This window comes from Abrus precatorius, unplaced genomic scaffold (assembly GCF_003935025.1).
Source record: "Abrus precatorius isolate BTA unplaced genomic scaffold, Abrus_2018 Scaffold10, whole genome shotgun sequence".
Classification (NCBI taxonomy): domain Eukaryota; kingdom Viridiplantae; phylum Streptophyta; class Magnoliopsida; order Fabales; family Fabaceae; genus Abrus; species Abrus precatorius.
The window spans coordinates 8,419,508-8,471,082 of record NW_020874292.1 but is presented as its reverse complement, the minus strand read 5'-3'; the positions used below and the strand labels follow the sequence as shown (position 1 = coordinate 8,471,082).

Here is a 51,575-nt window from a genome sequence, read left to right as displayed (position 1 = left end):
CACATCACAATGCTCAACACTGTACCGTATCCTTTCTCATCACCGTTAGATGCTGTCTCATTGGTCCAGATCCCTTATCACCAACGTGTTTACATCGCATGGATGCGGCGAGCCGCATATTTGTGCCTTCTCACTACTTACATTACTCTCTCCTCTTTTTTATTATTTTTCTCTTTTTTTTAAAAAACATTATATGTATTTAACAGCGCGTGATATTGGAAAATTTCCCGTTTCGGCTGTTTGATCCTATAAAAGAGCGATTCGAGTGTTACGGAGTTCTCAGCAACTGAACCCAACCCATGCTCCTTGCTACTTCTAAGCTCTTTACCGGTTCAACTACACATAAGCAGTGGCAGTAGCCTTCACCCGGGCAGAATCTGCACTTTTTTTTTTTTTGCCTTCTATTCTCTCCTCACTTTGAATCCCAAGATATCCTTTCCATTCAAGGAGGCCACTAGAAGTTTCAACGAAAGTCTCCGCCACCAGCAATCACCACCGTCCCAAATACTCCCCCCCCTCCCCCCACCAATCATGTCAAAACCCCTTCTTTTCTCTTTATTCCTATCACCCACAACCGTCTCTACTTCCCTCCGTTTTTAACATTTATTGCTCCCTTTCCTCTTTTCTTTTCCCTTTCAGTCCCCACCTTTAGCAAAAACCTTTCAGTGTTTATCCTAATTACTAAAGCACCAACCTTCTCCTTCACGATTCTCTTTTATTCCAATACCAGTGAAGGGAAGGCCCTATTTGTTTCCTCGATACACTCATTCGAATGAGACACATAATGGAACCCAGCATCCTATGCAAGCACACAGTGCATCACAGCGTTGTCAAGAAACTCCTTTCCCCCAAGAAGACTCTAACTAATTCAATAGAACGTAGAGTAGTCAGGATATCCGTCTCTGATCCAGACGCCACCGACTCTTCCAGCGACGAAGAATCACACTGCTTCCTCCGCCACAGAATGAAGCGCTACGTCAATCAGATTGAAATCGAAACCGCCGCCAAAAACTCCGCCGCTGCCCCTCGTAAGAGACCCGCCGGAGATTCCTCTTCCTCCCGGCGCCCTGCCAAGGCCCTCGCCGCCACCAATGGGAGGAAGTTCCGCGGCGTTCGCCAGAGACCCTGGGGAAAATGGGCGGCGGAGATTCGAGATCCGTCGAGGAGGGTGCGCCTCTGGTTGGGCACCTACGACACTGCAGAAGAAGCCGCCATGGTATACGACAATGCCGCTATCAAGCTTCGTGGCCCTGACGCTTTAACAAACTTCATCACGCCGCCGCAGAGGGAAAAATCATCGCCGGAGGAGGCTGTTTCCGAGCAAAAGCCAGAAATGAAAGTCGAGGTCACCGCGGAAGCTTCGGCGTCCGGTTACGATTCCGGTGACGAGCAGTGTCACAACCTTTCCTCTCCCACTTCGGTGCTCCAATTCCGGAGCAACTCGAGCGAGGAGACAACGGAATCCCAGAAACCGGTGGAGCCGGAGGAAACGAGCGAAGCGGAGGAAACGTGGGAAGTGTTCAGAGAGTGCCAAGGTGAGACGAGTCTCTTCGATGAGACTGGGGAGTTTTTCCCTCTGGAAATGCCTGCGTGTGACGATCTTTTCAATTTCCAAGCCCCAGAGTACCCTCTTTTGTTCGGAGATGAAGCGCCTCAGATGTTGGGCGAAACAAGTCCGCTTTATTTAGACGAAGATTTCAGTGACAACATTGTTCTGGCCGATTCCCTCATAGATTTCGACAAAGCCTGTTCTCCATCGACGTTGTGCCAGGTGGACGATTACTTCCAAGATATTTTGTTAGGCTCCGATCCTTTGGTGGCTCTCTGAGCCTACCAATCGTCGCAGCTTTTGCCAATTGCCGTCGTTGTTGCCCTCCACGGCAGATTTTGGTCCCGGTGGCAGATCAAATAAATAAATTAAGTCTTTTCAAAAAAATTATATATATTTTTAGTTTTATTTGCATATTTATTTATTTGTTTTAGATACTCCGTTACAAATAGCTAACGGGGATGAGTTAAGAGTTAAGCGTGAAGTTTTGTTTAAATTTTACTTGTAATACCCTTTGCCTAATAAGTTAGGGTGGTTGAGACTTGAGAGTTGCGAGTGGAGAGTTGAGAATGTAATGTAAATTTGTCCAAATGTTAATCCATGTGTAATGGGGTTGTCTCCAATTTGATGTTCTTCACCATGCTTAAAGAGGAGGTTGAGCAAGTTAATTTGCATTTTTGTTGAGGAAATTAAGAAATGTGATATGAATTGACGGAAGGGTGAAGGGGCGCTGATTGCGGTTTTGGCCGGTCAGTCGGTTGGGTGCGGTGAGGGGCAGAGAGATACCAGTTGTTTTTTTATGTGATAATGTGAATTTGAGACTTGACTTTAATTAATTGATTTTGTCTAATGTTGTTTTGAAAAACAGAATGTTTAAAACGTTAGTAGCGCACGCGGGGCGAACATAAAATCTTTGGGTCTTTAGGGGCAATGTAAGTGCCATGCCGCAAAGAAAAAAGTCTAGAGAGAAAGGAGTGTGTGTGTATATGTAGTGTGTACATCAAAAGGTGAACTGATTAAGAGTGTATCAATTGTCGGGATTAGACTTTTCCACTGCACGAGACTCGTTAAACTTCACTCCCAAGAAAAAAACATAAGAATATCAACCACTCAAAATCCACCGTTTTCCATTTACTGTGCCTGTCAGTTAAAATGTCAAATAATTAAGAGCTAATTAACATTCATTTCCGGCCTCCAAATTAAGTTATATTTTACCTCACTTTCTCTTCCTTTTGTAAGTAACTTAAGGGTGGACCCCTAATTAATAGTCCCGAAATAAAATATAATTATTACCATTTCTCATATTAACGAAAAAATAAATTTCCAAAAAAACTTAAATAAATAAGAAAACTGCATTCACCAAATTCAATATGATAAAAAAAATAATTCATTTTGGGTTCATAAAAGGCGGCAATATTACCAATTTGATAAGATTTTACAATCGAAGGCTTTAAATTATTTCAAAAATGGATATTTAGTTATTTTTTTCTTTTAATATAAAATTTCTCACTTGTGAGCTTGTCTATCTATCCTTATGTTATAAATCTAGATATTTATTTTCAATTGAGAGGATTTTTATAGGTTCTTTTTATTTAATTAATTCATTTAGTTTTTTCTGCATTAAATATTAATTTTTTATTTGTAATTTTTTATCCTTCTAAATACTCTTGCCTGGATTTAATTAAGTTTAATTTAAATTTTAAATATTGATATATTATATCTAATTAAAAAATTTAGTAAAATTATGTTTTGATGATAATTACAAATTAGAAAACATTGATATCAATTTTTAGAATTGATTTCAAACATGTACGTTTTAATGATAATGGTTACAAGTACGTTTTTTTTTACTACAATACTAAATGGTGTAAATTGATTTCCTCGTCATGCTATTACTTCATATTGATTATGTATTATTAAAATAAATATTTAAGAAAAAAATAAATATATTGTTTAATTTTTTAAAAATAAAAAATATTATTAACAATAATGAATAATTTATTACATTAAATAATGTATAGTTAAAAAATAAATTATAAAATGTAAAATTAAATTTAAATTTAAAAACTATATATTTAATATAAATAATTAATAACAGAATAAAAATATATAATAATCAAAAAAATATTTTCATCTAAAATAAATTTTAAATTTAATATAGAGAAGTAAATTAACGGATTTTTTCTCTTCAAAATTACGTGGAGTGTTTCAAAGAACTTGTTCATTCCTTTTTTTTATAACTTTCTTTTGGTCAACCGATAAAAAATGCAAAAATGGGGTTGAAAAGTCAGTTAAACAGCTGTCCAAAGAATGATGGAGAGATGAATCCTATAATTTTCTTCTTCTTTTTGAATTTCTGACCAATTGATATGACACAATATGAAAGACGAATCTAACTGATATGACGCAAAAGCTACTCCAAATAATAGAATATTTCTGTATTTATAAAATTACACGATCCAAATGATTTTTCAAATATTAAATTACATTCATTTTTTCATTCTATTAAATTAAATTAAATTTGTAAATATTAAACGATCATTAAATTTGTACATATTTTTATATTTTAAGAAATTAATTAATAAGAATTAAAATTTAATATAATAATATTCAATCTTTAAACAATAATTTAATGATAAACATGTATAGAAGGTAATATACTAATATCTTAATATTTAAAATAAAATTTGCAATTACATTAAAATTTAAGCTCTGTTTATTTTACCGTTAAAAGCTCGCTAGAATTAAATTCACTCATATATAAAAATAATCGATTTCACTTTTCGCATTTAAAAAATTGTAATTTTATTTTTAACTATTGATTCTGATTTTCAGAAATCGACTTTGGCTCTATACTTGAAAAATAAACAAACACTTAATAGGAAAAAAAATTGTCATTTTTTATGGTTATATTTAATTTGAGGTTATTCTGGTACAATGGAAAAAAAAATAATTCCAGTTCAAATAAGATATGTTAAAATAAATTAAAAAAAAACGTTAATATTTATAGGAGTAGATCAATTCTCAACTTGAATGTTGTCTAAAAGTAGCAATGCAAAGATTTTGAAGAAAAAAAATATAAATTACAATGTGAAATATAAAGTATTTTTCTCGTAAGAAAAAGCTGAGAAACTACTTGTACATGCAGGGGGAAACTTGCTTGAGTACAAGACAAAAGAGGAAGTTTAGATTGACACAATTGAAGATTCCTAGTATCTATCTACTGTTCCTATGAGGGATTGAATTGTTTCGTTTGCATATATATATATATATATATATATATATATATACATATTCACTTCATTAAACAAAAACAGATTTTTAATAAAAAATGCCTATATATTTTAAGGTTGTATTTGATTAGAAAGGAAAAAGTACTTTAGAGCAGAAGAATGATACCTGCGCCCGTATAAAAAGGACAGAGACAGAACAACTTTCTTGAAATACCGTAGCACAAAGCTAACAATTATCTATTATCGTTTAAAATTTTGTATGTATTAGTATTTTGACTAATTAAAATAAAAAAATTACAATGAAACAAAAAAGTTTTAAATTATTTATAACGGATAGTTTATTTAAATGCTAATATACTTTAATATTATTTAACAGTTTTTCGATTATCATACAGTTATCATGAGTGAAAACTTTTTTAAAATAGAAAATTCTAATTAATGTGGCTTTTTTATATGAAAAATACCGACATATGAATTTTTTTTAAAAAAAAGATGGAAATATAAAAAAAAAACTTTAAGAGTAAAAATTGTTATTGCAGATCTTTGGTATTTTTTTAAAAAAATCATCAATACTAATTTCTATAAATTAAAATTTTTAATAATTTTTTGATAATCTCCAAATAATTTTTTAAGCTGTTTCACCTCTAGATCTTTATATCTCACCAAATTTTTTTGTAATTTTTTAAAAATTTCATATTTTCATATATATTGTTTTTTAGATACAACGTTAAAGTAAAAACATCCAATTAACATAGACATATTTAAACAATTTTAGTTTTTTTTTCAGAGTTTTCCTTTGAAGCATTATATTTTCCAGTAAAGATAAAAGATAATGGCTCGTGACAAATCAAGGAAGTGACACCTAATTTAATAAATGTGTTCTCAAAGAAAAAAAAACAAATTACATTATTTAATTCCTCTGCCTAAGTCGAACATTTATATGATGATTTGAATTTAATCATCAGAACATGTATGTATGTACAGTATTTCTTTCACCCTCGAAATTACCATTGCATATCTGGTTGTATGCTTTTAAATGAACTTTCTTCCTGAAAAATAAGTGTTAAAGCATTTCCCTTTTCTTGAGCACGTATGAGGAATCCTTTCTCTCTTTGCAGGAAATATCCTTTACGCAATTTGCATTAATTGACATTTGACAAAGCTTAATACATGTTGTGGCGATGCTGCCATAGGAAAGAAGTAGTATCTAACTATCTATGTCATGGGTACAGTGCTATGCGTGGTGGGAGAGAGGCCATGTCTCGTGAGATTGTGAGCATATATAAAAGAACTTAATTGCTTAACTATTACTCCTTAACATGTGTGTGTGTATATAGAGGGAGAGAGATAAGGATAGAAAGAACAGAATCAATAGAAAAAAGGGAATATGGGATAAGCTCCAGAGAATGATTATGTCGCAACTCGGAAGCAAGATTAAAATTCCATTTTGTTCTCTTCATGGATGGTACAATTCAAATTGGCATTATGATTAGCCTCACGCGCTCTATCAGTTACTCCACTCACTCACTCACCTGAAGCTCAGAAATATCTGTCTATATATTTTCTCCCATGAAGAATCCATTATCATAATTGTGTTTTCAAGTTGATGTGTTAAGCTGTTAATTAATTCAACATGTTTAATTAATTTGATGTAATAATCTTTTAGGCCATTTGATGAAGTTGCGAAATGGGCTCCATGGGGCGATACACACTGTAAAAGGCATTGCTTTAGAATAGGTGGTCAAATTTACATGAAGCTGAGTATGTGGACATAATCGATCAAAAGCTCTTTTCCACCATTGTGGTTGGTTATTGAGAAGCTGGGCTATTTTTCTGTGGTGATTGCCGGTTGGTAAAAGGAAAAATCGGGCTGTCTATGTATCATGCATATATATATATATATATATATATATATATATATATATATATATATATGCGTACTTATGTGATTGCTTTGCATGAGTGTCCCATGGCATGTGACATCTCTGGAAATGCCCACCTGCAGGTTCTTCTATTTATATTGTATCAACATTGCCCACTACTCAGTAAAGTGGGGTTAAGGTGCCACACGAGTACATTAATTATATTACATTTTTCCTTTTTTCACATTTTAATAATTTTATATAAAATAAGATTTTTGATAACAGAATCTTTTTTCACACTTTACCCATCTAATATTACTTTGCTTTTTCTAAAAATTGAATCATATTACCTTTTTCTCTTTTATTATTTCTATATTAAGAGAAATAAAGATTATCAAGGAATATATGTAACTGGTTAGTAGTACGCACAAGTTTTTATAATAAAATTATTTGAAATATTAATTTTTAAAAAAGTGTTTTAACTTAACTTATAACTATAAATAATATGTATCAACATGATAAAGATATAATAAAATTATAATATTTTTAAAATATAATTTATTTTAAAATAATAAAAATAGTATATTAAGTATAAGAAAACTTTGAAAACTTTTTATAAAATTTTTGAAAGTTTATATAAAGTAATAATTTTTTTATAAATATAGAAGTTAAAAAAATTAAATTTTTATATAAAATAATAAAAAATTTAAAAAAATATTTAGAATGAAATTAATACAAAGTAAATAAAAGGTAAAATCATAACAATGAGGAAGAATGTAATTCACATATTATTTTTAAACAGTTTTAATTTAAAAAAGTGCATATAACAAATTGTGATACTCTCTTACAACTCTACACTTTCTGTGAAAATTATTTTTATTTGTAATATAAAATTAATTACTTTATGCATAAGAAATTAAAATAATTAAAAATAAAAAAATAATATGTAATGACACTAGTATGCTAATACTATTATATGAAATAATAAGATTTATGTTAGTAAGTTTCATCTCTCTTTGATAATTTTTTCCCTCTAAATATAAAATAATATATTTTCAAAGTTTTGAACTTGCATATTCAAAACAAGATAGCACAAAATGATTTTTTCATATAAATATTTAAATGCTACCTAATTATGTTATTGTGTCATAGATTAAAAACATTCACCATACTAGTAATATTAAAAAAGATTAAGTCTATTTTTATATAATTATTAAATTTTACTTTTATTTTTAATTAAATTTTATTTATTTTTAGTCCTTATATTTAATAAGAATAAAATATTTTCAGTCCCTCGTTGAAGCCTAAAAATATATAATTTGATATTTTATAAAGACTTAAAATAAATAAATAAAATTTACAATTTAAAATTAAATTTTGAAAATTTTATGAAAATTAAAATGTATTTAATTATGTTAAGAATCAAGAAACACTATTTTATCTAATTTCTAATACAATTAGAAAAAACGAAATCTTAGCAATTAGCATGATTAAGAAGGACATAGCATGTAACTTAATTAGATTATTATTTAGATATATATATACTTTATCTAATTACGTTATGTGTCCAAAACTTAAGACAGTCAAGGTATAAATGAAATTAAGGCAATTAAGAATCAACACAGTCAAAATAATGGAAACAAAGTCATATTAAGGGAATTGATACACATTACATATTTACACAATGTATGTGAACATATGCATACAAAATAAAATATTTTCGAGTATAATTTTACATGTTATTTCTTAAATTATTATAATTCTTTTCCATTAAATCAAGTATTTCCCTCGTTAAATAATAGTAGAAAAGTTGCAAGTAAGATATGATATATATAGATGTTTTTGTAATAGAATTATGGGGGCAAAAGCGCATGCATCTTCATTCTCAAATGGGTTATATATATTTTTGGCAAACCTGTCAAGTTGTCTCCTCAATTCACCAACCAAACAAATATAGACATTATATCCTACGTGTCCAAAAGAAAATAATAGTAGAAAATGACAATATAGTGATTCTTGACCATAATTCCCCCAAATTGCAGTTCTGATACTCAGGTTCGTAGAATTAGCTGTCACCTGTTTGTTTACTTCGTTTTATAAATGCACAACACGAATGCATGAACCAATTTTCCAAGGAATATATCTTCTGTCCTTACCACGTGACCACTTTCATACATGATTTGCATCAATTTTAATATATATATATATATACACATAACACTAATAATAACTCCATTTACTACTGAATATATGTGATTAAGTCATTGCTGGTAAAGCCCCACCGATGTCAATGTGTTTTATTTCCATATAGATATAGTATAAGTTTAGTCAATTCCAAAATTTACTACTCTCCTGTCACAAAGTATAAATTATACATAAAATGTCCGTCAAAATATAAATTAGAGATAACTTCCCTGCGTTCAATGCTCCATGAAGCATTCAAATCTTCACCACAAAGTATTCTTTCATTCACAAGTTTATCATTTTAAGATAAGAAAACTTTTTGAATATCATCTAAAATACTTACTCAAATATTTGATAAAATTTAGTATGAATGATCTACTATTATTCAAACTATTGTTCTATATGTTTACATTTTCATTTAATTAAATTTTATATAATTTCTCTGACTTATTGGTTTGATAAAAATATATTTAAAACAAATAATTTGAATAACAAAAGCACTCCCAAATTAATAACACATTTTCTTCACATCTTTTTTTATAGCATTTGGTGAAATCTATTATAGACTCTACAAAACGAAAACGCGAGTTCAAATTAGTTAAATTACATGAAATTTTACTCCATGTATTTATAATTTTTACACAATTTTAATAATAATTTTTTTAAATATTTTATACACTTTGGTATTTTGAGTATTCTAAAATTTTGTCAATTTGATATACTTAATTGAAAATTTTAACTTAACAGTTTAATAAATAAAATATATTTTTAGTGAAAAATATTAGATGTACCATTTTATTATTTTCAACATTTTGTGTCATTTAACTCTCTCTTTTTTCTATCTATCTAATCTAAAATGGGTGTTTGTTTTCATTAAAAAGCCAGAGTATACATAGTATAGTACTTGCCTTCTTATATATTTTTCTCACGTTTTTTTAATGTCACCTTCAGAATTTAATCATTAACCAGAATGGTCGTATAGGCATTGATAAATTAACTACCGTCATAATATTCGTCTTAACGAGTAAATGTCACAAACAATCCATCCCGTACGGCAGTGATTCAGGTGAATATAAAAAGGATTCTTGACACTATTTTTGGTAAAATAGTGTTATATACTAACTTCAACAATAATTATTTATTACTTTTCATACTTTTTGAATGGTCAAAATTAAATTAATTTGGTGTTATATGCTACTTTTTTTTAACATAATCTTATATAATTTTATAAAATTATTGACAAAAGTGTTGGAGGAAGTATTGTCTACAAAGAAAAGTGTATAAAAAGGTAATTAAATAATATTTATAACGTGTTTTATTTATTTTTTGTGGAAAATATTAATTAATGTAATCATAGTACTTTAAATTTAATACGAAAAGTATTTTTTTTTCACTAAAAACAATCTTATTTAAATTTGAAAAACATTTGCAACTTAAAAAAAGTAACTCTTATAACAAAAGATATTTTATATAAAAAGCTAAAAATTCAAAATCTTGTTTTTTTTTATAAAAAAAAAAATCAAACATACATTATTTAAACTAATCATATATACATCTGTGAAGATGCGATTGGTATGCAACCGTTCCACCTTTATTTGTTTCTCTATCAAGCAACTAATCACATAATAAGTTTTTATTTGTCCTTTTCATTGACATATATATATATATATATATATATATATATATATATAAAAGTTCTTATTTTGAATTTAAATATTTGAGATTTATGATATATTTAGGATATGAAACAATTTTAATAATCTCAAAAAATAAAAATAAAAATTTCGTAGGGTGTAAAAATACATTCTAAGGAAATTTTCGATTTGTATGTTTTGAAAAGAGAAAGGTATACAACAATTCAAATAATTTAATTTAAAAAATTAGTGAAAAATTAGACAAAAACAATTAATATATTAACTAGACACATGCAAGTGGATGTGACACACTACCACTAAAAAATGTAGTTATAGTTAAAAAAAAATTATATATATATATATATATATACTAATTTAAAAAACCTTTCATTAATTTATAAAATAAATATGAATAAGTATTTTTCAGATACTGATTAAGAAATAAAATATAATGATTATTTAAAAATTATTAATACAATTCTTTTCATAATTTAAATAATTTGTTTTTACTTATAATTACTGCTGTGGTTACAACATTAGTTAGTAACATCATAAATAATGAATTGTAATAAGGTGCAGAAACTTGACGAGGTGCACATCGTTGACAGAGCCTGCAAGCCACAGAGACACAATATTATGCTTGTAGAAAGAAAGTCATGGTGTAACTCTCCACAGACTGTGTCGCAACGATTGATTAGCTTTAGGCGTGGTTGGGGAAATGGTCCTGTTACAAATAATTACTTCATGATTGCAAGAGCTTATTGGAAGTTCGAATATCACTATTTCTGCAGTTATTTAATTAGTTTATTTAATGCATATTGTGGCCATTTTTGCTGTTCAAAGATTCCTGGAAGTATCTTCTTTCTCATGCGATATAAGTAAATTTAGAAATTACATTAATTTACTCTGCCTTCACCAGATTTTGAACAACTGTTTCACTGCTATTTCACTGCTATCCATAGGCTGGTTCTATTTTTCTGTCGAAGTTGGGGCAATTATTACATTTTGTCGACCGCTTTTACAAAGTAATAAAATGAATCCGGACGATTTTGGTAATACATTTTGTGACATCAAGCCTTTGATTTTTATTTGTAATTATATCCATTTTCCCATTTTCGATAAACACAAAGTTGTCATGTTTTTATCAATATAATTTTTATTTTAAACGTACATTATAAAAAAATTAACAAATATTTTTTATTCAAAATATAATAGTTAATATTATAAATATATTAAATATTATACATTTTGTATTTTTAATTTAATTATATATATATATATATATATATATAAACTTTTGTTATGTATCTGTAGACATATTAAAAAAATGATTAATAGAATAAAAATTGGATAGGGCACTTATCCCTTCAAAATAAATGAAAAGAACCACTATCTCCAACTTGCTACCACTGAATTTTTGGTTTGAGAACCACTTTTGTCTTCCATGTTGGGTTCCATTTACTACAATATTATACAGTGATGAGTATTTGAAATTTGGGTATAAACAAAGATGTTACGCAAAGGCAACAACAGGCATGCACTCATAATATAAACAGGTTAGTTGGAAAATACAGTACTTGATAGAAGGCGCCTATTTGTTGTCGGTAATTTAACACAGCTAGCATAGTACTTGGCACGTTGAGAAGCTAGTAACTTTGTAAGCATCAGAAACTTAGTTAAGCTACAATTTCAGAGAAAATCCAACGCCACATTAAATGTATTTTGGCAGATTTTAAATTTTGCCACAATGATGAACAAAGACACAGTCACGGAGGCCTTGAAGTAGAGGGTTACACACATGACGGATGAGGAGAGTACAGTGTTGCGTTTGAAGTTTCTGCTGTTTCTTTTTAATAGCGGGGACAACGGTGTTGATGGTGATAACTATATGAGACAAGAGTAAAGGTTTTATATGTTTAATGTGATTTGATATAAGGGTTTTATTTTTAACTTAACCAGTTTTATTAATTTGTAACTTGGAGATATTATTAATCCGAAACATAAAATATAGAAGCAATCAAATTAAGTGCTTTTCTGTTACTTTTTGAAAAAGCCTTCAGCAATAGGTACAATATTCATCATGACAAATAAAACCAAAGACAAGGGAGGGAGGAAAATAAAAGGGGTGTCATGAATTGAACATATTTGTTCAAAACGCGGTCTCTTGTATTTATTAGCATTTAGCAATGTGTGTTTGTCAGAGAAAATAAAACTGGTTTGCTTGCGACAGGGGAAGCCACTTGTTGAGGCTAAGGCCAAGTCACGGCTAATGTTGCAGGCTTTAGTAAGATATCACAGAAGCAAATACTAAAGAAAGAGCTCAAAATCTCACCAACTTGCGTACTCTGCGACGCTATTCTTACTCTGATTTGTTTAGCTGTGGTCTGCTTCAATTTAATGAACAAAAACACTGAGCAGTTTGTCTTCGCCCAGCTAGCCTAGTTTTGCCTCCTTGTTACAATGGTTGGTCCCCCCCTACATTAGATATATTGACAATGTGTTCTTAATTCATCCAATTTAAACCATAAATTACCATTGAGGGTAATTACAAGCATAATATGTGTGTCTTCAACCGTTATGCGCGTTATGACATTTACTAATCACATAGCACATGCAAAAATATATTTTAATCAAAACGACAGAAATCTAATGTGTGTAGAGGCCCAGCGACAGTCAACTTGTGGGGTCTTAATTTTTAATTTAATCAGTTATTTTAATAATGTTATTTAATTCTTCAAGTAAAAAAAATTATATTTTATAAATATTTTTGTTAAATGAAAATGTATTTATAAATGAAGTTATTTTTACATCTTTAAAGTTGATGTTAGTAAAATAGGTAATAATTTATTGTTCAAGTAGAAAAATTAATATTTATGGTTTTAAGCAATTAAAAATATTAAATTCAGTTATTTAATACTCTCAACATCAATTCTTATAATTAATGTTAATGACATCGTTTTTTAATACCCGAACCGTTGATCTTCATCTAATAATCTCTGGCATAATGAATACGCACGGCACCAACGCATACCAAACTAAATGATGGCATGATTCATGAATACGATGCTTCATTAGTGGAAAACTTGCCAACTGTTTTGTTAAACTCATCTTCAAACGGAACCAATGTCCCAACCACGTGTCCCGTTGTACGGATTACTATGCAACTCTGACTTGTGTTACGCTCATGGGCCCACAAAATCAGTTCCTTCGATGACCGTCACATGTTGTGAAGTCCATTTTCCTTTGTTTTTTTTAACGAAGAAATTTAAATTTGAATATTTAGAGGCTCGTAAATCAGTAATGGCAAGACAAGGCAGAGGGGTGAGCATGTGAATTGCATATGGCGTTCCTCTGCGCCCAAACTCATTTTGTCTTCCAATTTTATTACCTTTTCATATTATCGTGGATGTCTACGTGGCAACGATCAGCATTTGTCAGCATTCTCATCACCAAACACGTGGAATAGTGATTACTGTTGGTAAAACAAAACTTTCCTTCCGCTTTCCTCCATTTTTTCAACCATTTGGTCAATAATTATCCCCCAATGTAATTACTAAATATTATATATTAACAATTTTTTGTTATGAAAGGGAATAAATTTTTGAACGAATCCCTACAATAATGTATTCTCTTCTTCTTTGTTTCATTTTTTCTCATCCAAATAGTTTAAATATTTATATTCTATTTTATTTTTCACTACTCTACTTCCTTACACCCCGATTACGTTGAAACAAAATTTTAAAGTAGCCAAGCAACTATGCTCACCTCTCCATTGTCGTAAGTATATATATATATATATATATTAGATGAAGTTGAGTAATAATACTTTAAAATAGGTTTAAATAATTCATGTTTAAATGAATATAAATTTATATTTATTTTAATGTTATTAGTTACATCGTTGCATTAAATCTATAATCATAGGATGTTTATTTTGTTTCTATATACACCGTAAATGATAAAATTGTAGAATAACAAAGAGTTTATATGATATAGAATGAATTCTATGTATATTTCATGGATTCCCGATTATACATCTGTGTGTGGCTCTCAACTCTCAACTCGATCGATCAAAGACGAGGACGTAAGTTCGTAAAGGAAATATTGATAGCATTTGCTACTTTATCCTAATGTACTGGAGTAAACTTAATTACAGTGTGTTTTAATACCGAAAACTAATGATATTTATTTTTTATATCTTTTTATACATCATCGTTGTATATGTATAACGGGAAATAATTTAAAAAATAGCCTATTTCATGTAATAAAAAAAATATTAATCAATTATAATATATTATAATATTGGAGCAAAATGATGTCCAAGACACAGTGTGACAGTGATATAATTATTTAAACCTTCCCCAAGTAGACATATACCCAAGAGAAATCTATAACAATTTCGTGTTTACACGTACTGTGATGAAATTATACTTTGGATTTTATATATCGACGACACAAAATTAAAAGACAAATACTTTTTACACACAAACATCAATAAAGAGGAAAAGTTATATGGTTTAAACATGAATTTCTTAAACTCCATATCCCTTGCATTCTCCACCGAATACACAAAAGCATTAGATGACAAATAAAAGTTAATGACAAAATAAAGCCACACGAGACAAAATTTAAAAAGAGAGGGAGAGAATGTTGCAAAAGAGTTGGATAAAGGAGGAATGCTTTGCTGTTGTCTAATTCTTAATGCCGGTTCAGTTAAAAGAATTTGTTTCATGCATGAAGTTTGACTGTGTTCTAATCAAGCACATCCAATGGGAAATCAAAACAAGTGTTTAGACGTAGGTGATTATCATGAGCCTAATTATGGGTTTAAAATCTTTACTTGGTTGTTATGCTTTTTACTTATTTATTTTTTCTCTTTTTTCCCCATCACCTTTTTCTTCTCATTCCGAATAATTAAAAATGCAAAGTCAAAAAGTTCAAACCAAAAGAGAAAAGGAAAAGTCAAAAACTTTCCGTCATTCCTTTCATCAAGTTTTTGCACTGTGTGAGAGGTTCATTCAGCCCCAAAGATCGCGTGTTTACTAAATTAATCTTTGGTCGACAGTTAAACTATGATATGAGAAATGAAACATGTGGATATAAAAAATTAAAAAAAACTTATACGGGAAAAAAGAAATTTTCCTTTAAATTCAAGTAGAATGTTAATTCATAGTTCAAATCTAATCCAAACAGTAAAAATCAAACTAAAAATTAAAAACTAAATTAATAAAAAAACTGAACAAATTGAAAAGTGTAAAAATTATTTTTTTATTGAATTAAATTAGATTTTAGATCCTATTTTAAAAACTTATATATTTCAATTCAAATTCAATATATAATATATGTATATCATTTTATTTATAAAATTTACATATCACCAATATTTTTAAGACTTAATTATAATATTTAAATATTTTCTATGATTTATTTTAAATTTAAATGATATTATAATTTTTTAGAGATACATCTTATTTTTTTTATGAGTATATAAGTATGTTTTTTAAGAATAATATAACAACATTATTTTTGTATATCATAATATAAATTTTAACGTTGAATTAAACTCAAATTTATTTATCTTAATCCCATCAAGTTTAGTGCAAGTTAAACTTGCAAAAGCAACAAAATTTTAAATTTTGTTGTGTTTTTTTTTTTTAATGAGTTTTGCTAAACCTAAACACCACTTTTGCAAGTTCAAGTTAAATTTAAAGCTTGTCATCTAATTTACTAAAGTTATTTGAATAAGCTGAAAAGCTCGTTTTGTTCTCTACTTTATTTAAAGGTTATGAATCATAAGATGAGATGACCAGCTTTAAAATGAATAAAATTTTATAATAAAGTTATAAAAATGAACTAAAATTAACTTGGTGAACCGCTTTTCACAAAGGAGTATTATTCCTTATTACTCTTAATATTTGGTTTAAATTGTATTAAATATTTTAAAATTCATTCTATTAGTATATATGATTATTAGCAATATTTTAAAACGAAACTCGGAATTGCACTTATAAAAGTATTAATTCATATTTCACTAATCATGCAGGCCCAAACAAATGCGGCCTAAGCAGGTTTGAAACCCAGGATCACTCCATGTTTCTCAATAGAAGTGCAACTCCAAAGTGGACCTGGAGTCTACACGAAAAAAATTGGACCCAAGAAAAAGTGGACGGAATAAAGTGCAACTCGAATAAATATAATGTTTTATTTTTATTAATTTTATGAGAATTTTTAAAAAAGTCTCAAGAATAAGTTGAATAGAATAAATGTATAAGTCTAATTTGAATAAATTTTTATAAAACATATATATATATATAAATTAATATAAAAAAAGTTCTCTTATAAATTAAAAATAATTTATATTTTTATATATATTTTAAAGTTTTTCTCATTTAAATTTTCTAAAGTTTAAAAAGATAAATTATTTTTAAACTTATAAAATAAATTTTATTATTTTTTAACACCGATTATTTCTCTTATAAAATTTTCTTTAAAAATTTATTCAATTTGAGCCATAATATTCGTAAAATTTGAAGAAAATCATTTGACTGATAAAAAATAAAAGAAATATTGAAATATAATATATAGACTAAAATTATGATAAAATACAACATGTGAAAAATAATTTTAAAAATGTAATTATTAATTTTTATCGACCATTCTTGATACACTCTATTTTTAATGTTTACTCACACTTGAGAGTAATCACTCTGTGATAGATAATTTTATATATTTTATCACAATTCCAATTGTTAATTAATTTTTGATGAGAAGCATCTTTAATTTGCATCTGGATTCTATTGCCTTAAAATCTAGCTTCCATCTTTTAGCTTTTATCCTTTTGGAATGGAGGAAACTTTATTCCCCGTCAGGTGCAAATAGGACAATTTACTTTTTCAAACAATTTTATTTTTGTTCAAACAAGGGAACTTACACGAACGAGTCCCATAATAACATTGAGCCACTCATGCATGTGAGATTATGAGCCACTCATGTGGCATATTCTGCTTTGTTTTTGGTTAAGCCACATCTCTACAGAATATGAATTTTGGAACACCTGGTCCATTTCTATTGGGAGGTCTACATCTCTTTCCTGAAATGAGGGCATAGAAGCTTACATTTGGGCCCTTGGCTTTATAGTACCCTCACTTTGACGACATCTGGATTCTTTAACTTGTCTCTACCAAAGCAACCCTACAATCGTTTGTCCTGTAATCCACTTGTTAAAACATCTCCATTTACATAGGCCCAAGATACTTATATCTAATGTTCAATCCAACTCAAATGTAAGTGAATTTCGACCAAAACAAATCAAACTCGGTTTAGTTAAAGAAGGCACATTTATGTTATTATTTTTGTTTTGAAAATTTTAACAATAATCTCGTATGTATAAGATAAGAACTTTAAAGATAAGAGAAACACACGTCTTAAATATTTGCTATATATGTCACACGTCTGTCTTGTATGTATGCGTACGTAAGAAGATATTCAGTGACTCAAAGAATAAGTTTTGAATACTACTAACTTTGGTTAGTCATTTTTTAAAACATTTAAATCCATTAGTTTAACATTTGTATCGTGTAATATTATCTTAATAATTATGGATAACAAAATTTTAATTAATTAAACTTTATATACTTACAAATTTATGAGTTAAATAAGTTATCAGTCTTTAAAAATATCATGCTTTTGTGTTTAATTTCTAAAAATATATTGAATTTTAGTTTTTAGAATTGAAAAAATGAATTTAATCTTCACTGCAAGAATAAAATTATGTTTTTTTTATTAAATACAGGGACTAGGATTGAATGTGTTTTAATTAAATGTAGGGACTAAGAATGACGTGTAATAGAGTGCACATTTTTTTAATATATGAAACTTTTTAGAAAGATTAAAAAAAACTTTATAATAAAAAAATGTAAAATTAATAGTGACGTGTAACAAATTCCTAAACAGGAATTTATTTTAAAATAATATTATTTATTAATTTATTTTTAAATATTAAAAAATAAAAAATCGAAAATTTAATTATTTAATATTTAATTTTATCAATAAATGTTCACAATGTAAGGATAAAAGTATATAAAAATATAAGAAATTATCGATTGTATCATATTATGTAACTTAACTAATTTAAAAGAAGTCGAACTCGACCTTGAAAAAAGGTGTTAAGTGGCGCCTTCAGCCTTGTCACCTGTGCACGATAGAAAACTCTAGAAGGTAAATGACGGGGTGCAAGGCCATGTTTGTTAAGAAAAAAATAGAGGGGAAAAAGGGGCTTTGACATAAAGCTTTCAATTAGGCTGAGAAACCCTAGTGTGAGAGTTCAGTGAGTGTGGAAGCTACTGGCTACTGCCGGGGTTTGTTGCAGCAGCGACAACCAAGGTGGGACAGATTTGAGCGTTTTCTAGGGTTTTTACCGCCGAAAAGGACGTTTCCACTATTGTCAACAAACGTGGCGCTCTTCTCATAAGCGCTTACGTACGCCTCTCTCGCTCTTCCCTTCTCTCCCCACCACCCTATTATTCTCTTTTTGTACCACATAATCGGCAACTCTGTTTCTATTTTTTTTTAATATTTTCTGTTCATTTGCTTCCCATTCAACGCACACATTTACTATTAATATTTTTCAAAAACTAATCGACTGAGTCGTGTTTGGTCGTCGCATCGAAACAGAATGGCAGATTCAGAGCGAATCCAAAATCCGTGGATGGCTTCGGAGCAGACTGCAGTTGAAATGAATGACAACGGTACGGATTCTACGCGACGCTTTTCTCCTCCTCCTCCGCCGCAACCATCCAATAGCGATCAATTGGGAATCGGAGAACGAGCTTTCTCCGCCGCCGGCGCTGCCTTCCTCTCCGCCATCATTGTCAATCCCCTCGATGTTGCCAAGGTGCCGTTTCTTCTCACTTTTCAATTTAATTGCATGTTTCTTGACTCATTTATGTGTTTTATTATATTGAGTTTGTGCCAATACTTCAATACTTTACCTGTTATTCCATGACATATTTTTATTTATTTATTTATTTTATGTGTGTTAACGTTAAATTTATTTGTGGTGTATTCTGAATCTTTTTGCTGGTTTATCAGACAAGGTTGCAAGCACAGGCCGCAGGGGTTGCATATTCTCATCCGCTCAGTAATATGACCAGTCGTATGTCTTATTTTGGGCCAAATATGGTATGTGAGGAGCTCATATTTTCGCTCCCTTTTCAAAGACCTTTTGTAATAATTGTTATTATTTTATTACTTTCAATTTGTGTGCATTTGTATGTTGTTTCTTCGATTGCCACAATACGAGAGCTAATGCAATGTAGCATGTTTTTGAGAGATTATGTGGTTGAATGACATTGCATTCTCTTGAACCCAATTTACTGGTTTTCAAGAAGAAAAATCCTGGATGTCTTTGGTTTTGTGCCATTTCGTGTGATTAATTTGATCTTGTTGATATTGTTTCTAGATGTTTGCTGATCTAAGATGTTCTCCTTCATGTCACCGGGCTGGAATCCAAGGCACAGTATCAATTTGTCCTCCTGAGTGTTTTCGCTACAAAGGAACACTGGATGTCCTCTACAAAATTATACAACAGGTCGGTAGTTTTGTTAGATGGGATGATGTGGTCATTTGCATGTTTTGAGTGGATATCTGTGCTTGAAGTGGTCATTTATGCATATTACTTGTTTACGTTTACAAATATGGGCACATATATTCATCAATGCAAGAGTGGTATTGCAGGAAGGATTTGCTAGGCTATGGAGAGGCACAAATGCTGGCCTTGCACTTGCAGTACCAACTGTAGGTTCACTAGTCAATCAACATTTATTCATTGTTTTAAGCATTGGACATTATATAGTGAAAGCATGAGAATTGACTTGACTATTTTTCATGGACTTAAATCAGGTAGGAATTTACCTTCCTTGCTATGACATATTCCGCAATTGGTTTGAGGGATACACGGCCAAAAGTGCACCAACAGCAACCCCATATGTACCTTTAGTGGCTGGTTCATTGGCGCGTTCTCTAGCTTGTGCAACTTGTTATCCTATTGAACTTGCTAGAACTCGTATGCAGGTATTTATGATAATTACCCATATTATTTAAGCCCTGATGTTTGAAAAATTGAGGGTTTTAGAAATGCTGTGCTTGTTTAAGTCTGGCTATGTTCCCTGCTTTGAATCTATGTATGTCTGAGTTGGTTCACCTGCAATCCATGGGCATTTTTGGCCTAGTGATTTCTCTTGTTGGTTTCTGGGGTGCATGGTTTATTTTTTTCTATTTATTTTACATGTGCCAAATCAATGTTGCCATGCTTTATAATATTTCAATTCCAACTAAGATCCCTTGTCCTAGGATTAGGATTGTGGCTTACTGTTGAAGTTTTGTATTGTGACTGGATGATGGTTTGATTTTTTCTTTTTTTGGGGGATACCTCTTACCTGGTACATAAACTTATTTGTCCCTTAGAATTTTACTTTGTTCTACTGTAATTCATTTGGTTTTCTTTCTTCATTTAGTAGATCCTATTTGTTTTATTGTGATTTTGTTATTTGTTTCTAGATAGCAGTGTTTTATGCTTTATTTCTTCAATTCCCCTATCTTTCTTGATGCTTAGTGGTTTTAAGCAAATACATGTTTTCTTATTTTAAATTCCCAGCTACACTTACTATCACCACAAAATTTCTATATTCTTCTTGTTCTTGGGAGAATTTTTCAATTTTCAATTGTTCATTTTGGATTAGGCATTCAAGGAGACTCAAATTGGTAAAAAGCCACCTGGAGTGTTCCAGACTCTCTTGGGTGTTGTCTCACATGTGAAGAGTACAAACACTCCACAGAACAGTTGTAAGTGCATCTTTTTTTTGGACAATATGAACATCTAATAGCCATAATGTAAACTGAAAGGGGTCTGCTTGCTTTGACATTTACTGTACATAGATTTGTAAATTTGTTGAATGAGAAAGGCTAGGAACCCACTCTTTCAAGCACACTATTATTGGCTAAAATTTATTGGAAATCACAAAAGTCACGTTCCACCTTTAATTTAATGATTCTCACTCATACTTTTGTAGTTTTCAATAAATTTCAATCAATAAATGAGTGTTTCAGAAAAAGTGTGTTGGTGAGTGTTCCTAGCATTTCTTGTATCGAGTTGGCTGGTGTTTCTTATTTGTTTGATTCATCAAATTTTTGCACTAGCACAATAAAGTTTTATTAATTTATATAAGGATAATTATCTTAAATACCTGTATACGAGTTCTAGCAAGTTCAATAGGATAACAAGTTGCACAGGCTAGAGAGTGTGCCAAGTTTGCCATGACATGAAGTGTAGGTTATTTGAATATTTGGATTTAGCTTTTTAATGTACTGGAATTCAAATCTATTTCTGAGGAATAGATGTTGAAACTATACTTCTCTATTTGTCACGCAAGTTGGGGGATACATGTCTCATCTGTTTGATTCAATTTGTTAATCTCAGTCAACTGTGGCACTGGGAAGACTGCTATATTTATTAATATAACAAACATTGAAGCCTGTATGAACATTTATAAATTAAATGCTAAGGAAGGTATTATCATAATCATGTAATCGGTGGTGAATCTCTTTCATTTCATCACAGTGCAAGGTTATCGTGTTCTGTGGACTGGCATGGGAGCTCAACTTGCCCGTGATGTTCCTTTCTCTGCAATTTGTTGGTCAACACTTGAACCAGTGAGTTCCCTTCCTGAATCCTTTGACATATGAAATTGTTTTTCTCAATCTTTGTTTTCTCATGCTAATTACTCCTGCTTTGCAGACTAGAAGGAAGCTTCTTAGTTTGGTTGGCGATGATGCCAATGTATTGAGTGTTCTTGGGGCAAATTTTGCTGCTGGTTTTGTTGCCGGAACTTTAGCAGCTGGTGCTACATGTCCGCTAGATGTTGCCAAAACTCGAAGGCAGATAGAGGTTTGTTTCTATTAGAGATGTCATAGAAAACCATGTATCTTCCCCAAACAATTTAAGCTTTTAGGATTTTTGGTTCCTGACATGTTATCACTGCTTCTACAATCAAGTGGTCTAGTTTTTGACCTTTGTTGTCCCTATAATTTTAATAAAATGGTGAATTTTAGCACAAGGTAGGTAGGTTTATGCACTATCCACACTTCAAGCTCAAAAGGCTCTTGAATGAAGGGTTGTGTTAGAGATCTAAGAAAAAAATTCATGTGATGTAATATGAAATCTTTGATTTGTTTTTACCCAGGAATTTAAACTTTAGAAATTCCAGTTCTTGACAATTTCCCTTTTGTTTTAAGTCACTAAAGCTTCCCCCTGGTATTTTCTTTTTATTCAAACTTGAGGGGTAGGGGGAATTACAGGAGTTATCACTTTTCTCATATGTCGTCTTTTTTTCTTTCAAATAACTGATTCATTTGAATTAATAATTCAGTTCTATATCTATTTGCCTATTTGGACTTATTCTATTGTCATCTTTTCTCAAAAAAATTGCAGAGGGATCCTGTTAGGGCATTGACAATGACTACAAGACAGACACTGATGGAGGTGTGGAGGTATGCTACTATTTGGATTCCAAATCTTTATACTTTTGACTTTCACCTTGTTTTTGTGACAGAAATTGGATGCCAAGTGCCTTAACTGACTGTTCTTTTCAATCTATAATATAGTGCATGCCTGCTTATATTTTTATTCGAGATGTCACTTAATGCTGAAAGGATTTCAACTTCTTTGTTGACCCACTTAGTAGGAAAATGCATAGTTGTTATTTTAGTTGCCTATGCCCTAAAGTATTAACTTCTTGTCTGCGTGAAGATCATTTGAAATTGATCTATATGTTGGTATAATTGATTATTTGTATGCTTTGTTTGAGCTGACTTTTTCAATATCTTCCCTCAGAGACGGAGGTTTGAAAGGGCTTTTCACAGGGTTTGGTCCACGAGTTGGTCGGGCAGGTCCCTCCGTTGGAATTGTGATTTCATTTTATGAAGTTGTAAAGTTTGTTCTACATCATGGGTACGCAGCATCATGATCGGGTTCTTATTCTGCATATTTTAGTTTAATTACCGAAGCGTCTTTAATGAGAATCTCTGGAGGTTGCGCAGCAATTTTTTTGTGTGGAATGGAGGTCTTTCCAATACGTTCTGACCATTAACAACATACATGAATAGGAATTGACCAGCGCAGAACATGCGCCTAGGTTTTTGACATTTTTTTTGGTAATTTTGCTGGTTGTCCAGCAGAAATTTTGTTACACTTGGGATCGTCCCTGAAGTAAAATATTAATAAATTGATTTTTCTTTTAAACATGCTACGGTCGGTCGCTCTATACATACGTGGAATGTTGATTGAAGTTTTTGTTTATTTTATATAGATTTTCCTTCAACCTACTATTTATTCTTGGCGGAAATAGTACTGGAATTTGGATGGTCTGTGCTGCAAATTGAAGAATATATTGCAGTATTTTCATGCTGAGTGGTTTGTATATCATATAGTTGGCCAGAGAAGTTAATAATATATTTTTAACATTTATTATTATTAGTTGAAATTTTTATAACGAAAAAAATGGTGGCATTAATTTTACCCGATAATAGATGTGTTAGAATAGTTCAAGGTAGAAATGATTCAACCTTGCACATTGCAGGAGAAGATTACACGTAGGGAGAAAACTGTATAAAGTGCTTCATCTATTCAGTCCTCTCAATTCCAGCTCTGGCCTTGGAATGCTCGCAACGGGGCCTATTATGGTGAAGAATAATTAATGGTGATGATACTATCACTATTAGGAAGTCGTGGTTCAAGTCTAGTAAAGAAAACTTAACTACAAATGGCATCATCCGGGAGTACTCGTTACATGTTAACCTTAAACATGAAAAGTATACTGTTTAATTTGTCATGTAGATTTGTAGTCAACTGCAGAGAAATTTTTTGTTAACTTAATTTGATAAATTTAAATTGAATATGTGAACCAAAATGGTTTATTTTTTGTTAAACCATTAGGAATGGAAACAGATTAGGTTTTATTTTAAATAAAATAGGTCTAACTTGTAACATAATTATTAAGCTTGATTAACTTGTTACCTATTAATATTAAGTAGGTATGGTAATGTCTAGGGTATTATAGTATCTATTTCTATACCTGTGTTTTAAAAAAATATTCGTATATGGTCTCATACTTGTGTGAATATGAACATTAATCTGCGTACTCGTACCTTTTAAGTACCTGCATACTCATCTTGTATCCATTTCTTGCGCTTGTTTGAGAAAAAATATTTATAAAAAAAATATGTTTATATAATTTCACATAAGTAGTATAATAATATAATAATTCAATATATAGTTGCCGAATAAGGTACAAATATAAATAAAAAAATAAATATTTAAAGATCATAAATGCTAAATGTATCTTAATATAATAATTTTTTAAAATAAATTTTTAAAAACAATAAGCGAAACTAAACACATAAGTTATTTGTCAGTAATAATCCTATCTTGTGTAAGATTTGATCGATTAACAATGTCAGAGCAACAACGAAATAGATTTGTATAATAGTTGTCCTTTCGTGTGGATCACTTGGTGTCCTCTTGTGAGGATATTGACCTCTTGATACATAAAAATATTTTTTTTAACTTTTGAATTTGAAATTGTAAGAAAAATAATAGATTTAATTAAAATAATATATATATATATATATATTAATACTAGTATTTTTAACTCATACACTATACGAAAGTATTTTATCAAAAATATAAATTTTTGAAAAATTATTTTAATAAATTAAATATTTATAATGTATATAAATTTTAAAAGAAAGAATTTGAATAAAAGATAAATAATTATAATAAAATTTTATAATAAAGAAATATACGTGTATATTGAAAAAATGAATAATTAATGCATGAAAACTTCTCTGTGCTTTTCATCCTTATAACTCTTTTAAAGGTAAACCTGGACATGAAAAAGAAACAAAAGTGTTCAACACTTTATGTTCTCTAAAGGGGGCATGTATGAAAGCAGCAATGGAATACTAAGAATAATGGGTTTTGTTACATACATTGGTGCAGCAAAAAGTGAAACTGAGGCATCATGACAGTTCATAGATATATCTTTTATTTAATATTTTATCTTTTTATTTTTTACCATATTGTTTTAAACATTATTCATGATCTTTTGTTTATTCTAAATTCAAATCACTGCACATTTAATGCTTTTTTAGTTTAAAGTTAAGTTGAATTATTTTTTATAATTATCTATAACAATTTGATAAAATTGTTATTTAACTATTAAATATTATTAAAATATGTACATTAATAAATTAAATATTTTTTTATAATAATTATATTTTATTTGTGTAAAAATATCTCATATTTAATAAATAAAATTATAATAAATACATAAAATTAATAACAAAAATAATACTTACAAAATTTGTTGAATAAACTTAAAAAATATTATATCTAAAAAGTAAATAATATCGTCATTATAAAAATTGTAGATAAAAAATATTTATATCATAAAATTTATGGATATAGAAAAATAACATATTAGTAAAATAAGAATTAATAAAATTTATATTTAAATTAAAATAACTTATATTTTTAAATTTTTATTTTAATAAAAAAATATGTGATAAAACTTAATATAAAAATTTAAACTCAATGCATATATATATAATTATAATGACAATAATAATAATAACTATTAATTTAAAAAATAATTATAAAATATTTAATTTTATCTATTTTATTAAATTTTTATTTAAATTAATAAATATATATAAAATTAACTATATTATAACAATAATATAATATAAAAAATATTATTAATACAATACATTAAAATATATATTTATATATTATATATAAATTAATAAATAAATTAATAATATAATTTTTTATTTATACTTTTTTTATGTAAATATTTATTAATTATTCAATTTTAAATGTATAAATAATTATATTTAAAAAAAAAAGCTATCTACATTTATGTCAAATTTATTAAAAATAATAATTTAAAATTTGACATATTTATATTTAAGTGTGTGGTTGTGTGATGTGGACCTGGTATCTAAAATTTTTTTTATAAATACTTTACTCAAAAAATTTATACCAATAAAAATAAAATATGTAGTAAATTACAAAAAGTATATATTATTATATATAATTTATTTAAAATTAAATTATTTATATTATTTACTATATAGTCATATTATATATATATATATATATATATATATTGTATATTGACATTTTTTTATTTTATATTTTTTATAAAATTTTAATTTCAAATAAAATATAATTCATATTTAAATAATTTTTATTTATTATAAAAAAAGAATTAAATACAATATATTAATATAATAATTAAATATTAATAATAATAAAATTAAGAATATAAAAAAATATATTAATATATATTATTATTTTATTTTATTTTATTTTGATTGAGTCTTATTCTTATCCAAAGACTTAATTCTTCTTTAACTTATTTAATATAATAAATATGATAATTTATTATTAAATAAATTTATTATTTAAGAAGTATAATTGTATATAAATAATTTTAATTTTTAATAAAATATAATTATAAATAAAAAAATTATAACATTATATATTATTAAAATATAAAAAATAATATTAAATAATTTTATTATTTAAATATATTTTGATATATATATATATATAGGCCGACCCGTAATATCTAATAGACTTTATATTAACTTAACTATATATTAGTCAACTTGTTTTGACTTTGTTGTGCATCGACCAATTTGTTTGTGACATTACTGTGTATTAGGGATAAAATGGACTAGTGGTAGTAAAAGCCTACAATTGATACAGTTTGAAAACGGTGCTAGAACATTTTTATCCATACTTACATTCTAGAAAAATCAAGACAACAATTTGGTACCCAAACCCATTCTCATACTCGTATAGATAGAACCTTTAGTTTTTGTGTTTATATCCACTATACAATTATAAATCTAAACCAGAACTAGTTACATACTGTTTAGTTAAATAGAAGATTTTAATTTTTTTTAAATTAGTAAAACAAATATATTATTGTAATATTAAAATTAATTAAAACGTTAATAAAACCAAAAGGCCTTAATTAAAAGTACAAGATCTAATTCAAGTACCCAAAAAAAATTCCAAAGATATTTCTAACCTTAATTATAAAATCTAACAAATATATAATTATATTTATTCAACACACACCTTATATAGGAGTTTGTACGGGGCAGACTGGGTATAAATCCCATATTCACAAAACTTAACGCAGAAAATTACCATGTTTAGAATCTATTTGATGGGGGAAAATAAAAGAAAAAAAAGTTTATATAATACCAATAATTTTTAAGAATATCCATTGATTTTAAGTCGAGTTATCTTTTCAAAGTAAGGAGCTAACTTTATTTTTCTGTAACATTAACAACCAAATCAACTAGCGGCTCCAAATTCATTTATCAAATATCATATTGATAATTGAAAAAAAAAATGTCCAGTTCAACCTCAATGTCATAACATTTTTTCTTTTAATGAACAATGTCACACCAAAGTTTTGGAAGACGAGTTATGTGTCACTTTCAATTACCACTCCAACTATTTTCTTTACAGTATAATCTTACATTTTAACCTTATACGTAACATTTTTTTTTTTTCTTTTTACACATTATTTCTAGACATTAAATTGTAACACTAGCGCACTAGATGAAAATACGAAATAAGGAGAACGGAAAATAGGTAGCCTCAAAAACTACTTTTCCTTTCTTTCTCTAATTGTAGCTTCAAGTTGCTCGTAATCCAAATCCTTAACACTTGTAACTAGACAACGTTAATTCCAAATATGCACAAATTACCAAACCTACTTGCAATATATGTGTGTGCCTAATGCCTCGTAAAAGTTAAATTCATGTTAAAACGTCAGTGACCATGAGTCGTAAAAGTTACAATTAGTAACTTCAAAATCGATAATCTATAACTAATAAACGTAAAATCAAACTCGCACTAATTTTATCAAATGCGATTATTATCTGTCATTTTGCTTTGAAAAGTACGATAATTCAATTCAGCTAGTTTGAAAGGCCTTGATTTACGATTGTTTGCCTACTTATAATTATATGAGAATTCTCTGATGCTTATATTTTTAATGGATGACTTTATTTTTCATAATCTCTTATCTTTGCCCTACAGTAAGAAAGTATCTCATAGATTATTATTATTATTATGCAGGAATGAGAAAAACAAAGGACCATAAATAGATTGCAACCGATAAGTCAGAATAGGATATTCATTCGAGAAGAAGAGTAATTTAAGAATACATTTATCCAATTTAAATCTCTTCCTCAGTATTTCTGACAATAATGCCTCTCTCTGCCTTAAAGAAGGCTATGTATCCATTCATCAATTCAGAAATGAAAGATGAATCCCATGGAGAATTAATGCATGATATAGGTCAGCACCAAAGCCACAAGCATTAGAACATATGCAATTGCTTGGTCAATTGAGGTGCCTGCAAATTATAATGAACAATTTATTAGCAAGATCCATTGTGCCCTCCTTCAATAACGTAGAAAAATCAGACTATGAGTAAATAATAGGTAATTTGGAAATCAATTTTGGTAATTGGTCCAATACATCTTAATTAAAAGGGAGTATAGCATATTTGATATCTCGTAATTGTATAGTTTCAATGATCTCAATCATAGTGACATCATTGTCAAGGAGATCCATCTTTCTCCAAAAATTCTCATGCCCCAAAATGCAAGTCATGATTAATTTTTATTCTAACCATATACAAGAATTGACATATCTTATCCTTAATCTTGATCTTAATATTAGACAAAAACAAATATTTTATTCAAGGTAACAAACAAAAAGAACTATCTAGGTATGAAAAGGCGAGGTCAGCATGAAGGAAGAACACTGAGTGAAAAATGAAATAAGGAGAAAGAAGAGAATTACCATCGCTTGTTGGAGCTGGAGCCGGAGCAAGGGCTTGGGAAGAAGCCACAGTCATAAGAGCTGCATAGATGAGGCAAAGGAAGGCAACCACCCTGAATGAAGCACTGGAAACGGCCATGTTTCTCTTTGAATATTTCTTAATTTCTTTTCGTTATTATCTCTCTCTCTCTCTCTTCCTCTCTCTTAGTTGTTCAAACTTCAAGAGAGAAAGAAAGGAGAGAGAAGTTTTGACGGCAAAAACTTGATGAAGAAAGAAATGAAGGTGGTGAAGATGAAGAGCTACATGGAGTTCCTTTTATAATGGCAACGAAGGGTTCCATACAAAGGTGAACCCGCAAGTTCAGGGAGACCCTTATACCAATGTGAGATTTCCTTGCCGTATTTTATTCTTTTACTAATAATATCTTTGACTACCGCAATTCATGTTTCCTCAATACATATTTGGTTTCCTACGTAGCGTGAAACTTCATCAAACACGTATTAAGTAGTTTGTTGTGTCCTTCCAATAAGATGGGAATTCCAATAAGATGTGTTTAATCATAGCCATTGATTCTAACCTTCTTCTTAAAATGAATAGAGGGACACATTTGAGAGTCCATAAAAATTCCATACTGTTAGTGTGATATTACATACGATAACAATTAGTAATTAAAACAGCAACAATTTTTTTTAATTTTTGTTCGGATTTTTGTCCATAAGAATAAGCAGCTATTAATATTAAAAATTTATTAAAAAAATATTTATTATATTTTTATAACTTTAATATAATAATTGTGTATTTTTTTAATAAAATTTTTTATTTGTAGATGTTTAAGGTTAACAAGATCCTTTTTTAATAATCATGACAATATATTCACAGCTTAGTTATTACCAAATTCTTAGTAATTTGATGGACGGATAAATAGATATAAAGAAAGGGGAGAGAGAAGGTGCAACTACTACTCTAAAACAAACATAATTTTATGTGGTAGATGTCTCCAACATGCATAAAGAAAGGAAGAACACTTGGGAATCAATTCTTGTGAAGTAAAAGCAGCATAGCCTGTAGTATATGTTATCACAATTATATTTTGTGCCTACTTGTGAGCATCAAACTTGCTGAATCTTCACTGGTCGTAGTACAATATATGTTCCACTGCTCATCTCTTCCTCAAAGTTTGTTTGTTTATAGTTCAGCCTCAAGTGCCTTACTCAGTACACCTCATTTCAGCTTTCTTGCTTCTCTCTTCCAATTAATTCATTACACCTCCAATTTTCTGACGTGCTGTTGCTATCAACATCGAGGTTTAGCATCTCTGTATCTTCTTTCATTTCCTCTATACCTATCTCTATCAAAAGTTTTTGCTATGCTATTTTTTGTTTGTTTCAGAAAATCTACATTCCTTTCTCAACATCCTGGATTCAAAAATTTTAAACATAAAAAAAATATATTATTTTTAAGAGAAATATTTTTTATACTAATATAAATTTAAAATTTTTTATATTCGGTATAAATTTTTCATTTAACTTATGTCTAATGGTAAGTGAAGTAATAAATTACAACTCTTTAAATATAAATTAAATAAAATGCTCAAATTAAATATAAAATTTTTTAAACTTAAACTAATGTAAGAATATCTTACTCTTTATTTGTAATATAAAAATGTTTGTATATGTGTTGTTTGTATGTAATATTAATATACTGAATTATATATTTTTTAAAAATATTATATCTAAATTTTCATTGTGTTGCTAACGCTACACATTGAAAATATAGTTTACTTTTATGAAGTATAAACATAGTTACGTGTTTAAAAATATTATATTCAAATAAATAAGGTTGTGCTACATAAAAAACAAGCATAGTCTTCTAGCATGTTGATAAATATATCCTTTTACTATATCTAAATCTTACGAGGCTGAATAAAAAATTTTTAAAAATTTAGAAGGGATCATTAGTATTTTAAATTTAAATTAATGACTTTTATTTCTCTCTATCTCCTCTGCATATAAACCTTACACTTTCACCCTAAACTCCTCCACCTAAACATATTCACAACTTTTTTCTCTCTCTCTTATATTCAAATAGTTGCTTTTATAACATCTCCAATAAATATTTTTTTAACATATAATTGGTGTGTACCACATCAGTTTTTATTTATTTATTATTATAAATTATTAATGTCTTATATTTAATTTCTATGATCATAATAATAAACCTTGTTTGTCATAAGGCTGAAGTAAATTATTATAATATAACTCATTTTAAATATTAATTTAATTTTATGCAGTTAGTTTTATTTATTAAATTAAAATTATTTTTTGATTATTATTAATATTTTTAAATTGATCAATCAAAAATTAATTTTAATTAATCAATTAATAGATGTCTGATCTTTAATAAATTAATGGAATCAACAGATAAATTAAACTGAAGAATTATAAAGATTATTATCTCCTTTAAACTTTCAATTAATTAAGTTTAAAAAATTTAATATTTCTTAATCCTCTTATTTATTTATAATATATGCATATATATCTAAGTGCTTGCTATGGTGCTTCTAAGCTTGAAGGTGTATTAAATACTCTCTATAAATTATACTAAGATATTAAAAGATATTTATGTCTTTTCTAAATATACTACTAACTCTATTACTAAAGTCAACGGTTATAATTATTCCAAGTATATAAGATTATAAAATGCTTTCTTATTTTTTAGAGTACTGTAAAATTTATCACACACACATACACACACATATATATATATATATAATATTAGGCTTTTTTATTTAAATATTGTAAAATAAAAAATTCTTAATTTATTGTTTTTCTTAAACTATGTTCCTACCTGGGATATGTTAATCCATGTGGCATAAATTTCATAAAATGATTGGTAAAAATATTAATTTTTTATTTTTTAAAATAAATTTCACCACTAGAAACGTGAAATAACTAAATTACAACATGTGTCAGTATCAGTGTAATTTCAAAGTATGATTGACAAAATTAAATACCAATTTCGCCCTACAAAGTGCGAAACCCTCTGATGGTGACACATGTCACAATCTGAGTAAGTTTCACCATGAAAATTGCATCACATGCATGAATCTTACATGTGGCACAATTTTATTCTATTATGTGAATACCTTGATTAATTTTAATAACATAATCAAATAAAATCTAATTTGGATTTACATACAAATCATTAGCACAATTATGATAAAAATTAAATTACTAACATAATACTAGAAAAATATTTTTTATTTACATACAAATTTAAATTACATCTTAATCAAATTAATTTAAATCATTAACATGATTAAAATTTTTATCATTAAATATCAATTATGATTACATTGAAATTAAAAAATAAATTATTAACATAATACAAAAAAAATATTTTTTATATTTATATACAAATTACCATTAATTTTTCATTAAAAAAGTCTAAATTACTAACGTAATAACAATAAAAAATTTTACAGATTTTTTCAAAATTTTCATATTACATGCATGTAATTTTGTTGATTTTTTTTAGTTAAAGAATATGTGTAAGGGATATTTTTTTGGGTCACAAAAAATAACTTTTAATTTTTTGAAAATTATGCAACAAAATTCTTTATTGTAATTACGTTAGTAATTTATACTTTTTTAATAAAAAGTTAATAGTAATTTATATGTAAATATAAAAAATATTTTTTGTATTATGTTGGTAAGTTATTTTTTGTTTCAATGTAATCATAATTGGTATCTAATGATAAAAATTTTAATTATGTTATAGCAAAAAAAATTAATTATATTTGTGATTTAAATTTATTTAATTAAGATGTAATTTCAATTTGTATGTTAATAGAAAAAATATTTCTTAATATTATGTTAGTAATTTGATTTCTTAATATTAAATTTTTATTATTATGTTATTAAAATTAATAAAAATAAATTCGCACAATAAGTCAAAATTGTATCCCGTGTCAGATTTTTGTAAGTTATGCAATTTTTATGATAAAACTTACTTAGATTGTGACACGTGTCACTATTTGAGAGTTTTGCGTTCTGTATGGCGAAATTGACATTTAATTTTTACCAATCATACTACAAAATTATGCTAACATACTGTGATTTAGTGGCAAAATTTATTTAAGAAAAATAAAAAATTAATATTTTTGTCAATTATTTTGACAAAACTTATGTTGTGGACTGAAAAATAGTTTAAGAAAAGCAATAAGTTAAGAATTTATTTTTGATTTTGTAATATTTAAATAAAAAAGGTAATATATTAACTTTATAAATTAAGAAAACAAATGTGGCTGCTGGGATTCGAGCCCAGGTCTCCACGGCCACAACGTGGAATTCTTACCACTAAACTACAGCCACATTATAGTGAGTAATCTGTCTTTCATTTTAATAGTTAAACATAACTTCTGTATTCCTCTTTTCAATATACCTCTGTCATTACCACCCTATTGTATCCAATGATCTTTTTAAAAACATCTCCAATATGCTTATATATATATATATGAAAAAAAATGATTACGTACAATATATAATTATATTTCTTATCGTATCAGTTAATTTTTTATATTTAAATAATGAAATTAAGTATTACATGAGAGTGTATTATATGTCAAGAGTACTAACTTCATTGTGGCTAATCTATTGTTTTTAATAATTTTACTTAGATATTTAACGTATATGTCTTGTATTCTTCTTCTTTTTTAAGTAAAAATAAAATAAATAAGAAAAAAATTAACTACCTAAGACAATCTCTATCAACACCAACAGAAGAAAATTCAAAATATAATAAACTGAGGAATAAATGACATTGAAAATAAGATATTAAGAGATCATATTTAGTTAGAACATCAGCAACATCATTTCTTTCTTTTAGAGTATGGTTCCATATAAGTTCATCTATTATATCTATTAGGGAGCTAATATCTTGCATAATTTGAGAACAACAGTGATAATCAGGACAACTCAGTAGTTTTACTAGACAGAGCTGCTCAAGAATCTGCTTCTATAATAATATTTTCGTAACATTTGTAATCTATAGTATACATCCCACATTTTTGCCATCAAACTAGAGAAGATCCAACGTTAACTGAAAAGGCATTCACAAAGTTTTCATTATGATCTCGAATAATCCCATTTTAAAGGATATCCAATTTAATACAAATTGAGTTTGTGTATATATAACTTTTTTTATAAAATTAATTTCTCACTCATACTTTATAGATTATACATTAATAAAATTATGATACTTAACTATTTATCACAAATTTATATTAAAATTTATATATAAGTATTTTTTTTAGAATAGCTTAAAATTATTCTTGTATATCATTTTTTATATATAAAAATTACCTTTATTTTAAAGATAGTATGAAAATAACTTATTTATTAATTTTTAATTAAATTAAAAATAAAATTATTAAATATTGAATTTTAATTCAATCCAAACCATTTTGATTGAATTGAATTTATTTATGTTTAAAATTTTTTCAAACCGAACCAATAATTTTATAATCCAATTATATATATATAATTCAATTCAATACACAAACAGTCCTAATATTACGAACAACAAATAAATAAATAAACAAGGTAAGGTCCACACCTCTCAAATTTGTTAGTTCGTAAGAAACATGCTTTTCTCTCTAAAGCCATTGCTGTCTCAAAACTTTACAATCCTTCTCTAATCAAGTTCAAGGACCCACTGAAAAGGCATTTGTCCTACGGAAATTTGAAAGTGAAAGGTAATTATACATTTTTTAATGTAAAATTTACTCTACATAAATCAACTTTTACAAGGCATATTAGTTCCAATATCATACATAAATCTCAAATGGATAATATGATGGACACAAATAAAGATAAAAAAGTTATTAAAAAATATTGTAAAAAATATAGCAAACCTTGGAGGCGAATAGTGGAAGTCCCCATTTGTTTGAAACATTCCATGGCTAATCTAAACAAGCAAAGCGCAGTTATCTCACCAGTCACTATCACATAAAGAGTGAGTTAACTCAACTTTTTGGTTTTATATCAAAGCCCACCCGAAATGGCACAATTGCATTGAAGATTAAAATAACATGTTTGCACATAAATAAAACGCCTAAATAAACCATTTTTACAACACACACGTGTGTATATACAAATTCTTATTTTTTAAGGAAATGTTAGACAAATTCTACTTTTGGGAATATTTTAAAAGAAATTAAATTTAAAATTTGTTAATATATTCTATGTAAAATGTAAGTAAGTAGGCATTAATATATGTTTATTAATTTTTAAAAAGAACGTATCAATGAATTATTTTTAACATATTTTAAAAAATTGTAATTATAATTATAATTTTTTAACATAGTATTTTTGAAAATAAGTAAAAATATTAATTAATCCCACATATATAATAATAATCGTTAACAATTGGTAATTATTTTGCATTATTGATAATAACATTTCAAAATAATGAACTAGTGCAACAGTGCTTAATATTTCATGATTTCATAAAAAAAATAAAATTGAATTACCTTGACATCTCCCAACAAACAAATATATAGTGAATTTAATAAACATGGGAGGGAGGGTTGCACCGAAAACAGGCTCCAATAGTCAAAGACAAGGGGATGGGGACATGGCATCAAGGATGGGGCATGGAAATCTAACAGAGAATCGAAACTGTGGGACTCAATTTTTGGCCTAACATTCACCTCATTATGAATGCACAATTACCGAAAAATTCCAATAACTATAAGAAATTTCATTTATTGTAAAGACAATAATCGTTGTTGCAATTATTAAAACTTGTTAGTATTACAATAAGTTTGTGACTATGATTTAAATTTTACTATTTGTTGTTAGAAGTCAAGTAATTTTGTATTATAGTGTCATTAAAAACATCTTTAATAATGAAAAACATTAATATATATATAATGATGATAATTTATTCATTATTGTTTAACAAATTTTAATTTCTAAAATTAAAATAATAATTTTAGTTTTTAAATAAAATTTGTGTATTCATTATATTAAACTAGTGATATGTTTCAAGCCTCTCATCTTATTTAATTAAAATGTCATATTTTTTACGAGATATTTGTTTAAATAATTTGTTGTATGACTAATTGGAAATCAAACTTATACATGTTGAATTAACAACAAGATATTCACCTTTATTATTTACAATATTTAATTATCTTATATATAATATTTCACTTACAAAAATAATAATTCATAAAAAAGTATAATTTAAATTTTCTACTAAAGTTCTCACAAGTTATTTTACTAACTTTTTTTTTTAAATTCAATTTGTTATTTTACTAACTTTTTTTTTAAAACTTCAATTTAATTTTTTCTTTTATCAACTTTCGGGTTATTTATCTTTATGTTTCTTCACATAATCATCACCAGCAATGGACAAATAAGAATTGGGAAAGAAAGAGAAAGATGAGAGGTTTAGGTGAAAAGGCAATAATGTTTTGCGCATACATTTCGTGGGTGGTAATCAATGTATTCTCAGATTGGTAATCAATATATATATTGCAACTCTTGTTTTTAAAATTTGTCCCACATTCCCATTTATATTGTGTTGCAGGCCCATAAATGATCAATATATTTATATGCTTGAATTGAAGTAGGTATGTACAAATATTTTCAGTAGCTTATCTAGATCTGCCTAAGTCTATTAAATATCTAAGCTTGGAAAGATTCATGAAGCTAAATAAGAAGTATATAATGTCAATGTGGCTTGGCAATAGTAGTTACCACTAATAATATTATTATGCCGTTGGTATGCAAGTTTCGACCTACTTTTGAACGTTTCATCACAAATTCAATCATAAGTGTCCCTACCTAATAGGATGATAATGGGTAAAGTACCGATGGGTACCTACAATGGGTATGGTATTTATCCGCTATACGGGTACAGGTATAGGTATGGGTAAAAACTCACAAATTTTAATAGGAATAGGTGCGGGTATGGGTATCTAAGTACCTACCCTGCCGCATACCCACATACATACATATATATATATATATATATATATATATATATACTTGAACTTTATTCTACAATTATGTATTGAATTTTTGTATTATTATATTACTTATGTGAAGTTATATAAGATTAATATAAAAATATATTTAATAATAAAGTAAACCAAAAAAAATTATTTTAGTTTATATTTTTAATAGAAAAATTTATTTACTATTTTATATCATTTAATTAGGCTAATAAAATTTAATTATTACATAGTTAATATGAGATTGACTTTTTTTAAAATATTATTTATATATGACACACATAAAATATTTTTTACACAAATATTTTTGTTAATAAAATCATATTGATGTTTAAATTATAAAGTGAATGATAAATAATAAATATATTATAAATTTTACAATCACCTACAATTATCATAAACTTATTATTTATTAATAATATTTAAATTTTATTTTTTATATTTTAATTTAAAATAATATTTTTCTATGCAACATATGTATTACAAGTACAACTATAATCTATTGAATCTAAATAATATTATTTTTATTATTTATTCACATTCAAAGAAGTTTTTGAAAAGATATAAATATAAAAAATTATTGTTAATTTTTATTTGGTAATTTTTTTTAGATAAAAGAGTATAATTTTTTTAATATACACGTATATTTCTTTATTATAAAATTTTATTGTAACTATTTATCTTTTATTCAAATTCTTTCTTTTAAAATTTATATACATTATAAATATTTAATTCACTAAAATAATTTTTCAAAAATTTATATTTTTGATAAAATACTTTCGTATAGTATATGAGTTAAAAATACTAGTATTAATATATATATATATATATATATATATATACTAATTATATTATATTATTTTAATTAAATCTATTATTTCTCTTACAATTTCAAATTCAAAAGTTAAAAAAAATATTTTATGTATCCACTTTCTTTTGTTAGTATTGAACTTCTCTACTCTAATTCTATTCTCATTCTCAATGTCTATCTCACTAAAACTTAATAATTATGAAACGTTATTCATTAGATTTAGTTGTCAATGTCATAACAAAAGGTTACCAAGTGATCCCACACGAAGGGACAACCATTGTACAGATCTATTTCGTTGTTGTTCTGACATTACCAATCAATCAAATCTCACACAAAATAAGATTATCACTAACAAATAACTTGTGTGTTTAGTTTTGCTTATTGTTTCTAAAAATTTTAGTTTAGAAAATTATTATATTAAGATACATTTAACATTTATGATCTTTGAATATTTATTTTTTATCTATGTTTGTACCTTATTCGGCAACTACATATTGAATTTTTGTATTATTATGCTACTTATGTGAAGTTATATAAACATATTTTTCTTTATAAATATTTTTTTCTCAAACAAGCGCGGGTAATGGGTACAAGACAGGTATGCGGGTACCCAGAGGGTATGAGTACGGGGATTAATATTCATATCCACGTGGGTATGGGGATGGGTACTGTAGTACCCTACCCATACCCTACCCATTGTCATCCCTACTACCTAAGAGTTTATTTGGATTTCGAAATTGGATTTGGAGTATATTATTTTTAATTCAATTTTAATTTTAATTAGAATTGGCTTATAATTGTAAATTTATGTTTAATTTTTATAAAGAATTATTATTGATGTAATATAAAGAGTGTTAAAAATTACAAAATTAAAAAACTATCATGTCATCAATTGATATATTAAAAAAACTGCAAAATTTCAATATTTAAAAGCATTTTAATTTTTTTTAATGTCAAAATCATCTATAGCATCACGTTAAAGTGTAACATTTTTTTCTATGTAAAAATTAATTTTTGTTTAACATTAATATAGTATTATTGTATGAACATAGTAATGTGCCATACGATTATAGAAAAGGAAATTTAATTTTGTAATTATTGCCGCAGAAAAATAAAAAGTTAAATAAAGACAAAGAGATAAATAGTTAATTAGAGATGAAGAGATAAAAATATATATATTTTAGAGCTTTTTAATAAAGATGAAAAGTCATTAAGTTACAGATTTAGAAAGATAAAAGTTCTGAAATATAAAATTGATAATTTTTAGAGTATAAACTAAGAATTGGAAAAGACTTGTGTTAGTTATTTTTTAATTCTAAAGAATTGTTATATAAAATTATCATTCTAAATATATAATTTAGAATTAATATTGAACCTAATTCTAATAACTCAAAGCATTAATTCCATACCCAATTTTATGCGTTAAACAAATACTAAGAGATATGAGATTTATATCGCAAACCCGTTAAATCAAGTTGTTCTTACCAGAACAGTTTAATTCGCTGATTATATAAATGATATTTGGCACCATGCATCTATAATAGCACTTGCATAGTCATTAGCTGAGTTTATAAGGTGAGACATATGCTACATTATATAATTTGGCACACTTAAGCTGTGTACAACAGGCTATATTATGACAAATTGTAATTTGTCACGTTACGTGAGAACATGGGAACAAACTAGGAAACCTCAGCAAGTAGTAAAAAGATTTCAAAGTCAATGCATTGAGGACAACGATCAACATAATAAGGACAAGCTTGGTCACGGCATAACCCAATTTCAACATTCAACTTTTGCTGCTTCAACTTTCTGTTGGCTATAGAATCATTAATCCATGATTCTTCACCCAACTATTTTAAACTTTTGAGTTACTTCAGAATATAGTATTAGAGTTTCTTACTCAATAAGTAGTCAAGAGTCAATGTGAATATCAAAGTAAGGTAAAATAAACTTATTTTTAAATTATCATTATATTCGTTACTATAACTTAATTCATTATTAGTGACAATTTTAGAGTATTATTAAATATTTTTTAATAATGACAAAATTAATTGTTACTAATAAATGTGATAATAATGATAACTTATTCGATACTATTTAATAATTTGTTACTTTTCCAAGATAAAATGAGAATTTTCCAAGATAAAATTAACAAATTTAAAAGATAAAAGTATAAAAAAAAGTCATTTATATACGATAGATAAAAACTTTAAATAAATTGATTTTTTTTTTCTTTTAAAATTGAAATGTGGACAAATTTTTATATCACCCTAAGAACCCGCCAAAGTTTTTGTGTTGCATGACTTAAAAGTTGATGTGGTATGTTTATTAATTAACACATCACACTATTCAAGAGCAAGTAACTTGAACAGCGACAGCAGGCAATATCTTGGTGTTAGGGATCTATATTGATTAAATTGAGACCGTTTTGGCATCATCTGAAATTGGGAGAGAGAAAGGGATGGTTGTTGAGGGTGGTAAATGTGAAAATTGATGTATGATACCAAAAAAATGGACACATTTGGAGGAAAGTAAATGTGATAAAACAAAAAAATTATAATCTGTATTTTACTTAAATGTAATGCACTCCAATGCTTCACTAGCAATTACTCCTGCTTATTTGTCACTACGGTGGTACCAACCACCCTGCCACAGTGACCCCGCATGGCAGATAGTGAGTGCTGCTTCCAAATTCATCCAAATCAAATTGCAAGCCATTCATCCTAGACACGGAGATGCCGTGTCTAATTCAAAACCTGCTAAAGAGACAAAAAATAAATTCAAAACTTTATAATAATTAGTATTTTTTTCATATGTAATATTAATATTACTAAATTAAATAAAAAATATATCTTGTTAATATTTTTATTTGAAAGAATTCTTAAAATTATTGTTTTTCAGTGTTAGAAACATGACGATATTATCATGTTCAAAAGATTTAAGATTAATTTCTACTTGTGATTTGTGAATATTACTAGTCTAAGAGAATTTTATATGTGATGAAACTTCAGTTAAAAAAAATCGATTATACACATAAATGCAACGAGACTTTATACACATTTAAATTTAAGAATGAGAACTGAGCTAAGAGTGATGGAAGTTAGTTATATGAATATGAAATTTGGAAGTGATGAGATGCAAACATTTGTGTGTGTAGTACCAGACGCCATCACTACTTTCTGCAAACATTTATTTCTGCCCCGTATGGACACACTCATATTTGTTCACTTTGTCTGTGACATCATATATGTGTGATTTTCATTTAATTGTTAGCTAACAGTAAGCTTCTTCAGATGTCATCTGAGACAATCAATAGAAAGTTTAACAAAACTACTAATTAACTAAGCACATGCCCAAACTTTAATTTTCTTTACAACTTCACAAAGGCTGTTATGATGAATGATTCTACTTTAATGTAACTTCTGCATTAAAGTCCTTGAATCACGTTATACATTCTGACTGTAAACTTGTTCTGTGTTCTTGCCTGCGCACACATGAGTGGTCTGTGTTATACATCAGTACCAGTGGAGGAATAATAACACAAGTAAAACCAGTTCAGTTATTAGACGATAGAGTCATGCAATTTCAGCTGAGTTTCTTCTTTTACTGTAATGTTTTGAACTTACAACATCGTTAGTCTATTTTTTGAGTTAAAATCTATAGCAATTTTAATTTATTGACATTGACTCAATGTTCTTTGGTTTTTCTTAACAGCTTCACTCATTTATCAAAATTTGATACGTTATTCCTTATTTTGGCATATAAATAACCATTTTCAGAAATCAATTCTCAATAAAAATAGACAACACAAGAAGATTTTAACCCTATATATATTCATTTGGAGTATCGTGACAAGAAAATGGCATTTAAAGTGTAATTGTTTTCCGTGCATTAATTACACAGTAGTTAGAAAATCGTGAAAAATGTATAAATAAATATATTTTTTGAAATTTTATTTTACTAATAATAAAAAATATAAATTCAATGTGAACGCATAGAAGTTTGAAAATTGTAAAAAGACATTATAAAATATTCTAAATAATTAAACATTATCTTATGTAAATATCTATCATCTCATCTCATTATACATAAAAGTAAGATAAAGTGAGGATATTATGCAGTATTTTATAAAAAAAATATTTTTTTATAAATTTTTTATAAATCTATTATTAAATTTCGGTAGTAAATTTATTCAAAAAGAAATGAAAACATAATATTTTAATTTTAAATTTAATTTATCAATGTAGTTCTTGTTCCTATTTTGTTTGGTCAATGTAAATCTTTTGAATGTTATAAATAATTTTTAACACTATTCAAATTGATATCCAATCAACACCTATTATATTTTTAAAAAAATGTCTTTATATATATGTATATAGTGTATCGAGAATTTTTTTTATGAATTAGGGATATCTATATAATCTTCTATTGAATTTTTATTTAAGTTTATTTAAATTTTATCAAATAAAAAATGCATTATATATTATGCTATTCAAAAAGAGTGTGAATAAGCAGATGAGAGTGTATTTTATACACCTCATCAAGTAATATAATAGAAATGCTAGACAGCACCCAAAAATTTACTACACAGAAAGTATGAATTCAAAATGCGCTAACAAAAATTACTTTTCAGTATTGAAATTTTAAAATGCCGTGTTTTTATTACTTAAAAGTTTTTTTAAAAGTGAATAGGTATACAATCTAAAAAATTAGAATTATAAATTATTAGTAAGGAGTATGATTAGGTAAATGAAAGTGTGACCTTAATGCCTATTATTCTCAGCCGATCATGAAAGCTTGCGCGTTGATCGATCAAAGTACCTCTGACCTTAATGCATTTTAACGATTTTTCTTAATAAATGTCACGTATGGGTAAGGGGTGGGAATTCCTAAAATTACATTTTAATTTTAGCAATAAGTGAAATTGAGGAGCTGTTTGATTTTTGAAAATATTTTTTTGTTTTTGTTTTTAATTACAAAACTGCAACTTTTTTATTCTTTTTTTAAGATTTGTACGATAAGCAATAAAAAAATAATATTTTTGATACCAATATGTAAAAATAAAAAATAATAATTTCTCAAATCAAGCAACCCCATTGAGGAATGTGAAGGGGATATTTGCAGGCTTCTTCAGTGAGAAAGCATACAGAAAACTACCGAGCAACATGGAAGGACAACCTCCATAATTTAAACATCTCAGTGTCTTCACAGGCTAGGTAATTGTATAGTGAGCTTTCATGCAGATGCACAACATTCTTCCCTTTTGGCTTTGCCGCAATAACAGTTTTCCCCCCTTTACAGTCACATTTATGCACCCATTTGTTGTATTCTATTCACCCCATTAGAAAGGTCACCTTGCTGTACCTATCTAGCTTCTCTTTTCAATTGTTCCACCGCCATATGAAATATAAGCAATCTCTGCTTTTAAATATTAACTCGGTTAAATATATATATATATATATATATATATATATATATATATATATATATATATGTTCCACTGATTTTCTTTTCTAGAGATTCATTATACCCATTGAAATCTAAAGAAATTCATATATGAAGAATAAAATGAACCCTGACAAGTACAAATTTTAATGGGGTTGCCTCTTCAGCCAGGGGTTTATAATCAAAGGTGATGAGAAATAAATGCCTGTGGAATTCGTATTCGTTAAAGTCCCAAGTTAAAGCGGGTTATCTATTACTGAAAGAAGAAGACATGCAGGGAATTTGTATATACGAATTAGTTTACGGATCCTATTAGTCAAGCATTCATCAAGGAATAGAAAATAAAAAATATTTATTTATTATATTTGATTGCATTAAAATTTGTTGAATGAGGGTGTATTATTAACTTGTTTTAAACAATTTTATATATATTTTTATTTCTTAAGCACTGTTCTTAAGGTACTTATTAACATTTGTTTAATTTTTTAGATTTTTTTAACTAATACAAAATTGCATATGATAAAAAATTAATAAATACTATTTTGTTATGAAAAAATATCTTATTTAATAATATCGATGTAATAAATTATATAATTTTGAAATTTTTAATAACAATTATATATATATATATAATTTCTTATCTTCTGTAATTTTATACAAATTAAAAAAAAAATTATTTGAACGTAATAACAGTTCATTTATAATTGACAATCTATTTGCTATTAACTAAAGTTGTCTTTAACCAAGTCGTATTAGCTAGATCGATCCAGCTGGTTGGATCAAGAAACTTGCGAATTTATCTCTGGACAAGTTTGACTTTTGTTATCAACATTTGTTTGTTTTAAAGTTATAAAATTAATTTTTATTTTTTAATAAAAACCTTTTTAATAAATGTATATAATTTAAATTAATTTATGCTTATATTTTCAATATATTCAATAATTTATTTTCTTGTTAAAATTGATTCTGTTCAATTTTATATCCAATGAATATAGTTAGTAATTTTTTATGTCAGATTGGTTTGATTTTTCTAATAATAAAATTATAAAGTTATTTATATAATTTGAACAATATGGTATATTAAAGATTCTTGTGAGGAAGCAATATTACCGCACATTATTATCATTAAATTGTTAGTGTTATCCAATCTATTTAACATTTGAACCCAACGGTGATTTATCAGTTCATTACTACGGCTAGTTTAGTCACATCACATAACACAATTTTACGTGAAAATAAACTTTGAAAAAAGATAATATATACTAAAGAATCATATAATATATTATAATGAATAGAAATAACAATGTACTTTTAGTGCAAATGACATCATAATAAATTAAAGGATGAATTTTTTTAAACTGCTGACTGAGAAAATAAAAAATAAAAATATTAAAAATTACATTGAACTGCATTAAAAATCATAAAAAATATATATTAACAACATTTTTAAATAAAAAATATTCACTTTTGAGTACATAATATCATTTGTCTAAAATATTTACGAATTATCTGTAAAAGAGTGTTGAACTTCAATTTGAAATTTAATGGACATAAATTCAAGTTTAAATATTTCACTGTTCATTCCCAAAAACTTTAAACATTTCAGTGACATATTAATGAAGGAGAGCAGAGGTATTTATTAAAGGCAATTGTAACGAGGATGCGCGCGCAGTGATCCATGACACCCTCTCTCCTAGGCCTGTTCCTAATTATAAACACAATACTCTCATTGGTGATATATATCCTTATATCATCAAGTGTTAGCGCTTGTAAGTGGCAAAATAACTACCTCAAAAGTTGCATTAACCGCCTAACATCAGCATCCATTGTTTCACAAACGCCATACCTTGAGCATTGCCATAGTATCTCTATATAAAAGTTATAAAACCCTTCTCTTTCTTTCCCATTCTATCACCAAACCTCTCTACAACGTTTCTCAACATTTCTCTTTTAGTTTTGATTTCTGCTGCAGCTTCTGTTCTGCTTCGTCATCATCCTTTGAGAGATAGAACCCTAGGCACCTAAAACGGCTTAGAGTGCACATCTTTTCAGAAAGACACCAACATGAGTAGCAGTTCATGATAGTGATCGTTTAGTCTCTATCACATTCACATCAGCACCCCCTCTCATATTTACTCCTTTTTGTTTTCACCTCAATTTTAGGTCTCTGTTCCAGTCCTTTTCTCACTCCACACTTTCTCATTCTCATATCCCCACTAAGCCCATTTTCCGGAGTAGAAGAAATAATATGGATGAAAGTTTATCTGATATTTTTGAAGACAAAGAGTTCGGCGGGGACGATCTCTTTGCCATCTTGGAGAGCCTAGAATCAGATTTTACTGATTTCCCTCTCATTAACGAAAATGTTACTATCTCAATTTCCAAAGACATGAACGAGGATGTCTCAAGGTTGGTGTCCCAAAAGTCAACCTCTTCAAGTGCTCCACTAGATTCCGAAACCGAACCTGAAACCTCACCCAAAACCAAGAGACAAAAACTTACCCCTACTTCCTCGGAGGAAGCAAACCCAGATGGACAACAAAGGATGTCCCACATTACCGTGGAACGCAACCGAAGGAAGCAAATGAATGAGCACTTGTCCGTGTTGAGATCACTCATGCCTTGCTTTTATGTCAAAAGAGTAAGTCATATATTTAATACTTTTTTTTTTTTTTCAAATGATACATTGCAATGATATTTAAGTGCACCATGCATTTTTAAATCCCAACATTAAGTATAATCAGATTATAATACATGCTTATGCTTATGTCTCTGACTGACCAGTATATGATATGAATATTAAATAATCACAATTTTTTATGGCATGGTTTTAGGGAGATCAAGCATCGATAATTGGAGGTGTGGTTGATTACATAAACGAGTTGCAGCAGGTGCTCCAAGCCCTGGAGGCGAAGAAGCAAAGAAAAGTTTACAGCGAAGTACTAAGCCCTAGGCTTGTTTCAAGCCCAAGGCCTTCCCCACTTAGTCCCCGAAAACCACCTCTTAGCCCAAGACTAAACTTACCCATTAGTCCAAGGACACCACAACCACAACCAGGTAGCCCTTATAGGCCTAGGTTACAACAAGGCTACAATAATATTATTTCACCAATTCTAGACCCATCTCCTACTTCTTCAGCTTCCTCCATCAACGACAACATCAATGAGCTCGTTGCCAATTCCAAGTCCCCTGCTGCTGACGTGGAGGTCAAGTTTTCAGGTCCACATGTTCTTTTGAAAACGGTGTCGCACAGAATTCCCGGCCAAGCTCTCAAGATCATAATGGCTCTTGAAGATCTTGCGCTCGAAATTCTCCATGTCAACATTAGCTGTGCTTCTGATGATACCATGTTAAACTCATTCACTATCAAGGTACGTACATTCTTGGAAAAGGAATATAATGCAAATGCCTATCGTCTTTTTTCTTTTTATATACTTCCTCTGCTTAAGTTGGACCTTAAGTTATTACTGCCCCACTTCAACAAAATTTTAAAATGCCATCTGTTTGTAACCATGTTTAAAAAACTACTATTAGTAATTTAATTAACACTAAAATTAATGTATATCTACCAACATTCAAATGTAAATTCAAACAGTCATATGATCTCTGCAAATTATTACATAACCAAAATAATCCTAATGATATTGAATGAATTAAGTAATAACAACGGTTGGTTTCGTTTTTTACTGCGCTACTATGGGTTGCAGTTTTTCATTTCGACATGCTAAAAGAAATTTTCTATTTAAATTGCTAAAATTCGATATTTAATTAATTTTATCTTTTAGTAATTTTTTTATGTGTACATGTTCATAGAATATATCTCTAAAACAAAAAAACTAAAAATATTAAACATCATTTCCAAGTTAAAAAATAAGACAAACGTGTTTTAAAGTAGTAATTAAAAAGTTTAATATAAAAAATTATTAAAAATATTAATTATTCTGTTATTATTTGGTTAACTAGTGTACTTGGAATACTAATTGATTAACAATACCCTGCAAATAAATGGGTTGATGTACCTGGGATGGTACCACATTTTTTATTGCTTCTGTTCGGGAGACCAGGGATACATTTGTCATGGCTCCTCTCAGACATTTGTCCTCATTTGGTGCATATATAAATTGATGTGTCTTTTTATTTATTTAAATTGATCATTTCATGGAAGTAACTTATGATTGAGAATTTATGCATGCTACTTACGTGTTCAATTTAGGTTCACTAAATAAATGTGACTTCTTGTTTGTAGATTGGGATTGAATGTCAACTGAGTGCCGAAGAACTCGCTCAACAAATCCAGCAAACATTCTGCTAATTACAAACATGGGTTGTGCCTGTCCAGCCTGCACACCAAACATCAGCATTAACCTCTCTCTCTCTCTCTCTCACTGTGTTTTATGTACCTGGCTGTACTAAGAACAGAGAACGTAGGCAGAGCCATTTAATTACAAGCATTTGTCATTTTTCTTAATTTATTTTTACTACAGCAATTGCTAGTGTAATTGGTCTCAGCAAGTATTAACTAGTTAGTATAGAGCGACTCTCTTGTAAGCCTTTATTTGGTGTATGCATTAGATTTCCATTTCCCAAATTGAAACACTTGTCAGCAAATTTTGATTGAATTTGGGTTAAGTTTTCAACTTGTCCTTTAATAAATGTTCAAAAACTATATGCATTACATAATGTTATGTCTTCTTACAAGATTTTTCTATTTATTCTATTTTTTAATAAAAAAAAAGAAAAATATTCAATGTCTTGGAAGTATAAAAAAAATATCTAAAATTTTCTTCATCTGATTAATTAGAAGATCAATAAAAAAAAATGGTATTAGAATTTAGAAGTATTCTGCTCAACCATTTTTACTTTTTGTTTTGTTCATTCGTGCAGGGGAGCATGTAACTAAATTAAACCTTCCGTAAAAGAAAGAACCTATTTTGTATTTAAAGTAATTTATTATCAAAATTTTATATTAAAAAAATTAAATCTATTACCAGACATACTCCGACAATAAAAAAACTGTACAGTTTCATTTTATGAACAATGGAGCAAATACCCAACTAACTCACTGCAAAAAGATCAAAAGAAAATTAATGCTTAATACAATACATTCCATTATCAAATTTATACAAAATTCGAACGGAAATGTGCACTTTTAAATTCTCTGGGTCTTTGTTCACAAAAATATTGTGCAAGCTTAAAGTTTCATGCAGAAAAAGTAAATTGGGTTTTGAAGGCCTGTTAAAATTAAATAAAATAATTGTCTCATATATATGAACTATGATTATGGGCATAAAAGGAGACGGCAAAAAACGATTGATATTTAGATATTAAGAAAATATTTTTTTATACTAGTGTAAGTTTAAAAATTGCTCATAACTCTAATGGGTCTAACATTTTTTTATTTTATTCAAAAACATGAGTATTATAATATATAAATAAAAAATTCTCCTAAAAAATTTAAAACCAAATATAAAATATAATCACTACAATTAATATTTTTAAACATTCGAAAAATTTTCCACCAACCAAACCAGACCAAACTTTCTTGTTGGCTTCATCATCCCTAGGCTGTGCAGGACATGATTACCTTTCGCACTTCAATACAAGTGAGGGATGGGTCACTGCACTTGATATACCAACTCCATTCACATTTCCATTCAAATTTATCAGTAATTATGTCATTCAGTTAATTATAACAAACTATAGGGAATAATTTTTTAAATAGGATTTGAAATATATATATATATATATATATATACTAAAATATAGTATTTCTAAAAAAAGTATAAAATTATGCGATTTAAAAATTATTATGGACAATTTTTGGTATAAGTACTAATATAATAACAAAAAATCATTAAATTTAAAAATTTGTCACTGAAATTTTTTTAAAAATATATCTAATAAATAAAAAATAGTCACAGGTAAATTTTAAAAAATAATAAAAAATGACCACAGGTGATTTGTAAAAAACGAATTAGTAAAAAATGCCACTAATAATTTTTAAAAATATCATATTTTGGTAATTTTTTTCAAAATACTATATTTTAGTAATTTTTCATTTTTTTCTTTATAAAAAATGACCATACATTTAGATGTTAACTTCATTAAATGTTTATTTGATAAATTTTTTATTCTATAAAGAGTTTATATCATAAATTTGATTATTAAACATATTGACAGGGTAAAAAATTAATTTGATAAGTTATATAAAAAAATTAATTATATAGGTTGAGAAGAAGTTATAAGGAGTCATGATATATTTTTATAAGTTACACATAGTCATTATTATTTTAAAAAATCACAATATTAAATAAAAAAGTAAAAATGCCTTAATGCCTTGTGAACTAAAAAAACAATATTTCTTTTAATTTTTATGATGCAAGAGTTTTTACTTTAACCATTGAATCACTGTACAGCGATTAATATATAATCAGAGGAGCCGGGGATTGTCTATATGTAATTTGTTGGGTGTGATGGATTTATCTCCCTTTTTTAAGATGCAGAGTAAATTTTCTATAATATAATAATATATTTCCATAAATTTTTATAAGTATAAGCTCATACCTTACAATCCATTCAATTGTCATCCTTACAAGAGTTAGTGAATTAGAAAATCAATTCCTCTTTTGATTTGGATGAGGGTATAATTGAAGTTTTTGTGGAACAATTAACAATCCCAAGTTCAAGCAATAATTCCAAGTTGCTAATCATGCGACACAGTTTCTTAAGAATTACTTACTTTTTCTTTAAAAAGTAAAAAACAATTCATGGCAATGCCATCGATTTGAGGATGATGGAGACTTTTGATGGCACGCTATGATTCTCGTTTGTAATTGACCAATTTAAGCCCATCCCTGACAGTTGTCAAATTTAAGCCCATAGTTTTCCTTGACCATGCTAAAAGTTTTGGGCCCAAAACTTTTAATTATTGCTGATTAACCCTCATTCATTGTCGAAAGCAACTTTTGTGGACTAAATAAGTAACACCATACACCTTGAATACTAAATTGAACTGAATAAACTTGAACTTGTATGTAAGTATACAACTTGAATATATACTATATATATTGCTTCTTTTATATTTTGAAAAAGTATCAGGAATACAATTTTTTAAACACACTTAGATATTGATTAATATTTATTTAAAAATACAAAAATAAGAATGATAAATATTAAATTAAAAATAATATTTATATAGTTTTTGTATGAATTTTAGCTAATAACAAATATATTTATATATTTGAAAAAGCGTACTAGAGAGTTTACTATTAGTTTTTCTTTTTTATATCTTTTCAGTGCATAGGCATCCCAAAAACTTCATCTAAAATAGGTGTGAAAACTAATCATACAATAAAGAGTATTCAGAAGAAAATAGTTGTAAAAATATAAGCGTTGTTTTAAAAAAAATAAAATTTTTAAAACCAAAACTAAGAAAAGGAATTTTGAAGGACTCGGACTAAATTTAACCATATTTATTAAAAAAATTAAAAACAAATTACCCTTAATTTATATTTATTCCGTTATTCTTCAGCCTTGTTTTTTTAGGAAACCTTGATGTTTTAATTTCAGTTGGAAATAAATGCAATTGCTGATAGTGTGGTTTAAAGAAAATGAATAAATATAGTATATAGAAAAGCATTTTGAAATTTCATTTGACAATAATAATGCTTAATATCTAGTTTCACGTCTTTTATTTTTAATCCAAGTCGTGACTTCAACGTGTAAAGCACTATTGTCCCACTTAAATCGCAGTTCAACTAAAAATCATGAATGATCTCAATCTCCCCTTTGTTTTTGTCCGCGTAAACATTTCCATGGCCAAAGTCAAAGATCAACATCTTAACATGCTTTGTGAATACATAATTGATAGAGAATTTGAAACAGATACAACGTATT

At 27.7% G+C, this 51,575-nt stretch overlaps 3 protein-coding genes and 1 non-coding gene across 5 annotated transcripts; 3 read left to right on the top strand and 1 right to left on the bottom strand.

Moving 5' to 3' along the window:
• The first annotated feature begins 615 nt into the window (after nt 1–615).
• On the top strand, nt 616–1,828 carry LOC113853041 (ethylene-responsive transcription factor CRF3-like). Its single transcript, XM_027483482.1, has one exon. It carries the CDS (start codon nt 773–775, stop codon nt 1,826–1,828), a length of 1,056 nt encoding a protein of 351 aa, XP_027339283.1. The 5' UTR covers nt 616–772.
• Nucleotides 1,829–18,638: 16,810 nt separating this feature from the next.
• Nucleotides 18,639–23,754, top strand: LOC113849228 (mitochondrial carrier protein MTM1). 2 transcript variants are annotated; one of them, XM_027478988.1, is made up of 11 exons: nt 18,639–18,679; nt 19,136–19,355; nt 19,553–19,642; nt 19,923–20,051; nt 20,198–20,257; nt 20,363–20,533; nt 21,202–21,304; nt 22,080–22,171; nt 22,257–22,406; nt 22,950–23,008; nt 23,352–23,718. In XM_027478988.1, the coding sequence occupies exons 2-11, from the start codon at nt 19,137–19,139 to the stop codon at nt 23,482–23,484; spliced, it is 1,206 nt and encodes a 401-aa protein (XP_027334789.1). In that variant the 5' UTR covers nt 18,639–18,679; nt 19,136; the 3' UTR covers nt 23,485–23,718. The 2 variants fall into 2 exon arrangements, with proteins under 2 accessions (XP_027334789.1, XP_027334781.1); XM_027478980.1 differs by lacking the exon at nt 18,639–18,679 and adding an exon at nt 18,696–18,940 and having other exon boundaries at nt 23,352–23,754.
• Nucleotides 23,755–33,698: 9,944 nt separating this feature from the next.
• On the bottom strand, nt 33,699–33,770 carry TRNAH-GUG. Its single transcript has one exon. It is a non-coding gene; the product is annotated as a tRNA-His (tRNA).
• Nucleotides 33,771–45,927: 12,157 nt separating this feature from the next.
• Nucleotides 45,928–47,991, top strand: LOC113853207 (transcription factor SPEECHLESS-like). The gene is made up of 3 exons (XM_027483705.1): nt 45,928–46,320; nt 46,514–47,050; nt 47,926–47,991. The coding sequence occupies exons 1-3, from the start codon at nt 45,928–45,930 to the stop codon at nt 47,989–47,991; spliced, it is 996 nt and encodes a 331-aa protein (XP_027339506.1).
• Nucleotides 47,992–51,575: the final 3,584 nt, after the last annotated feature.

Excerpts from the sequence above, each read along its gene's own strand:
- LOC113853041 (XM_027483482.1), top strand. The coding sequence starts at position 773 with ATGAGACACATAATGGAACCCAGCATCCTATGCAAGCACACAGTGCAT.
- LOC113849228 (XM_027478980.1), top strand. The coding sequence starts at position 19,137 with ATGGCAGATTCAGAGCGAATCCAAAATCCGTGGATGGCTTCGGAGCAG. Across the intron at positions 19,356-19,552 it reads ATCCCCTCGATGTTGCCAAG|ACAAGGTTGCAAGCACAGGC; the intron begins GTGCCGTTTCTT and ends CTGGTTTATCAG. Across the intron at positions 19,643-19,922 it reads CTTATTTTGGGCCAAATATG|ATGTTTGCTGATCTAAGATG; the intron begins GTATGTGAGGAG and ends TATTGTTTCTAG.
- LOC113853207 (XM_027483705.1), top strand. The coding sequence starts at position 45,928 with ATGGATGAAAGTTTATCTGATATTTTTGAAGACAAAGAGTTCGGCGGG. Across the intron at positions 46,321-46,513 it reads CTTGCTTTTATGTCAAAAGA|GGAGATCAAGCATCGATAAT; the intron begins GTAAGTCATATA and ends GCATGGTTTTAG. Across the intron at positions 47,051-47,925 it reads TAAACTCATTCACTATCAAG|ATTGGGATTGAATGTCAACT; the intron begins GTACGTACATTC and ends TCTTGTTTGTAG.